The sequence below is a fragment of the Phascolarctos cinereus genome, unplaced genomic scaffold, assembly GCF_003287225.1.
Source record: "Phascolarctos cinereus isolate Bilbo 61053 unplaced genomic scaffold, phaCin_HiC Scaffold_3;HRSCAF=262, whole genome shotgun sequence".
Lineage (NCBI taxonomy): Eukaryota > Metazoa > Chordata > Mammalia > Diprotodontia > Phascolarctidae > Phascolarctos > Phascolarctos cinereus.
In genome coordinates, this window is record NW_027555736.1 from 172685698 (window position 1) to 172757786 (window position 72089).

At 38.0% G+C, this 72089-nt stretch overlaps 2 long non-coding RNA genes and 1 gene segment (V, D, J or C); 1 reads left to right on the forward strand and 2 right to left on the reverse strand.

Moving 5' to 3' along the window:
* Window positions 1-13060: 13060 nt before the first annotated feature.
* Window positions 13061-13910, reverse strand: LOC144456195 (T cell receptor alpha variable 38-2/delta variable 8-like). The segment is given in 2 exon segments: window positions 13061-13520; window positions 13721-13910. Coding segments are annotated over 2 exon segments (621 nt in total).
* Window positions 13911-23078: 9168 nt separating this feature from the next.
* LOC110222433 (uncharacterized) lies at window positions 23079-38629 on the reverse strand. The gene is made up of 3 exons (XR_002328384.2): window positions 38232-38629; window positions 37975-38056; window positions 23079-23160 (listed from the first exon to the last, which is right to left on the reverse strand). It is a non-coding gene; the product is annotated as an uncharacterized LOC110222433 (long non-coding RNA).
* LOC110222393 (uncharacterized) lies at window positions 36130-40947 on the forward strand. Its single transcript, XR_002328369.2, has 3 exons — window positions 36130-36322; window positions 39640-39791; window positions 40829-40947. It is a non-coding gene; the product is annotated as an uncharacterized LOC110222393 (long non-coding RNA).
* Window positions 40948-72089: the final 31142 nt, after the last annotated feature.

Here is a 72089-nt window from a genome sequence, read left to right on the forward strand (position 1 = left end):
CCTAAATGGTGAAGGCCCTGATCACCTAGTACTCTCCTTCTTCCACCTTGTGGTTGGAAAACTACAACTCCTTGTCAGGAATAGAGTGACTTTATGCTAAAGGGAAAGTCATTCTGCCTGATACCCCCCCACACACCTTAACTCTACACCTCCAAATCCAATATCCTCTTCTGCCTTACCATGCTATTGTGACCTCTAGAATGCTCCTCTATTTTTAACAAACTCCCTTTCATCCTAGATCTCCTTATCTCATTCTTTCTGTTTGATGCTCATAAAACCTGAGTTCCTCTAAAAGACAGTACATCATCGTATTTGCCACTCTCACCAATAATGAGTGCTTCTTCTATCATACTCTGTGATATTGATCCAAATCAAGGATAATTCCATCACCCATCTTCTCCAATCCTACTCAAGTACTAAAATAAGTCATGCAATCATGCTGCCTGAGTCGGTATAAGAAGTGTACATACTCATTGTTCCTCACTGCCACTTCCAGACTGTCGCACCTTTGCAACCATCATTCAACATATTCTCCCTCTTTGAGTTCAATTGTATCTGTCTATATCAGTTGGCCTAGATTCTTATTGAGAACATCTGCCAGTCACTGTCATTATTCCTTCTTCCTGAAAGAGTAGAATATTTCAGAGTTTTCTGAATTATACATTGATATCTCTTTAAACTACCTGGTTTCCTCATGGCAATTAGAAGCAAGAGAATCCCTTCTTTCTCTCCTGGACCAGAACATTAAGGGGCATAAAAGAAAGTGTACCTAGCACTGCAGAGAATGACCAGAAATACAGTGTCATCTGAGAATAAATTTTTCTAGGGGTCATGTAATTCTCCTTTGCTTTCTGGCATTTTCCAGATTTTAATTTTAGTTCTTTTCCAAGAAGAGTAGTTCTCCCCAATTCTGACTAGACTTTCTTCATACGGAATGCCTTTCCCTTGTCACCCAAATTACTTTCTTTCTCCAGGGAATCTTGGAGCTTGGTAACCACATTTATGCAAGATTTAAAGCCGGGGTTCCTCTCCTCATTTCTTATGGAACCCATCTAAAGCTTCAACGTCTCCTGGCAATTTCCTTTTATGGAATTTTGAAATATTGTGTTCAGTTTTACTTATTTTCATAATGTCCAGAACAAGGGAGATGGTAGTCAGATGGTGAGAGGAAAGGAAATCATTCCACATAAATATCAGTTAAAGTAACTAGAGGTGCTATGCCCACAGAAGACAAGTCATGGAGGGAGGTGGGTTATAACACCAATCATCAAATATTTGAAAGATCATCCTATAGAAAAAGTATTAGATATGTTCCACCTGGTCCCAAGAAGTTGAAGTATGAGCAATTGGGTAAGAGTTGCAAACAGGAAAATTTATAGGGTCATAAAAAGTTAAAGATCTCAGAAGTCATCTAGTACAGCCACCTCATTTTACAGAAGAATAAATTGAGATGTAGAGATGTTAAATCTTTTTTTTTTGCCTGTGTTATGACATTTGCCTGGAGGACCAATGATTCTTATGTCCTTTTTAGGATCTTCTTCCAGGTCAATGGTATTTTATTATAAGGATTTCGTATGTTCTTCCAATTTTATTGTCCTTTGACTTAAATAATTCTCATTATTGAATTTTGTATTTCCATCTCTATCATTCTTTTTTATTCAAGCTATATAGTGCTTTGCTAATGTTTCCATATTCTATTCTAAGCCATAGACTGTCATTTCAAGTTTTCTTTTAGAGCTCCTAAATTTTATTTAAAGCACTTACTCAAGGTCACACAAGTAGTAAATGGAAGTTATAAGATTAAAACTCAGATACCATGGCTCCAAGTTTAGCAAAAAAGTTCAGTACTCTTTCCTCCTTTTAGGTATGATATAAGGAAAAAACCAAAGTGGGCTGCCTTAGGATGTGGTGGGTTTCCCCCTTCTTACAGATCTTCAAACAGATTTTGGATGACCAGTTATCAGTGATTTCATGAAGAGATTCGTGGTCAAAAATTGTTCAACAAGAATGGGATTTAAGGTTCCTTCCAGCTCTGAGACTTTGTAATTCTGCTCAGTTATCTCCCATATGAACAATAATGTCTAGTACATTGGAGAGCACCACTTGTAAGAGTGAGGCAGAATAGTTAAAGCTATGCAATAATGGATGTGAAGCCCAGACATGGAGCTCTCAGTAAAAATGGGATTGGCTTATGCTAGGTGGTATCTGAGGACAGAGAGAACAGCCAGCAAGGACACCAAAACTATCTGATGTATATCCCTTGGCCAAAAGTGCAGAACCACATTAAGAGATTCCAGACAGGCAGAATGGCCAAAACAAAGACACAGAGATAAGGAAATGTGAAACATGCCCAATGAGTGGGGAATAGTCTGGGCCAACTGATGAGATGATGACAATATATCTAATTGACAAACCCTTTCAAATGTCATTCAAGAGAATGGTGGTATGGAATGTCAGAATGGATTAAGTTTTTCTGGCATTCATTTGTTCTTTATTGGCACATATACAAATGATGAATCTTCGTTGGCATATGTAGTGTGAACAAAATACAGTGCTAGACACAAAGCTGTACAAGACTCTACCCAGTCCTCAAATCACTTGTTTTCTAGTAGAATCAGTGTATAGTCAATCAATCAAAAGATGGTCAAATGTATATCTCCTTTCTTGCCTATCATTCTAAACATATCATAAACTTAAATTCATCCTGAAACTTTGCACTCATTCTGCAACTGAGAGCAGCTAAAGAGAGGTAGTCATTCATCAAAGATTTCTTTGGTTCAAGAAAATATCTCTCCACCCTTAAGCAGATTATCGCAGGAATAGATTTTGTGTCTGAGTGCACATCTGACTTGCTGGGTCAACCTGACCAAGCTTCTGATCCACATGAAATCTTGTTGGGCTAAAAGGAATAAAGAAAGATCATGAAAAATACCCAAATCTTGGGGGATCCTGGGGCTCCATAGCTAGACCCCACATATAGATAGATAGATAGATAGATAGATAGATAGATAGATAGATAGATAGATAGATAGATATAGATATAGATGTAGATACAGATACAGATACAGATACAGATACAGATACAGATACAGATACAGATACAGATACAGATATAGATATAGATATAGATATAGATAGATATACAGATATAATATTTATCTACACCTCCATGGACTGATAGGCTTTTCCCCAGAGACCACAAAATGGAGGCTGTTATACTCAAGAGAAACACAATGTGAGGACAACAATCAACAAGAATGTAATAAATGCCTATTATGTACCAGGCACTGTGCTAGGTTCTGTGGATGTAGACAAAAATGAAACAGTCCCTGCTCTTAAGAAACTTATATTCTATCAGGTAAAACAACATACACACACATAATTAAACATAAAATATAGGGGTTAGAGACCAGACCTGTTATTTAATTGGGAACTCCCAGATGATAAAACTTTTTATAAATGCAGACTGATGCCTTCTCTGTATTTTCAGTCTTAGGGAGTTGTCCAGAGCAGTGAGAGGTTAAGTAACTTACCTATGGTCACACAGCAAGCCTGTGTCAGAATCAGGAGTTGAACCTATATCTTTTTGGTTCCAAAACTGGTTCTCCATCCGCTAAACCACTATGTATACAAAATATATACAACATAAATACAAAGTCTATTCTGGACATAAGGAGTTCGAGGTGCCTATGTGACATTCAGTGGGAAATGTTTAATGGGCAGATGGTGATACAGGACTGGATCTCAGGGAAAAGACTAGGTCTCTATACTTACATCTTGCAATCTTCATAGAGAATGATAATTGAACCCATGGTGGGCTGGTGGAAGAGAACACTTCAATCTTCAAATGAGAAAAAGAACATCAAAAAAAAGATGACCTAGGACAGATCTTTGAGACATACCCACAGTTACGGAGAGGACCATGGATGATGATCCAGCAAAGGAGATGGAGAGCAAGCAAACGGTTAAGAAAAGAACTAGGAGAGAACAGTGTCAACAACAGCAACAATAGAGACAAGAGAGCAACCAGGGGAACAGTGTAGTTCACAGTAACAAATACTGCAGAGAAGTCAAGAAGATTGAGAACTGAGAAAAGGCCAGTGAATTCAGCAATTAAAAGATCATAGGTAACTTGGAAGACAGCAGTTTCAGTTCAGTGATGAAATCGGAAAACAGATTTCAAAGGATTAAGAAGTGAATGGAGGGTCAGCTAGGTGGCCCAGTGGATAGAGCACTGGCCCTGAAGTCAGGAGGACATGAGTTCAAATCCAGCCTCAGACCAAACACTTGACATTTATTAGCTGTGTGACCCTGGGCAAGTCACTTAATTCCAGTTGTAACAAACAAAAAAAAAGGTAAGAAAAAATAAGTGAATGAAATCAGAGGAAGTGAAAGCAGCAAGTGGAGATAACATTTTTAGGAGTATAGCTTTGAAAAGGTTGAAAGAGAGAGGAGAATATTTTGAGGGAATGGTAGAATCAAGTGAACATTTTTTGAGAGAGACCTGAGTATGTTTGTAGATAGTAGGGAAGAAACTTACAGACAAGGAGATATTAAAGATTAGAAAGAGAAAGAGAATGATTGTGGAGGCAATCTGCTGAAAGAGACAGGAAGATATGAGGTCAAGGATACAACAGAGGGGATTGACTTAGTGAGGAGAGATTAATTCTTCATCAGAAACTAAAGTAACAGAGAAGAGAATGGAAGATAATGACAAGGAATTCTGAAGTATATGGTAAGAGAGAAGAAAGAGCTCACTGTAAATGAAAAAGGACCAATATGTACAAAAGCATTTATAGCAACTTTTTTGTGGTAGCAAAGAGTTGGACATTGAGGGGGCTCCCATCAATTGGGATGGTATATGATTGTGATGGAATGCTATTGTGCTGTAAAAAATGATGAGCAGGATGCTTTCAGAAAAATTTCAGAAAAACCTGGAAAGACCTATATGAACTGATACAAAGTGAAATGAGCAAAACCAGAAGAACATTATACAAAGTGACAGCAGTCTTGTATGATGATCAATTGTGAATGACTTAGCCATTCTCAGCAGTGCAAAGATCCAAGATACTTCTGAAGAACTTATGATGAAAAATGCTATCCACTTCCAGTGAGAGAACTGATGGCATCTAAATGCAGATTGAAACATACTATTTTTATTTTCTTAATTTTATAGGTCTTTTCCACAACATGACCATTATGGAAATATGTTTTGTATGACTGCACATTTATAACCTATATCAAATTGCTTGCCATCTCAGGGAAGGCAAAAGGAAGAAGTGAGGGAGAGGATGTGGTATTCAAATTTTTTTAAATGAATGTTAAAAATTGTTTTTACATGTAATTAGAAAAAAAGAAGGAGCACCTAGGTGGATAGAGTGGATAGAGCTCTGAGCTTGGAGTCAGGAGGATCTGAATTCAAATCTGGCCTCAGACATTTGACATTTACTAGCTGTGTGACCCTGGGCAAGTCACTTAACCCCATTGCCTAGCCAAAAAAAAAAAATTTGTTTTTCTTTTTTTGTTGCTTTTTGGTGAGGCAATCGGGGTTAAGTGACTTGCCCAGGGTCGCACAGCTAGTAAATGTCAAATGTCTGAGGCCAGATTTGAACTCAGGTCCTCCTGACTCCAGAGCTGGTGCTCTATCCACTGTGCAACCTAGCTGCCCCAAGAAAATATTTTTTTAAATGTGACATCTATGGTACTTGTGTTTTACCAGCCTTCAACCCCTACCCTCTATCTCACGTGCTGCTTAAAGCACTGTTAATAATTGCTAGCAGAAGTCACACAACTGTGCTGACTGAGCCCACTACAAATTTGTGCTAATATCACCTGGGCCTTTATTGCCACAAGGCAATCCTTTTACTCTTCCCTAATTGAATCTATTTTGCAACCCCCACAACAGATGTTTCCATACTCTCTCTTCCCTACTTGAGTTTTCACACCACTCCTCTCACCTCCCTGTCAGGAGTATACTTTCCTTTGCTTCCCACTGTAAGGGGAAGAGGAGCAAGACAAGACAAAAATGCTGAGTCAGAGCAATAGTCCATACAGTTCAATATGCAGCCTTAGCTTATAGTACCAAGAAACGGTTTGTGGGAAGAGGAAGATAATTGATACCATGACTGCATCCTCAAAACTGAGAGATTCAATTATTTCATGGAAAGGCAACACAGATTAATGGGAAAAGCCCAAAACTTGGAGCCATAAAACCTGAGTTTGAATCCTACCTCTGTGACTATATGACCTTGGATAAGTCACTCAATTTGCTCATCTATAAAATGGGACAGCTGGAATGGATGACTTCTACAATCCCTTCCAGTTCAAGATCGATGGTCCTATGCTGACTTGCTCCCCTTGAGTAGCCATTTTGGATCATCCTTCAAAGCATCTAAATGTTCCTTAAGCATTTAAAAACAGCCTCACACAACACCTTCAGAGCCCTTTTTAATTTTTTCCCTTTGCAAGCAGAAACAAAATAGTAAAGTTTTCAACTTCAGGGTCTGTCTGATGGCAGACTAAGGCTGTAGCCCCAGCTGCAGGGTTTATGCACTGGCTGCAGGTGCCCAGTGAGCACTGTGCCACTACTTCACAGAAGTAGCTGCCTGAGTCTACAAGCTGGGAATCTGAGATGTGCAGAGAGAATTGTTTGGCCCCTTTGTTAATGCTGATTGTGAATCGTCCTTCCTTTACATCACTGCTTGAATAGCTTGCTATCCGTAAAGCAGGTCCTTTCCCAGGAGACTGATGGTACCATAAAAAGTAGTTGGCAGCACTATCCGTGTAATTGCAATTAAGAGTGGCACTGTCTCCCTCCTGGACACTCAGGAACTGTGTCTGCTCTACCTTCTGCTGGCAGCTCACCCCTGTGTGGAAAGAGACATGAGACATTGGTCACCCAGTCACCACTGTCTAAAATTTACAGTGTTTCCTACAATTCCCAAAGGAAAGCCCAGAAGTACTAGACTGAGCCTCAGTTCCTCCAGCTCATCCTTGGGAAGTTTGTCCCTAGGGGTTCCCTATTCCAATAAATGCCCCAACTCACAGCCAAGCTGAAGCCATAGGATCAGCACAGAGATGCTCAGGATAAAGATGTTCTCCATTCTTGATTGCCTTCAGAATCACAGATACTCTGGGGTTGCCGGCCAGAGATTCCCCAACTACTAAACTCGCATATTCTGAGTAGTACTGTTTCTTCTCTTACTTGAACACACACACATACGGAGTCAGTTTTCAACCAGTCAGAAACAAGTACCATATCTAGTGAGAACACACCCACCACAATCCCTTCCGAAGTTAACCATAATGATTAGGGGCTCCAAGGAAATGGAAACACTGCCACCTTCTGGCCATATAATTAATTATTAAGAAAATGTGTTTTCAAACAATTGAAAGGGGGAGGGGGTTAATCTTTGAAGCAAGTTTCTCTGAGAAAAATTTCATTTCCTGGGTATATGAGGAATTGATTCAAATTTATAAGAATAAGAACTATTGCCCAATTGATGAATGGTCCAAGGATATGAACAGGCAATTCTCAAGAAAAGAACCAAATCTATCTATATAGTCACATGAAAAAAAAAGTTCCAAATCATGAATAGAGAAATGAAAATTAAAATAGCTTTAAGATTCCACATAATGTCCACTAGAAAACCTAACAAAAAGATAAAATGACAGATGTTGCAGGAGTTGAGAAAAAATAGCTACTTGCTGGAGCTATGAATTGGTCCAGGCACTCTGGAAAGCAATCTGGAATTATGTCCAAAAGGTTAGTAAACTGCTCGTGCCCTCCGTTGCAGATATATAAGGCCTAAACCCCAAAATAGATCAAAGGAAGAGGAGAAGGTCATACAGGTACAAAAATATGTATAGCAGCTCTTTTTGAAGTGACAAAGAACTGGAAATTAAGGAGGTAGTCATCAGCTGGGGAATGGCTAAACAAATTATGGTCTGTGAAAGTAATGAAATACTATTCTGATGGAAGAAATGAAGAGAGATGATTTCAGAGAAAAATGGGAAGACATTAGAATGAATGTAGTGTGAAATGAGTAGAACCAAGAGAACAATTTATTATTGTTGTTGTTCAGTTGTCTCTGACAGACTCTTCATGACCCTATTTAGTTCCTTCATAACATTAATATTGTAAAAATGAACAATTCTGAAAGACTTTAAAAGTCTGATCAACAAAATGCTCAGACATGAGTTTAGGAGACCAGTGAAGAACCTCATGGTAGAGAAATGATGGACTAAAATGCAAAATAAGAAATGCAGTTTCAGATGTGGCCAACATAACTAGTTTACATAATAAAAAATGTTCTGTACTTTTTTTTCTTTCTTTTCAGTGAGTGATGGGAGGTGGAAGAGAGGCGGAGGAAATGAATACTTGATCATTGAAAAAAAAAGTTAACTTTTTTTAAAAAAAGAAAGAAAATTTGTCCTCTGTTCTCAGTTCATCATATGCCCAGAGGGGAAAAAATGACTTCACTCTTTACACCTTCTAAATACAGGAACAGAGTAAGTAAAAGTCCAGTTGGCTCCCTCATGGGAAGGGTCTTAATGGGGAGAGTCCAGGGCAATTGCTTAGGTATGAGATAAGGCTTCTTTGAGGAATGACCTTTGTTAATGGATGTTAAGTACAAAGGCAATTGTTATGGAGCCCCACAACATAAGCTACATCAACATATTCTCTCCCTGTGCCTCAGTGGTCCTGCCCATTTTGGGTAATAAATATCCATCCAGATTACATGCAATACAACTTCACTTCCAATTTCATTTCCATTCAGTTTTCAGAAGACCAAGCAGTCTATTTATTGGGCTAGCATGATAAAGACTCTGACCTAGCCTCTGAGATCCTCCCCACTTTGAGAACTGATGAATCATGGCTGAAATGTTCTCAGCTTGTACTAAAATTTTAAAGTGAAAATAGAATTTAGTGGGCAGTCAATCAATTAAGAAGCACTTATTAAGTTGTTTCTACATGGTGGGAACAAAGTACTAAGTACTAGGGATATAAAGAAAAGGCAAAAAGAATCCCTGCCTTCAAGCAACTTACACAAGGTATATACACAAGGTGGTAAGGTAAATAGAATGTTGGATCTGTAGCAGGAAAGACCTAAGTTCAAATCCAGCCCATGATACTTGAGTCACCTTGGATAAGTCACTTAACAGCTCTCACTCTCAGTTTCCTCATTTGTAAAATAAGTCTAATATTAGCAGAAAATAAAATGAGATAATATTTGTAAAGCACTCTGTAAACTTTGAGGCACTATATAGATCCTAACTAATAATGGCAAAGGCAATATATACAGAAATGTGCCCATAGAAGATAAATACAGTATAGAAGGTAGGCTTAGAAAGGAAGACACTCATGGTGAGAAAGATGGGAGCAGAGCAGAAACTGTGAAAGTAGTTTAGTAATCAGAAATCAATGGGTCAGAAACAGAGATAACTGATGAGTGATGCTCAAAAAAAAAATATGGTTCTCCTCTTGCCTCTTTGAGTGTGTTTCATACACGCTGTCCAAAGGAAACAAAGACAGTCTCTTTGTGGTCCCTGACTTTGATGGAACTGGCAGCATTCTTTCAGCTGCTGATAAGCTAAATAGAACACAAAGAGTAAAGATTCACTAATTACCCTGTATCTACCATATGACCCAGAGTTTGTGGAATAGTCTATATTTTAAGACACGAAAATGTGCCCATGGAGATTCTCAGGGAAGCGTTTGATCACTTTGAGTTGCCCTATCAACTGCATGAGGCTACAGAGCATGGGCCTGTATGGAGGAGCTGACATGCAAAAGGGGCCCACTCAACTCACTAAAGGCCTCCCTTGCTTTTTCACAATGTCATGAGGATACCACTGGAATTTTTCTGCCTGTCATCCCTCACTCTCACCACATACATCTTCCTGTGAAACAATTTCTTGATCATGTCCTTTCCTCCTATTCTTCTTCAAAGTTCCTCATTAATTATGTCTCACTGCTTGCTCACACCCACTGCTTGCCTTCTGGGTGATACTCATCTTTAGTTCTTTAGATACAGTGGTATTCTACATATCACTGCCATATAGTAATATAGGTAAAATATTAACATTGAAAAGATGGCCTTTGGTTTCATGAGAAGCTTTGCATTAGTAAAATAGCTTTGAAACTGCTTTCAAAGATTTCAGCCTGCTCTCTCCCTCCTCTTTCTCAGCTCCAGACCCAAATCACTATCCACATGTACTGTCTATCCCAGATATCCTTATTGATGAACAAATTTCATAGAATATCCATCGAAGTGCATGTTTAAATCTAGTTGGTAGATATTCTTCATCCAATAGGTTTTCCCTATGTGGATGAACATGTCCATTGTAGAATAGTTCTTGATCTTTTGTATTTGCTTTAAGTTCCTATGTATTTTGGTTATCAGCCACTTCTAAATATTTGATGAGAAGATTTTTTCCCCCGATTAGCACTTTCCTTTTTTAAATCCTAGCTGTATTCATTTGGTTTGCACAAAAACTATCAATTTCATGACATTGAAATTATCTAATTTATCTTTCATGATCAATTCTCTCCTTACTTACAGTTTTGAAAGATAATGCCATACATTTTCCTCCGAGTTTTAAAAAGATGTTGACCAGAGGATCGTCTATCCAGAATTGTATAAGACCTTAGGGCACCACCCTAATTTTACAGATAAGGAAATCAAGTCCCATTTCTGAGACCCAGACTGACCCAAGTTCACATAGGTAGGAAGAGTCAGAAATTATATTTGAACCCAAGTCCTCTAAAACTTGGGTGGATGGTATGTACGTGGAAAGTGGGGTGCAGATGCAAGAGATGTTGTAGAAGTAGGATCAGTAAGATAGAAGCTGATTTGGATATGTTTGAGAGATGAGTCAACATGACTCTAAAGTTGTAAAGCTGAGTGACTAGAAGGATAGTAAGGACATAAAATGGAAACGTTTGAAGGTGGGATGGGTTTGGATGGAGAAATAAAATTAGTTTTGTTTTGGACATATTGAGATTGAGATGCCTACAGGACATCCTGGTGAACGTATTCAACAATAAAGCAATAATGGACTTGGTGTTTGGGGGAAGGGGAAGAATTTAGAGCTGGGTATGTAGAAACAACAAGTGAACCAATGTGAACTCATGAGTTCACCAAGGAAGAGAAGGGAAGAGGGCCCAGAATAGAGCTTTGGGGGAATAACCAGGCTTAGTGGACAAGAGAAGGATGGTCTAGCAAAGGTGAGCGAAGAGGAATGGTCAGACAGGTAAGAGGAAAACTAAGAGAGAACAGTGTCACAGAAGCAAAGAGAGGAGAAAAATGTCCATGAGGAAGATGTAATCAACAATGCCAAATAATGATAAGACTCAAAATCTAGAAAAATACTCAGAAGAATAAACATTCAGAAGAGGACCTTGTAGGAAATATTTGCAACTAACTGTTCAAGTATGTATGTGTGTATATGCACATATGTGTGTGCACATGGCCACACATATATACATGTGTATATGTATGTTTCTAAATGTGTGGTTTGATTACTAAAGGATAATCTCAGTATGGAAAATATCTTCATTGATGTATATCTGCAATTTATTTAAAGCTTAGAGTCATTGAGAGCTATATAGGTAATTGAAGGATTGAGTGACTTGCCCATGGTTACACAGCCAGTTGTCAGAAGGAGAACTGAACCCAAGACTTCTTCCTTGAAGGAAGATAAAAATTCTGAGAAGCAAATGTGAAGAGAGAGTGTATTCCCAGCACACGGAGGTGGCTTGAGCAAATTCACTGAAGCAGTTGATGAAATACTGAGTTCAGGAAGCAGGTAACAGTCCAGTCTTGATGGAACACTGAGTGCTTAAAGGGGAGTAGTGTGAAATGTTTGTAAAGGTAGGTTTGAGTAGGACTGTGAATAGCATTAAATGCCAAGTTGAGAAGTTTATATGTTTTCCTTGGAGCAGCCAAGGGCCATACTCTAGCTACTTCCCTAGCTAATGATATCAGACAAATCTAAGGAAGAAATAGATTAATTCTGTGCCTGGTCTAGCCTGATTAGAACATAGGAAAGAAGAAGAAAGGGGACAGGGGTCCGTTCTAATCCAAGGTAGTTTCAGGGAAGCCATCTGTGGAGGCCAGAACTAGTCTAGAATATTTTCAAGAAAACAAGATTAGTTCTAAGGAAAACAAAGAGACCTATGCCTCCCTAAAGGCAAGCTCAATGATCCCATTTGTCCCATGATCTACAGGACATTCATAACAGAGCAATGGTGTAAGGAGAAAAGGAATCTAGATCTGAATATCCCACCATTTATAATGAGATATGGTCAAATCTGTAGTTGGAAATAACCATAGAGGTCACCTAATAACAATAACTAATAATAGTTAACATTTATAGAGTGCTTACTATGTGCCAGGCACTGTGCTAATCACTTTACAATTATTATCTCATTTCATCCTCACAACAATCTTGGGAAGTAGGTGCTATCATTATCCTCATTTTCCAGTTGAGGAAACTGAGGCACGCAAAAGTTAAGCGGCTTGCCCAAGGTCACATAGTAAGTGTCTGAGGTCAGATTTGAACTTAGTTCTTCCTGACTCCAGACACAGCACTCTCTCCATTGCACCACCCAACTGCCTCCAATCCCCTCATTTTTCCAGAATAAGAAACTGAGATCCTGAGAGGTCAAGTGACTTGCCTAACATCACGAGGTAGTAAATTTCAGAATCAGTTTTCAAAGGTAGGAATCCAGTGTGTTTCTGAGCATCCTTAGCCAATTCCCCATCTCAACCCAATCAGCACGTAGAAAGGGAGGGAGTGGAGTGTGTTTGTGTTAGCATTCGTGTGTGTGCATATGTGCATATGTTTAACTTTAGCCAAATGTTCTATATTATCTAGAAGATTTGAGGCTAAGGATGTTTTTGAGCAGTGTGGCTTTTAGATTTCTCTCGCTCAGGTAAGGAGAAGGCCATTTTCTTTTTTTTTTCTTTTTTTTTTTTTTAGGCAATTGGGGTTAAGTGAGCTGCCCAGGGTCACACAGCTAGGAGAAGGTCATTTTCTTACAATAAAGTGGCTTTATTTGTGATATATTCACCCCGCTCCCTGAGGTGTTCTGTCACAGTCCCTGGTTCTGGATGAGTTTGCACATCTGTTTTGGGCTTGCGCTGCAGGTGGGAGAGACCTACTCAGCACTGGTGTTTTTGTACGGGGTCTCCTTGTCACTCCCATCACTGTGTGGATACCAAAAGCACAGAAATACATTGCTGCATCCCATAGTTGAGAAGCTAAGATGGTGAGATTGATGTACTTCTCAGTTTTCTGGAAGTTCACTGAGTAGCGGCCCTTCCACATGTTCTCTTGGCTGTAAGAATCCTGACGAATAAGAAGAATTATCTTTCCAGAGGGATACTGTTTGTACCAGAACAAAGCATAATCAGGTTCACTGGTTTCATACTTGCAGTTCAAAGTCACAGTCTTCCCTTCCTGTCCAGACATTGTTGATTTCTCTTGAGTAACCTTCTGAGCTGTGCTTATTCCTGCAGGAGAGAAAAGACAGTAAAGATTGAACCTCTGCTATGACCCATTGAAAGGCTGTCAGAAACATCCCAATTTAAGGAATTTTAATCCCTTTCCATACAACTTGTCTGAAATCTTTGACACACAAAATCAGTTTCTCATATCTCTAGCCCTTGATCCTTGAAAGGTAGCTCAGTCCTCATGTCCAAGTGGTCCTTACCAAATAAAAAGGAGACCATAATTGTCCATAGCAGCTTTCGGAGCAGCATGTTGGATAAAGTATCTCTGGCTTTACCTTGAAGCCTATAACTCAGCCCGGCTCTGTTTGTCTGACAGGGCCCCATGTAGAGGCACTGCTGTTCCAGAACAGGAAATGGGGTTTCTGTGTTGATCATGATTACATCTATAATGCCACACTTTCCTATACATAGACTGGAAAGTCTGGCCAAATCTAAACCTCCATTCAGGCTCATTCTCTTTCCCCAGTAGCTAAAGTGGATAGCATATGTACTTGTCAATATATATTAATAAACTTCAATATTGAAGAGGTTGTAGACTACTCAATCAGCCAATGGAAAAAATGTACAGTCATTTTCATCTTTGATAAGAACCAGGTGACTATTATAAAATATAACATATCATCACTACCCCATATCCTGAGATCCAATACTCAACCATTTTAATACTTTCCTAGAATAACCTATTATGAAAATTATTCACAAGCCGTAGTGTACCAAACCACCTCAAATATAAATAACAAAGAATTCTAATACATTTTACAAAAGACCAAGCTAAACCTACATCTCTACCAAGTGATATCAAATAAGGCCTCTTGACTCCAAAAATCTAGCCAATTGGTTATTTTTCTTTAGACCTGTCCCTATCTTCTTAGCCAGAAAATAGCATGGCTTTTTACATTTTATTCATTTATCTTTATATACACTCTTTGCCTCTCATCCTCCCACATTGAACAAATAGATGAGAGAGAGAATAAAACCCTTAACATAAGCATGCATTGTTGAGCAAAACAAATTCCTACACTGACCATATCCAAAAGTGTATATCTCTCCTGCATTTTCAGATCAACCATCTTTCTGGCAGAAGATGAATAATATGTTTCATCTTCAGGTTTCCATGTTTCATCTTCAGGTTTCTGGAGTCATGGTTTATCATTATTTTAAGAGTTCAAAGGACTTTTGAAGTTGTTTTTCTGTATAAGATAGTTGCCCAAGTATGAATTGTTCTCCTACTTCTACATCATTTCACAGAGGTCTTCCTAGTTTCTTCCAAAATTATGCATTTTATCATTTTTCATGGCACAATAATATATCATTACAATCATATACCATAATTTATTTAGCCATTCACTAATAGGAGGATATCTTTTTAGTGTAGCTTGGCTATTATGAAAATAACTGCTATAAATTTATTTGTATAGATAAGTCCTTTTTTTAATCTTTCTTTGATGTCTTTGGAAGATATGCCTAGTAGTGACATAGCTGAGACAAAAGGTATGCATGGTTTAGTAACTTTGGGAGCATAGTTTCAAATTGCATTCCAGAAGGGTTAGATCAATTCACAATTCTACTGACAATAGTAGTATACTTGTTTTCCCCACTACTTGACATTTTCCTTTTTTATCATCTTTTCCAGTCTTATTGGTGTGAGGTGGAACCTCAAAGTTGTTTTAATTCACATTTCTATATTATCTGTGTGTTATCGTGTAGTTGTTGATAGCTTGGATTTCTTCCTTTGAAAACTTCCTATTTATATCCTTTGACCATTTATCTCTTGAAGAATGGCTCTTACTTTCATAAATTTGAATCAGTTTCTTATTTATCTTGTATACAAGACATTCATCAGAGAAACTTGCCACAAAGATTTTTTCCCAATTAATTGTTTCAATTCATAAAGCATAGGTTTTTTAAAAATATATATTATATATATGTATAGATAGATAGATAGATAGATAGATAGATAGATAGATAGATAGATAGATAGATTTCCTGTTTCATTGTACTAGGACATTTAGGAATTTCTCTGCAAAAAAGAAGCAAAATTGCAAAATTCCACCACTCGATGCTAGAGTTGACCACAGAGTAAGGGTATCTAGAGCGTCACCCATAGGACAATTATAGGCATTGCAAGTGTCTAAATTGCGTGTCTCAACAGCACAGCTAACTGAATTTCTGCACCTTGTGGTACTCGTGTTCTGCAAGCTGTGATTGTGCTTGTATTGGGTGCAGCAATTAATCTTCCTTCAGTTTCTTGTGTGCGTGTGTGTGTGTGTGTGTGTGTGTGCAAGCATGTGCGTGCATTCATATAAGGGAATTATCATCCACCTTTATATTTGCATCACTTTGCATACTACTTCTCACTTTGTAGGTACTTAATAAATATTTGTTGAATTAAACTGTCATTCAAAAGAGATAATGTCTTTCTCAGGAAAATGTGGTAAAGAGACACAGAAGGCCAATTTTTACTGCTGGACATAAGATCAAAAGCAGTAACTCTAGGGGAATTCTTCTCAGAGATTATGCTGGTACTTTGAGTTAAACAGCTGTAGGACATTCGTGTGTCAGTGGTATACTGGAGTCAAGAGGAGACTTCCTGTTTGCCTATATTCATGACAATAATTTCTCTCTTTTTTTCTTATTGATACTACTAGTATTTCTAGAACTATGTCAAATATCAACAGAGAAAGGGACATCTTTTTTTATAGCTGTATTTATTGGGAAAGCTTCTAGTGTTTCCCCATTGCACATAAAGCTAGTCTTTGTTGTTAGATACATGGTTTTTTATAATGTTTTTTACCATGCTTTCTAGTTTTTTTATATAAAACTGTTGCATTTTATCAAAGGCTTTATCCACATCCATTTCTGTAATCATATGTGTTAGGGTGTTTTTATTTTTAAATGATTAATCATGCTGTCTTTTTAATGTTGAAACATCCTCACATCCTTTTTGTATATCCAACTTGATCACAGTGAATAATATTTAAATTACCTTGCCATAGTCTTTTTGCCAGGATATTATTTAAAATTTTTAAAAATTTACACTGATTTGTGATATTGGTCTATTTCTTTCTTTCCTTCATCCCACCCTTTACGGGGTATTGAGTTTATTTGTTTCATTACTCAAAAGCATGTCTTCATTACCATGAATTATCATGAGATAATTCATATAAGCTTGATCCTTACCCATCTGAGCTAAGAAGAAATAGAATTGGAAACAAGAAGGGTTTTCCACGTGGACAGATTTATTGGCTTGAGGGTTTGGTGAGGGACACCTCTGCTATTAGTCCTTTCCTAGGTGACACTATTTTCTGTACAACTTCAGAGGAAGGAAGAAGACCTTAAAGAGGATTAATGATGACTAGAGTACGTTAGAATAGAATCTGTGCAGAATTTACTTCAGTCCAAAGGGTGCTATTTGTTTGAATGGCAGAGACTTTGAAAGGAGATGAGAACTTAGATCCCAGTTGACTTATTTAACTTATAAATCTTCACTGTGAAGACGGCAAGATCCCTGGGATTTTCTTTGTTGTTTCTGTATTCTTTATCCTTATAATTACTGGAGTTTCGACTTCAATTGTTTCATTTTACAGAGGAGTCATCCCTTTTACTGCAATTTGAATTCTCCTGGTCTGGAGACCCTGAAAAGAAAAATTTGTGTCTCGAAGTTGCCCCACCCTATGAAATCATTTAATATGTATCAAAGGGAAGTGCTGCCCTCTTGTGGCAAAGAAGATGAACTAGAGAGAAAGATTTATATGATCCACTCCAACAAAGATTTATTAAACAGAGTAGTATGACAAGCACTGGGGGAGATAGAAAGATAGAGTGAAATTTAAAATGAGAGGAATGGGGATCAAGCTCCTGGATGAGACAAGAGAAGATGGGATCAAAGGCACAAGTAAAGGGGTTGGCTGTGTCCAAAAAAAAAAAAAGACCTACTCTTTCTCAGAGACGAGAAAAGAGGAAGAGCATTGCAATACTCTGGGCTCAGATCCCATCTCTGACGATTACTGCCTGTGTGACACTGCGTAAGTCATTTCAATTTCTTGGACCTCAGTTTCCTAATCTGTAAAATGAGATTAGACTAAATGGTCTTTGAGGTCCCTTCAGGCTCTGGACCTATGATCCTATGAAGCTAGAGTCAGTGAAAATATTGAGGAATTTTGAGGGATGCCATAGGGGAGAGGAAAGAGAGCTCATTTTTCAGTAATATGGAAGGCAGTGTCAACTACTAAGAGAGAAGGCATAGGGAGTTTGAGAACAAGGAAGCATTTAAAGTCTTCCACAACGTGGCTCCTGCCTGCCTTCCAGTTTCATTTCATATTTCTTCACTTCTCATATTCCAGTTTAGACAGCCTTCTAGCAGTTTCCCTAACACAATATGATATATTTTACATCCCATCACCGTGCCCTTTGCACACACAGTCTATCCTCTGTGTCTTGAATGTACTTTCTCCTGACCTCTGTTCTTTACAATTCCCAAGTTTCCTTCAAAGCCTAGCTCAAATGCAAATGCCACTTTTTATATGAGACCTTTCAAGATCCATAAAGCATTTCCCGATTTCCCCTCAGTTGCTAGCGTCCTACTTCCTGATATTTACCTACTAGTCGTTGACATTTCTCCCAAAGTGCATTAAAGTTGTCAAACACTTTACATAAACTGTCTCATTGGAGCCTTACAAAAGGTAACATTATCCCCATTTTACAGATAGGAAATTGGAGCCCAGAGAAGTTAGATTTAGCAGGAGGAATTTCAACCCAAATGCTTCTGACTCCAAATTCAACCCACTACCTGTTACGCCATTTGGCCTTTGTACATGTACTATCAATTCATTCGCAAGGGGAACACTTTGCCTTGCATATGCTTATTTGATCTAATAAGTGTTCATTAAATTGGACTGAATTCATGATTGGTTTGCCAAATGCTAAGGCTTAAGGGGCATCTAGGTGGCACAGTGGATAGAGCACCAGCCCTGAAGTCAGGAGGACCTGAGTTCAAATCCTGCCTCACACCAAACACTTGACACTGACTAGCTGCGTAACCCCGGGCAAGTCACTTAACCCCAATTGCCTAAAAAATAAATAAATTTTTAAAAAAAAACAAATTCTAAGGCTTCATCTGTTCATATGAATCATCAAGCAAGACCTCTACCATGAGGACAACTGCAACCCTGGCGTGGCCTTCTCAGGGGTTGCAGCCACATTGGGATGTTGCCCCTTTTGGGGGCGTCTGTGTCCTAGCTAGAAATCTCACCCATGCTTATTTGCATTTTTATGTGCCTCATAATAGTTTGAAGACCTTTATAGTATAAAAGATCCCATTGGCTGTACGGTCCTGGCAATACACTAGGGCGCCCCTACTGCCTACTCCGAAACAATGAAATAACAAAGTACTTCAATGATTTCCATGAAAAACCACATGCCTTAGTGGTGACCTTTAAAAGTAAGGGAAGAATGTCCTGAAGCCTGTCCAAGGCAATAAATAGAAAAGGCATTTTTAATGTTCATTTCACGTAAGGAACAATAACAGTAAAAGCTCCTTGAGGGAAGGAACCGTATGTGTATTAGTATTAACACCCAGAATAGTTCCTGACTTAGAATAGTAAATGCTTATTTAAAAAGCAAATGAATTCATGCACATTGGTGACTTGCTAAAAGCAAACTATTACTCACTGAGAGAAATTGATCTAGTAATGCAGTCGTGTCATCTCTAAACCAGAGATTCAGGTGCACACGTATGCGTGCATGCACACACACATACATGTATCCCAAAAGTCCTCACGCCATTTTTCATTATTGTCCTAATACTTTTTGGATATCCTATAGATGTATATAAATATATGCATATGATTATGTGTATATATACATATATGATGTTTCTAAAATATAATATTGTTAATTCTTTTTATATTGTTATTTCTTAGTTCCACTCCTTCAACAGAACCTTCCTTTGTGACATATAACAAAGAAATAGCAATAGCAAAACAAACTGAAACATCGGCCAATCAAATGTTTATTAAGCAATTACCATATGCCAGGCACTATGCTAAGCTCTGGGGATATGAGTATAAAGATTGGGGGTGGGGGGAGCAACCCTGATTGCAAGTAGTTTACATTCTAATGGGGAAGATAGCAACTGCATATAAAAATAAATACAGTACAGATAAAAAGTAAGGGCAACTGGGTGGTGCCCAGCCGGAAGTCAGGAAGACTCATCTTCTTCAGTTCAAATCCAGCCTCAAACACTTATTAGCTGTGTGTCCCTGGGTAAGTCACTTGACCCTGTTTGCCTCAGTTCCTTATCTGTAAAATGGGCTGGAGAAGGAAATGGCAAACCCCTCCAGTATCTCTGCCAAGTAAACCCCAAAGGGGTCATGGAGATTCATGAACTGAACTGAAACAACTGAACAAAAAAAAAAAAAGATGAAAACTAAATTCATAACAAAGAAGTTAAACAAAAGTAGTTTGGCAGGTAATACATTAGCAGTTGAGGGTGATCAGGAAAAGTTTTATATAAAAAACGGGGCTTGAGCTGCAACCTTAAAGGAAAAGGACTCCATGAATAAGAGACAAGAAGGCAGTGCATTCCAGGTATGGGGATGGTCAATGCCAAGGCACAGAGGTAGAAGAGGAGCTCCATGTGTGAGGAACAGAGAGAAGGCCAGTTTGACTGGTTGGCAGAGCACATAAGAGCAAAATAGAGCCAAAGAGGATAGAAAGAGGTCAGGATGAGGCTGTATAGGGCTTAAAAGACTTAGCAGAGAAGTTGATACTTTATCCTAAGGGCAAAAGATAGGCATTGGAGTTGTCTGAACAGGAGAATAACATGATCAGATCTGCACTCAAGAAATTTTTTTTTTTTTTGGTGAGGCAACTGGGGGGTAAGTGACTTGCCCAGAGTCACGCAGCTAGTGAGTGTTATATATCTGAGGCCATATTTGAACTCAGGTCCTCCTGACTCCAGAGCGAGTACTTTATCCACTGCACCACCTAGTTGACCCCAAAAAATTATTTTGACTGCAGTATGTAAGATAGACTGGAGTGGTGAGAGACTTGAGGCAGGGAAATGGATCAGGCTACTGTTCCAATAACCTAGAAAAGAGGTGATGAGGGCCTGAACTAAGGTAGCAACTGTGCTCAGGTTATGCACCTGGAAGATTTGAAAAATGATGGGTCTTAGGCTGCGTCTTGTACTCTAAATAAGGGAAAGAAGTCTCTTTTGTCAGCCCTGTACAATCACTGGAGGGATGGAGAGAGCTGAATTTGTTACCTTTTCAAAGCAAATTGGAGAGATTGAATGAGAATATTGCAAGCCTGCCATTTCCCAACCACAAAAGGCAATTGGCATAAGAACTAATACATATATAGTTTTTTAAGATTTGCAAAGCACTTCATGTAATATGTATGTAAATTATTTCATTTGACCCTGACAATAATGAAATGAGTTAAATGTTATTATTATCCCATCTTACAGATGAAGAAACTGAGACTAAAAGAGGTTAAGTGACTTTCCCAGGGTCACACAGCTAAAAAAATAAAGTTTATAACTGAGGAACTAAACTCAATTTTACATTATTCCTTGAGGTAGTTAGGTGGCACAGTGGATAGGGCACCAGACCTGGAGTCAGAAAGACCTGAGTTCAAATCTGCCCTCAGATATTTACTAGCTGTGTGACCCTGGATAAGTCATTTAACTTCTTTTTGCCTCAATTTCCTCACCTGTGGCACCTACCTCCTAGGGATGATGTGAGAATCAAATGAGATAATAATTGTAAAATGTTTAGCACAGTGCCTGGCACATAATAAATACTTCATAAATGTTAACTATTATGATTATTATAAGCTTACTGTTTTACCCAATATACTGCCTATGTGTCTTTGTGATGGAAGGAGTATAAGATTAAGTCAGAAGACCTAGATAGCAGTCCACGCTTTGTCATTTAGTAGCTATATGACAAGTCATTAAACCTTTCTTGACTTCAGCTTCTTTTTCAGTAAAGTGCAGGTATTAGAGTAGGTAGCCTGTAAAGTCCCTTTCAACTCTAAAATCCTATGATCCTAAATTTCATTTCTCAGTCTAATAGCTTTACTATGTAGAAGGGAAAACTGAGTCACAGACACTCTTGAATGGAGTATGTGTGAATATGTTTGTATGTAGTCCTCGTGTGTACCTTGGTCAGTATTTGTCCACCATGCTGTAGCAGTGAACCAAGTTTGATAGTAGAGTACTTCTCTGCTGAGGCATTATGGGTTATTTTTGAATGATGCCCCGGGTCCTGTAGAAAAGAGGAAATAACAGGGTTGATGCATTGCACTGGCTCTAAATCATTGGGAAAACCAAGCCAGGTTAGCAAGTATGTTACTATCAAAGCAATAGATGTCACAAGCGACAGCTTTTACTTGGTCTATAGATGTAGCCTTCCCAAAGGTAGAAACCCTTCCTCTGCTGACAGCCATGTCCTTCACTCACTGGTTACTACTCAGAATGAAAAGTTCAAGTCTTTGAATCACACAGAACACATTGCCAGAAGCCAGGCTTCTCTTTCCTTCATTTGTCTAAGGATGGACTGCTGGAACCCAGAGGTTACAGGAATCATCCCTCAGGATTTAGTCAAGTTCGGCTCCAGTTATTTGCTCTAAATCTGAAATTCTGTTGCTCTTCATCCTGAAACCCCCAGAACTAAAATGGGGTGCTAATTAAATGTTCTAGAGGCTACATCCATGTAGACCAGCCTGCCTATCAGAAATCTAAAATCCCACGGAAGCATAATGATAGGTGGGCTTCTAGCATCATTTTCTCCTGCCTACTTTCTTCTAATTTACAAAGACTCAAGCCCCTCTCTACCTCTCCTCCAAGTGCTACACATCGTAGCAGGTACCAGGTCAGACACAGTTCTGGCTAAGGGTCAATTTATTGGCAAGCCTTGCTGCAGGACTCTTTCCATAGAGCTTGACTCACAATTTTTCCTTTTTACAGTCACCTTGAATAAACCTTTTTGTCTTTGAGTCATGTCCTACTCTTCATGACCTTATGGACACCAAAACTGTCCATGAGGTTTTCTTGGCAAAGATACTGGAGTGGTTTGCCATTTCCTACCACTCATTTAATAGATGAGGAAACTGAGGCAAACAGGATTAAGTGACTTGCCCAGGGCCACACAGCTAAGTATCTGAGGCCAGATTTGAACTCAGGTCTTCCTGACTCCAGGCCCAATGTTCTATCTACCGAGTCACCTAGCTGCCTGTAGAGTAGAACTACTCCCATTCAGATATGGCAGTGACATAGCTCCTGAGGGCACGGTCTAAGCTGAAGGGTTTGTGCACAGACTACAGGTGTCTGGGAATCACTGTGTCGTCATAGCACAGAAGTAGGTGGCTGAGTCTCCAGGCTGCGAGGCCATGATGTACAGGGAGCTGTGACTTTTAGTCTTGTCCAGAGATGCCGTTGTTCTTCCCTCATTCTTCTCATTCCCATCGGAAAACATTTGAAACAACAAGACAGGACCTTCCCCAGGATACTGCCTATACCACAGCAGGCCATTAAAATTTCCCACTGAGTAACTGCAGTTCAGAGCGATATTCTCTCCCTCCTGGATTCTCAAGGTCGATGGACTCTGCTCCAACTTGTCTTGCCCTCTTGCCCCTGTTAAGAAAGACACAGATGACTGGTCATTAGGTAACTCCCTCAGAATCTGCTTTTTTTATTTACATAGTTTCCATACAGAATCCTAGGCAAGCCAGATCGAGTCCTTATCACTTTTTGTGGGGACTTTTCCTTGTTCCCATTCCAGAAACCCCAAACTCACATCCCAGCTGAATGCATAGGACCACTAATGAAACTCCCGCAGGATTCTTCATTCTTCAGTATATCCGCATTCACCGAGGAGTCAGTTCTGGGCCCTGGGATGACAATTCACCCTGGCTCCCAATTGAAGGAGCTAGTTCTCTCCTTTATTTCTTGTTCTCCTATTTCAGCAGAAACAAGAGAGCTTCGGATAATGTCAACCAATCAGCAATAATTTCTGTTTCTCCCACATGCTCAAGCCTTTCTTTCCCCCCACATACAGGTAAAATTGCTCAATGTGCCATTTAGGTTCTGCAATAATGGAACTACTGCCATCTTGTGGCCAATTGATGAAAAACCATCCCTATGCTTAGAATCGTATTAACTGGCACATATACTGCATATATTATTGGAGCTAAATAAAGGTCATTGACAATGCTTCATTAACAGATGGAATGCACCAGCCCTTTGAAATAACTTCATGGCTCCCAAGGGGACCTCAAAAAAATAAGTTTGGAACCACTGCTCTAGGTCAGTTTCCTCATTTATAAAATGAGGCAGTTAGACTAGTTATTCTCGGAGGCCCCTTTCAGCTCTAACATTCTACGAGTTCTAAAAATGTATGGCTTGGCCACTAAATTATAATGCTATTATGATGGCAGTATAATGGAAATCAATGAACTATGCCCACCAGAGGGTGGTAGTGAGTGAGGTACAGCAATCCAAAAATTTAGTGCAAGGCATCAGGTGGTCCTTTCATTGTGTCTGCCTGTATGCCTGCTACATGTTTGGGACGGAATTCCCAGAAAAATAAGGATTTCTCAAATATTTGAGGTCCATTTGACTGGAATTTAAAGAGGGGAGCTAAAGCATGACAAATGCTTGATTTGAATCCTGTCTCAAATGCTTTTATTCTTTTTTTCTTTTTTTTCAAATGTTTTTATAATTGATGATGACACTGGGCATGTAGTAGTGCTTTCACAGTTATCACTAAGGGGCCCTACTAAAGTTATAATGAATTCAGCTAAGGTACTGGAGGGGATGTAAGCCAATGCTTGTTTGCGTATCCATTGCCCACACGAAATCAGGATGAATCTAGGGGACAGAGAAAGTAAGACTAATTAAAATCAAGCCAGTAGTTCTAAAAGGAAATGGACATATAATCAGTCTTTTTCGTCCATCTCCTGTTTTAGAAACCTATGTTTGGAGTACGTGGGTTGAATTTGCTCGGTTTATTGATGTGAAGAGGTAGGGAAGATAATGATAATAAGTGATAGCAAAGTTAAAGATGCATAGAGTTGATGAAAAAAGGAGTTTAGAGTAATTTACCAATCTCAGAAGCCTACTCATAGCAAATCAGTCTAACATTTTAAATGTATTTATTATAAATAGTAGCCATCAAAAAGGATATTCAAATACATGAACAAGAAATTTTAGCATTCAGATGAAATGTAGTTTCATCATTTACAGCTTTTTACAAATGTTTTAAAATATGCGTGTTAACTTTAATAAAGTAAATTCAAAATTGTCTTTTGTTTCTCTTCCCTTCTGAACGTTTTCTTCCACCCTCTGTATAGTTTCCCAGACTTCTTTGTTACAGCGTATTATTATTATTGTTATTGTTATTATAACATGTAAGGTATTTAGGGAGGACTAGCACCCCTAGTGTGAGGGCTTGCTGAGCCCTTTTCAGGGCTGCTCATCCACCTTTGGCGCCCACCTTCATCCAATTCTCACTTGTGGCTCCAAGAAGCTATAGTATATGCAGCCTCCACACCCCACTAAAGTGGTCTCGACAGATGGTCTAAACCAAGGCTGAGGGTAACCCATGGCCCCAAATCCACTGGTGAGTTAGGGGGATGCCTAGCCCAAGTATGTGTGTGAAGACTTCTCCAGCAGAGTAGGCTGATGAGAACAATTTGTTCCAACGATCGTGAAGGCAGCTGAAGCAGGCACTGCGGAGCACTTAGAGCTTGGTCAAATATCAGGACACCAAGGTCATCCACTGCATCCTGGGCCATCACTAGTCATCTTGACTTTTGTCCTGCCACTGGATTTCAATGACACTGGAAGAGCGAGTGAGGCTGACAACTTTGTGCAACTCTGCCTCACTTAAAATCCAACTCACACACAAGTCAAGGCATCACCCTGTGAAGTTACTGGTCCTCTTTGAAATCAAAATATGAACAACAACAATTTACATAGCAGTAGTCATGGGGTAAACTGCTACTTTGGTTCTTCTTTCTTCATGCTACATCACTATATGTAAGTTTTCCCCATATTTCATCATATTCTTTGTTTGACATTGCTTATGACATATTATTCTATTACATACACACACCTTACATGTTCATAGGCTACAAATTATTTATTCTTCAATCATTGTTTTCAGGATTTCTTTTTTCTTTCTTTCTTTCTATTTTTTTTTTTGACCATCGCAAATAATGTTGCTAACAGTATTTTTGCAGAGATAAGTCTTTTGCTCCTGTCAATAGTTACTTCGGGCAGAGCTCAAGTAGTAGGATCATTGAGTCAAAAGGTCTGAACAGTTTTGTGACTTGCAGTTTAATACCACGTTATCTTTACATGTGAAAAGATTGCGCCAACTGACCACTCCACCAATAGTGCTATAGTGTCCCTATTTCTACACTGGAAGATGAGCATTCACTAGCAGTAATCATTTTGTAACTATATTTACCAATTTAATGGACATACGATGTCTTAATTTTCACTTTTTCATTATCAGAATGTGAATGATTTTTCAGGTACATATTGATTGTGTTTCTTCTTTCAAAAGCTGTCTTTCCTATGCTTCAAGCATTTATCTATTAGGAAATGGATCTTACTCATAAATTTGTGTTAATTTAAATTTTGTAAGTGTTGATTAAGTCTATTAAGTGTAAGCATTATACTAGGGGCAAGGGATATAAAAACAAAAAAAAAATTGTCCATGCCCTCAAGGAACTTATATTCTCCTAAGGAGAAACAATAGATACAAGATGATTTGAGGGGCAGAAGAGCACTATTTGACCAAGGGGATCAGAAAAAGCTTTAAGATCATTGATTTTGCATTCAAAGGGATCTTGGAGGAAAAACTGACCCCTTCATTTTATAGATGAGGAAACTGAGGCACAGAAAGTCTAAGAGACTCATAGCTAATAATTGTCAGAGGTAGGATTTGAACCCAGGTCTTCCTGACTCCACATGCAGCCCCTTCCACTATTGCCTCTCTGTAGAAAATGGCCCTGAGTTAGTGCTTGAAGGAATTTGAGGACTCTAAAAGGCAGAGATTGGGTGGCAATTCCTTGCAGACAAGTGGGATATCTCTTACTGAGCAAGGAAGTGGGAATGCTGAATTCACAGAAATGCAGTTAGGCCAAATTAGTAATGTCAGTCTTTTTATCAAAAGAAAATTATGCAGAGAGTTTTCTCCTATCTACTTCTTTTAAATTCTGTATATGTTTCTTTTAAATTTGCAAAAACTCTTATTTTTACGTATAGTCAGGTCCATCTATTACACTAATTGTTTCTTCAATTTATTGAATAGCTAAGACTTTCTTCTCTCTACACTTACACATTCCATTAAAATCTAATTTGATTAAATACTAATAAAGTCATGTATTTTTATATTTGTATCACTAATTCATTTGAAATTTAATGTATGTGGTATGAGGTATGGATCTAATTCCATCTTTTCACCACAGTGCTATCCAATTTTCTAAATAATTTTAATTAAATAATGAATTCCTTCATTATTTTGTGATCCTAGATTTACAATGTACTAGGCTGTTGAATGCCTTTGGATAGTTCTGGATTAATCTGTTCTATCGATCTGTTTTTCTACTCATTTTATCTAGGATGGTATATTTTGGACAATTACTGCTTTATTATAAAATTGATATCTGGGAGTGCAAGTTTCCTTGTCCTTCCTTTCTCCACTCCCCCAATAACCACTGATATTATAGTCTATTCATTTTTCTACATGAATTTTATTTTAATTAATTCTATTAAACATCTCATTTATATTTTAATTAGTATTGCATTACATCTATAATTAATTATGATATTATTGGCCTCTTTACTTTATTGCCTTTCTTAGTCAAATATATCAAAAAGCTCTTTAGTTATTTAATTCATTTATGTTAAAATTGCCTTACAGTAGTGTTTATATACAGGTTATATCTATCTTGGTAAGTTAATATTCAAGCATTTGATACTTTTTATTGTAAATGGTATTTCTTTTTCTACAAATTTCCTCGATATTTATATGTGTGTGCTTTTTGGTTTTCAGTCATTTCACTCATGTCTGACTCTTCATTTGAAGTTTTCTTGGCAAAGATACTGGAATGGTTTGCCATTTTTTTCTCCAGCTCATTTTACAGATGAGGAATGGAGGCAAACAGGGTTAAGTGACTTGCCCAGGGTCACACAGCTAGTAAGTGTCTGAGGCCATATTGGAACTGAGAAAGATGAGTCCTCCTGGCTTAAGGCCCTGCACTATATCTACTTCACCATCTAATGTCCTGATATGTATATGTGTCTATGTATGGATATACATGCATAGACACATATACATATACACATACAAATACATACAAACATACATACACACAGGGACAGTTAAGTGATAAAGTGAATAGAGTACCGGACCTTAAATCGGGAAGATTCATATTCCTGGGTTGTACACATACATATGCCCACATACATCTGATTCAATTCAATTCAACAAGCATTCATTAAATGCCGACTATGTTCCAAGAAATGAGATGCAAACACAAAAAGAAATAGTTCTTGTCATCAAGAAAAAATGCATTCTATTGGAGGAAGACAATATGTATAGAGAAAACTAAATATAAAATATATATGAAGCTATTTCCAGGGAGAAGGAAGAGAAGAGGGGAAGTATTTATATAATGCCTACTATGTGGCAGGCACTGTGCTAAGTGTTTTTCACAGATAGGAATACAAGTCATTTGATCTTCTCAACAGCCCTGCAATTTAAATGCTTTTAATATCCCCACTTTACAGTTGAGGCAACAGAGGCTTGACTGGGTCATACAACTAGTAAGTGTTAGAGGCTAGATTTGAATACTCCAGCACTAGCTACTTCTAGTAACTACAGCAACACTAGAGCACACTTTGAACTCCAGGGCTCTGGACAGGTTTCCTCTATGTGGTTTCTCTTGAGCTGAGCTTTGAAGGAAGCTAGAGATTCTAAAAGGTAAAAGTGAGGAGCATTCCAGACACACAGCTAACGTCCATCAGAGGAAAAACTTGATCCAAGGAATCTAGGACTCCAACAACAGCTCACCATCCACAATATTATGCTGCCTCTTCCAGAGTTTTTAACTGGTGTCTTTTGTTTTTAAGTAAGTAGGTGTTACAAAGGTGACCCAACAATCTTGGCACAATTTTAAATGATTAATCATACTAAATTTTAAGCTGCTGAAACTTTAAAATGAACTAAAACTTTTGGGACACCTTTCACTTTAACAAAGGATCTTAGTGAAATTTTTATTTATGTTTACTAATTAATAATCATGTAATTTTTCTATAAATGATTTATTTTATACTATTTGGTCATTAATATTGAATCATACATATGTTACTAATATAAAAATGCTACTTGATCCAAAATAATAATTTTCCAATGTATCATTGTATTGTATTTGCTCTGATTAGAGAAACATTTGAATATAAAAAAATTAAACAGGGTGTCACCTTTCTTTCTGAAAATAATTTGTACGATGTCATGGAATATGAATTCTCTAAAAGTTTAATTGAATTCATTTATGAGTCTCTCTGTTCTCTGTATGTGTGTGATTGTGTGTGGTAGGGATGGATAGGTCATTAATGGTCTATTACATTTCTGTTTCTGAGGTTAATGTATTTAGCTTACCTATTTCCTGTTTTATCAACATGTATATTTTAAATTCATTTTTAATATTAGTGAGTTTCTTTTACATTAACAGTTCTATTGGCAAGTAGCACTACATAATAGTCTCTGAGAATTTTATTTCGTCTTCAGTCATTGTGATCTTTCCTTTCCCATTTCTAAATGTGGTAATTTGATTTTCTCCTCTCCTCTTTTTGATTAAATTTACTAATGCTTTTTCAATGTTATTGGTCTTTTTAATAAGTTCTGTTTCGTGTATTAATTCAAGCATTCCTTTATTTTAAAATGTTGCCATTTCTCCTTTAATTCTGAGGATGTCTTATGTTGTGCTTGCTTCTGTTATATTAATTTATTCTTTCTTATTCTTAACTGCAAACTCAAATCATTAATTTTACACGTTGAATATATGTCTGCTAAATATATATGCACTTGTCTCTGAATACGTCTTTGGCTGCACCCAATAAATTTTAATATGTTGTATTTGTGCTGTTGTTATCTTCAATATAGTTATTATATACTTTATCATATAGTAATTTGTCCTCTAACCCAGACATAATTCAGCAAGTAATTTGATGTTAGGAGAGATGTTTGTATCTTGCGTAAGGGAATATCTTCCAAAAGTTCTCATCCTTCAACCTTGCCAGTCTTTACCATATGATTTATTCCTGCCCATATCCATTATGAACTTCAAAGCCAATGCAAATGATGAAGATGATAACAGTTCACGTTTATATAGTGCTTTCTCCCAGTCAGTCAGTCACTAAACATTAAGTACCTACTATGTAGGAGGCACTTGGCTAAAAGTGGAGGATACAAAGAAACGGTAAGAGATAGCCCCTGCTCTCACAATTTTTTTGTTTTTTGGCGAAGCAATCATGGTTAAGTGACTTGCCCAGGGTCACACAGCTAGTAAGCATCAAGTGTCTGAGGACAGATTTGAACTCAAGTCCTCCTGACTCCAAGGCCAGAGCTCTATCCACTGCACCACCTAGCTGCCTGTGGAGCTCACAATTTAATGGAGGAGACAATATGCAAACAACTTTCTACAATAAGATATCAAAAGGATAGACTGAAAATAATCAACAGAAAGAAGTCACTGGAATTAAGGGGGAATAGGAAAAGGCTTCTTATAGAAGGTGAGATTTTAGCTGGAACCTGAAGGAAGTCAGGGAAGCCAGGAGGTAGAAATGGGAAACGAGAGCATTCCAGGAATGGACAGCCAATGAGAATGTCCAGAATTGGGAGATGGAGCTTCTTCTTCAAAGACTAGCAAAATGGCCAATGTCACTAGATTGCAAAGTATCTGGGGAGGTGGCAGGGGGAGGTGTAAGATATAAGGGGACTGGGAAGGAAGGGTAGGTGACAGGTTTTGAAGGGCTTTGAATGCCAAAAAGAGGATTTTTATATTTTATACTAGAGATGATAAGGAGTCACTAAATTTTTTCAGTAGGGGAGTGACACAGTCAGATCTGCACTTTTGGAAGATCACTTTGACAGCTGAGTGGAAGATGGACTGCAGAGGAGAGAAACACCCACCAAGGAAACCAAAGAGCAGGTGATTGCAATTGTCAAGGAATGAGGAGATGAGGGCCTGCATCCAAGCTGTAGCAGTATCAGAGGAGACAAGGGGGTGTATGAGAGAGATGTTACAGAGGTAAAATCAACAAGTCTTGTTCATAGAATGGATAAGGGGTGAGAGGTAGTAAGGAGTCAAGGATGATACCCAAGTTGCTAGACTGAAGGACCAGAGGATAGTAGCTCAACAGCAAAATAAGGAAATTCGAAAGAGGGAAGTGTTTGGAGGAGAAAGACAAGTTCTATTTGGGACACATTGAGTTGTCTATAGGACATCCAATTCAAGATGCTTAATAGACAGTTAAAGATGGGAGACTGGGAGTCAACAGAGATTAGAGCTAAATAAGAAGATTTGAGAATCATTGGCACAGAGATGATGATTGAAACCATGGGCACTGATGAAATCTCCAAGTGGAAAGAACAAAGGGCCCAGAACAAAGTCCTGGGTAACACCAATGGTTAACAGGCATGACCTGGATAAAGTTACAGCAAAGGAGGCTAAGAAGCAACAGTCCAATAGGAAGAAAACTAGGAGTAAGTATTATCACAAAAACCTAGAGAAAAGAGAATATCAAAGAGAAGAGAATGGATGATGGTGTCAAAGTCTGCGGAGCTCAAGTGGGATGAGGACTGAGAAAAAAACCATTGGATTTGGCAATTAAGAAATCATTAGTAACTTTAAAGAGATTTCTTTCAGTTAAATCATGAGGTCAGAAGCCAGACTGTAGAGAGTTAAAAAGACAAGAAAAAGAAAGGAAGAGGAGGCAACTATTCTAGATGGTTTTCTCAAGGAGTTTAGTCACAAAAGGGAGGAGAGATATGGAACAATAGTTAGTAGGGATGGATAGATCAAATGAGGGCTTTCTGAGGATGGGAAAGATGGGTCCATGTTTGTAAGCAGTAAAGAAGCAACCAGTAGATGAGGAGAAATCAAAGATAAGTGAGAGGGTAGGGATGATGGAGGAGTAAGATGATGGAGGAGAAGACAGGATAGAATGGGGGATTACTTATGCATGTAGAAGGGTTATCTTTGGCAATGAAAAGGGACACCTCATTATGTGCTATAGGGGTGAAGGAGGAAATAGTAGCAGAAGGCACCTGGGTAATATGAGATAAGGTGGAGGGGAAAAGATAGAGCACTCAGTAAATGGCCTCAATTTTTTCAGTAAAATATGAAGCAAGATTCTCATTCAAGAGGGTTGGGGGAAGGTTATCCATGGGTGATTTGAAAAGGGTTAAAAAGGTTTGGAAGAGTCACTATGGTGAGTGGTAGAATGAGTTAATAAGGAAAATATAAAAGATTGCCTTGCACTGGCGAGGGCCCAGTTTAGGTTGTATAACAAAAATTTGTAGTGGATCCTGTAAGCAAAGTTTTGGGATTTTCTCCAGTTTACTCAGCAGTATGTATCTAGGAACAAAGGTAATGTATGTTGGGAGAGCAATATGAGGCTGAGGCTTTGTGGGGGCAAGTCTAATGATATAATAAAGGGCCATGGACTCATGAAAAGAAAACAGTGTGAAGCTGAACTGGTTCAGTAAGCGGTCAAGATGGCGAAGGCAAAAGAGTGTAGCTAGTTCAGGAGTGATAGCCTGGGAAAGAATGGAAGAGTGATCAGCATAGATGAAGAACAGAATTTGGTATTAGAAGGATACAGATTAGAAGAGGGAGAGGTATCAAGCCAATAACTTGTAGTCAGATAAGGGAACTTCAGAGTTCATTAACATGGACTTGGTACATTTGTGGGTTGTGACAAAATCAAGGATATAACCATCTTTGCATGTGACTGAGGGGGAGGTTAGAGGAGTGCTCTTATTGTGCCATTTCAGTCATGTGTGACTCTTTGTGACCCCATTTAGAGTTTTCTTGGCAAAGATCCTGGAGTGGCTTGCCATTTCTTTCTCCAGCTTAGCTTATAGATGAGGAAACTGAGGCAAACAGGGTTAAGTGCCTTGTCCAGGTTCACACAGCTAGTAAGTGTCTGAAGCTATATTCAAACTAAGGAAGAAGAGTCTTCCTGATTCCAAACCCAGTGCTCTATTCACTGTGCCACCTAGCTGCCTGGTAGAGGAATGCTGGTCATCCAAAATGAGTAGGTTTTGAGGAACTGGGAGGGGAGGGTATTTGAAAAAGTACTAATATGTATGTTAAAGTCCACTAGTATGAGGACAAGAGTTGTAAGTCAGGAAAGAAGAGGAATGTCCTGGAGAACAATAGACAACAGCCACCAGAATTTTGATTGTATTGTATGAATGGATTGAATGAACCTCAAAGCAAGAGGTTATAGAGTGATGGGGTTAGAGGGAGAACCTGGAAACAGCAAGGGGGTGGGCAAGGAATATTCCTGCTCTTCCACTTCACCCAGATCAGGAGAAATGAGTGAAAATGCAGCCGGTACTGGAAAGGGAGGCCAGAGAGGGTGTGTCATCAGGAGAGAGCAAGATCTCAGTGACAACAAGAAGATGGAAGAAATAGAAAAGAAAAAGATGTAAGGCAAAAGCAAACTTGAATCTTGTGAAGCAGGCACTTCAGAGAGCACAGTGGAAGGTAGCTTTAGAGTGGGCCATTGGAATAGAGTTGGGTTGAGGAGAACAGGAACAATGGGAGACAGAGAACAGGGTTTGAATGATAACCAATGGAGCTTCAGAATCTTTGAGATGGAGAGGACATGTTTGGGTTGGGGGAAGTTTGTTAATCATCAAGGAATCAATTTAAGTAAATTTTCATTTTCCATAGAATTTTGGCCTTTGAGTGGCATCCACTCAGGGTCTTAGGTAGTTCAGGCAAGGTGTCAGGTGCTCATACATGAAGGAAGGGTGTTACTCCCCTTTCACCAAGACAGAAAACCAAGATGGAGACTTGATGGAATGGTCTTTCTCTTCTTCCTTGGAAGGAAAGAGTCTGATACTTGAAATGGTATTTCTCCTCTTCCAGCAGGAGGCAAGAGATCTGACTTGATGGAATGGTGTTTTTTACCCTTACCCCAAAGTAAGGAGACTAGTGCATGAAAGGAGGGTGTTCTCTTCTTCCCAAGGAAGACTAGAGACCAGGAAAAAGATTTAGCCTGATGGAATGACATTTTCTCCCCTTAGAAGAACACAGAGGACACAAGAAAGAAGGCAGACTCATGATGGAATGGTGTCTCTCTTTCCCTAGTGATGAAATAGTATTTCTCCTCTTCCTTCTGGGTGCTGGAGACAAAGCAGAACTTGGAGCCATACAGCATCACCATAAAAAATATTGCTATTAAAAAGGTGGTCCTTTGTTTCAGAAAGAAATTTTTAGCCACTGAAAACGCTCCATAGTTTCCTAAAGGCCATCCAGCCCATTCACTTAGTCCCATTCAATGCCATGTAATATATCTAAGATACATGTACCTACGAATGAGCTCCATGCCACATCCATCCAACCTTACATCATAGACAGCACGATTGGCAGCTTTCGTCCACTTGGTTTCTTTCCCTGTGTAAGTAATTAGGTAGCACAACGCCATCTCCAAGCAGAAATATCAGCTAGAACCTTGCCCTGTATAAGGAATTCCTTGAACATTTTGACTCTTACTAAACACTCTTCACAATGGGAACAAACACCTTTTGCAAGCATGTGTCTCCCTTCTTTTGTTTCACTTCATATTGATAATCAATCATTGAGCAAAGTGATCTCTGTTGTGACATCTTTTGAGCAAATTTGTCTAAGATTATATGATACATATATGTACATATGGATGTGGATATAGATGGCATTTTTACATTTGTTATTTAAATTATTTTTCTTGTACATTATATATATATATATACATATATATATATATATATATATATGTCCTTTACAAGTAAAGAATATACTTTGTGTATATATTCCTTATCAGTAGGGATTGTGTAATGTGTATATACATATATATGACATGTAATCTCATACAAAATTCCTAGATGAAATCTAGGCCTAGAGTCAGGAAGACTTGAGTTCGTAATCTGGTCTCAGACTTTTATTAGCTTTCTGACCTTGGGAAAGTCACTTAACCTCTTTTTGCCTCACTGTAAAAATGATTATAATAATAGCACCTATCTCAAAAGATTGTTGTGAGGATAAAACAAGATACTTTTGAAGTGTTTAGCTCAGTGCCTGGCACATAGTAGGTGCTGTATAAACGCTAATTATCATCATCATCATCATCATCATCATCATCATTATATATGCACGAGAGACTCCTTATTGAAGGAGAACTTTTAAGGTATTGTTTGATTCTACTGAATCAGATGTGGTTTTATATTCAATAAACAATGAGTAAAATCTATTCTCTACACTTTTTTGTCAGCCGCGTCATTGTAAAGACACGGCAAGAGGCGATGTGGCATAACAGATCTAGAGCTCACCCTGGAGTCAGGATGACCTAGTTCAAGTCCTCTCTATGACATGTACTGGTTGTATCACCCTGGGAAAGTCACATAACCACTCAGTGTTCCATGTCCCTTTTCAAGACCAAATTACAGCAGTTGCTGCTTTGCATGAGGAGAGAGGATTCCTCCCTATACTGATGGAATTATAGGGCAAAACAAACACAAACAAAAGCATGCTGTTGGGTCAGTCCCAGGTCTGTGGTTGCAAGAAGAAAATCATTCCTAGAAGCCTGCCTGTTCTTTTCTCATGTCTTAATCAAGTATACATTCTCAAAAACATTTTGCCCAAGGCGATATAGCTGGCAAAAAGTCAGAGATTGAACCTTGGCCCCCCAACTTCAGACACACCACTAAGTCTACATCTTGTTAAGGAGTAAAGCAATGTTGGCTGCTGATAGAAAGTAGGTCAAAGGCACCCAGCTTCCCAGGCATCACCTGCACAGTCTTGCTCCCAAGCTGATTTGCCTGGAAATATGGGGCATTGCAGAAATTAGAAAGAAGCCCCTCGTTGCAGCCACACTCAGCTTCCTTGCACTTTGGCCAAGTGGAGTCCTCAGGATGATTTGAAAGCAACAAAGCTACTGACCCAAATATAAGATAGGAGTTAAAAGAAATGTTAGATCATAACTCAAATAAGAGGTTAACTGGAGGAAAATAAACCAATAGCAGGAGAAAAGCAGTTTAAATGACAGACCTCAAAATGCCTGAGGCCTTCTCTAGTTCCCTGGCTGGGTACGAATGACTCAATTCTCTATGACAGAATAGCTAAGGGTAGCCTTACCTTTTTAACTGCAGAACTGGTAAACCCCTAGCCCTATAGTGAATGAGCTGCATAGAAGCTGTCCTCCAACGGACACCATTTCTGTGTGTCTTAGGGCAGAGGGAAGAATTTAATTTCAAATACATTTCTGTGTTGTGTAATTAAATGCCTTTCACTTTAAACCAATGTTTCCTGTGGTTGGCCTAGTAAACAATCAATTGGAACTCATGAGTTATGGTTCCGAGGGGATGCTGGCTGTCAAGGTGTCTCCATCCTGGAGCGTCTTAGTGGGTATCAACATGTGAAGTAGTTACACCATCATATAGACTAACAACCAAGGGTGTGCTGGAGCCAGCTTGTGCCATCTCTCCTCAGCCCAATGTCAAATTTTCAGTGTGAGCATTTATACCTTGGAAATAGACAAACTCTAAAAATCAAGACTTGATTTATTGATTGTTTTGTTGATTGTCTAGAATTAAGAAAATGATAGAGAAATGTAAATAATGCAGATTAAACTTAAAATTCCTGGGTTTTTTTTTTTCAGAAATCTGGCTATTAAATATTTACCAGCACACTTCTGCTAATAAGCATAGTTAAGTAGCTTTAGATGCACTAGAAAATCCTGGGTTGAAAATGTGTTGCTGCCAATGACTTATCACATGGAAGATATGGGAGATAAAGAGAACATTTTGTTCCCAGGACCATATTCACTGGAAAGAGTCTAATTTCTTCTATAGGAAAAGAAAAAGCAAGAGGCTGATTATACTCTCTGAGAATGCTCCAGGGGCTCTCGCTGGAAGCTCAGTCTGGCTCCCCATAGCAATACCGGTGATCCACTGTGGAACCTTAGTAAAATCATTTAACCCTCCCTTACTGAGGAGGAAGGACCAGATTATTTCTAAGGTTTCTTTGAGATCTAACTTTCTACGATTGTTAGAATCTATGCCCAGCCTGGCTATGCCCGGCCTGGGCTGGCCTGACTTAATTGTGGTTTGGGGTGGGGGGATGGGTCTGTTTCAGTTCATAATGACTTTAGGAAAATCAACCATAGACTCTCTAGGTATCCTACCCAGCTTAAAGTGTACCTAGGGAGGCAAGATCAGTATTAAAGCAAATTAAGAAACGTGGATTTCCAGAAGGACAAGTCAAACAATGTTCTCTGCCCTAAGGTATTCAGGGCTTTGTCAATCAGAGCAGAGTTGTGGTTGTTCAGTTATGTCTGACTCTTCCATGGATAGTAACTATCCATGGAGTTTTCTTGGCAAGGATACTGGAGTGGTTTGCCATTTCCTTGTCTTTTTCCAGTGAATTAAGGCAAAGAGAAGTTATGTGACTTGCCCATGGTCATATAGCTAGTAAGTGTCTTAGGCTGGATTTGAACTTGGGTCTTCCTAACTCCAGGACCAGCTTTCTATCCACTGAGCCACCTACAGAGCGAGTATTAATATGAAATGGAAAGGAACCAGGAAGATAATCATCAAGGACGTTTCAGGTCTGAAAACATATCCATTTGCAACGACAATCAAAACAACTTTGTTTCTGACTTTCTTACCCAGTCTCCCACCTCAGGTCCACTACCATGGAGGAAGGGGTTTTTTTAATTATTTTTTTACTTTTTTCAAATATTTTAATTATCTGTTTCAAGTAGGGGGAAGCGATTATGAGAATGTTTTAAGGACTGTTAGATTTGGGTCTCTGAGGCCAGAAAAGGAGGAATGAAATCAGTAATCTCAGCTACATGTTTCCCCCGGGGCCCCTGCCCCAGGTGGGAGCCTCACGCCCAACGATGATGTTTCCATACAGCTTCCCCTGTCTCATCTCTCACTGTGAGATCACTGAGGACACAGAAATACATCGCCGAGTCCTCCAGCTGCGAGTCGAAGATGGTGAGATTGATGGATTTCTCTGTTTTCTCCAAGATCACCGAATATCTATCCACCCTCACGTTCTCTTGGCTGTAGGAATCCTGGCGAATAAGGAGAACCATCTCCCCACTTAGAGACTGTTTGTACCAGAACAAAATCACACTGGCCCAGGAGTTTCATACCTGCAGCTCAGAGTCACAGCTTCCCCCTCCTGTACAGATGTTGATGCTGGGGCTTGAATAACGTCCTTGACCGTGTTAGCTCCTACAGGAAAGAGAAGACACAAAGGGTTGATCCTCTGCCATGACCCATCAATAACATCCCAATTCAGGACTCAAACAATTTCGAAGAATACAGTTATTTCCTCAATCCTCCTTTTCCTCTCCCAATATCTTAAGTCCCCAGTTCATGAGATTTCTCTGGTTTGGGGCTTCTTTACCAAGAATGATGGGGCTCACAATTGCCCACAAAAGAATAGAGAGAATAGGACTCATCTTCTTTTCCGGTGTCTAACAAGGCTCTCTGTAAAGTCAGTGGGGCTCTGTGACACTTACTACTGCCCTAGAACAGGAAATGGGGTTTCTACGTGCGACAAATTTAGATCTGATATGGCTTACTTATCTACAAATGGAGAGGTGTATTCTGACCTTCCATTTATTCTCTTTGTTTTCCCTTGGTCACTGAAAAAAACTTTGCCAAGAGGCAGTAGGCTATAATGGATAGCAAACTGGCCTTAGAGTCAAAAACACCTGGATTCAAATTCTACTCATGTCGCCTGTGGGACCCTGCACTAGTCATTTAACTTCTTAGTGTCCCAGATACTTCACTGGGTCTGTAAGCTGTATATCAGTTACTGATCTGCATTGGTAGAGGGAGTTTCCATGTTGGGAATTCCCTACCCAAAGGAAATAACAGATTAGGAGGAAAAAAAAAAACCTTTTTGAAACCTTAAAGTACCATATTATTATCAGTCACTAGTTGTACTGGTATTGGCAGGTACGTGAATAATATTAACTGATTTTGTGGAGAGCTTTAATGTTTGTAAAGAGTTTTACATATACTATCTCACTTAAGTCCTACAACAACCTTTATGAGGTAGATGCTATTATTATCCCCATTTAATAGATGAGGAAATGAGTCTTCAAGAAGTTAAGTGACTTATGCAGAGTTACACAGACATCTCATTTCCCACCTGGCTGCACTCATTTTGGACTTCTTTGATTTCTCCCACCATAAGCCTCTGTCAGGTATCTTCCCCCACCCACCCACCCAAACTACTTTTCAACTTTCTTTTGTTCGTTGTCTTCCCTCTTCAAACTGTAAGCTGCTTGAGGCCAGGGACTATTTTTCTTTTTTTGTATTTGTATTCCCAGTGCTTAGCACACTGCCTGGCACATAGTATGTGCTTAATAAATGTCAGCTAGGTGAGCACTGGGCCTAGAGTCAGGAAGACCTGAGCTCAAATCTGGCCTCAGACACTTACTAGCTATGTGACCCTGTTTGCCTCAGTTTGCTCATCTGTAAAATGAGTTGGAGAAGGAAATGGCAAAGCATTCCAGTATCTTTGCCAAGAAAAGCCCAAATGGGGTCACAAAGAGTCTGAAAATGGCTCACCGACAAACAGCAATAAATGTTTATGGGCTTTTGCCTATTGACACATATTAGTGTTACATATTGACACATGTAAGTGTTAGATCAGATCTTCCTGACTCTAAATCCAGCATTCTATCGGCAGCCCCACCTAGCAGCCAATATTCTCGCCAAATTGTATCAGGAACAATTCATAGAATAAGAACTCAACATCCTCCATCCATTGACTAAGATAAGCCGGAATTTTCCCTTTGCAGAAAAGGTATCTGTTCGTAAATGCCGTCACCCAGTCCTGGATCCCGCAGTGAGGTCAATCAGTGTGACTGGAGCGCCATCTGCAGGATGTCCATGGAAGATGCAGGTGCTGAATAACTACCGCAGCTGGCTGAGTCTCTCTCTACATTTCCAGGTGCTGATGTACAGAAAGCTGTTGTTTCGAGTGCAGCAATTAATCATCTGTTTCTCTCTCACATGAATATATTAATATCACAGTCATTTTTCCATAGTTTTATTCCTAGCTCCTAGCACCACCCCTTCCATGTAGAATAAATAATAAAATGCTTTTAGTACTGATTTTTTTTTTAACTGAGACAATGCCTTTCCCAGTGTAACCATAGACTGGAAAATGGGAGCCCTGTACCCTGAGAGCCTGTTACATCAGGAAAATAGAGTAAGAATACCCAAATGGACAAATTTTTGCTGGTAAATATGAAACTAAAGACCAGTAACTCTGGGGTGAGAACATGGAGTGGAGGGAGAACAGAAAGGAGAAGACTGAGATCAGGCAGACTTTTCTGAAACAAGTTGAGTTCTAGGGCTTTGACATACAGATGAAATGATGGGGGCAAAGAGCGGTATCCTATCCAAACCAATTTCCTCATTTTTTTTTATTCCAGCATCTGTGTCATGAGTTCGGGGTGTGGGAGAGAAAGAGATAAGGTATCAGTAAGTTCAGAGCTAAGAAGTAAAAGGACTGGAAAGAAATAAGTTTCCCATGAATATAGCCATTCTTAGCTAGACTAGCCATGCCCTTCTGCAGGAAAATTTTTTTTCTTCCTTACATTAAGCCTCTCATCTCATAGAGGTCTAATCTAGCAGGAGAGATTCAGCACATCCAATTTTCTCTGACCATTGCACAAGCCTTTTGTCTCATCTCATTTCCCCTAAATCAAGAAATGGGGAGAGGGGAATGAATATTTGGAGTTAGGTGAGCCAAGTATTACAATGTGGAAACACAAAAAGCAAGTTTTTTTCTCTCTCTACCATTTTTCTTAAGACTTATTTTGATTGTCATAGGTAACATAGCCTCAAGTCTGTGTAGAAACTCACAGTTCAGACACTTCTCCATTCAAAGTTTCTAGTTGTCTGAACAGAGAAGAATCTTTGCTCCTTTCAGGGCTCCTGGGAGTAAATCGTCAAGGATGGTCTTTGATCTTTTTCCCCTAGATGTCTCTCTGGAAGTAGAGAATGAGTCCAAATGCAACTGTGCTGCCCAATGGAGGATCATTCTCAAGTATTTAGAGGAACAACGTCACCATCTCCTTCTGTCTCCAGCCTCAAAGTTTGGAGTAGAAGTGTGTGTCACCCAACTTGGTCCCCCCCCAGATTCCTTCCCTAGATTCTCTCTCTGGTTCCTTACCCCCAAATTCCCTCCTTTACAAGCACAAGCCTTCTTCCCCTTCATCCTTCCTCTAGCCCTACCCCAAACCCTTGTTCTATTTTTTATTCCTCTGCTCAAAGACTTAGAGATGTCAGGGACTTAGAATCCATTCACTGTGTCCATTTCCCTTCCAGTCCCCCCCACCCCAGCTTTTGCTTCCTCCTTCCCACAACACACTCACCCGTTAGAGACAGAACGATGGTTATCCTGCCATTGTGAGTGACAGTGGGAGACAGATCCAGAGAATCCATGGCCACCCACTCTGCCACCTGGGCCAACGATCTACAGTCTTCTGGCCTCGGGTTTCTGCTGCCTTGAACACCCAGCTAGTGTGGCGCAGGCTAAACTTCCACCACTGGAAGCAAGAGCTACAGTAACAAAAAGGGTTTTCACTTTGTGGTGGGAAAGAAGAGTATCAAATAAGGGACAGGACTCCTGCAGGTGGATGAGACAATGATCATGGACAGGTAACTGGAACTTTGGAGCATGCCCAGATCATCTAATATGCAGGTACTCTGCTTCTGGGAGAAAGCATCCTGTGTGCCTTACCACATGGCAGTAGCATCCTTCACTTGGATGTATAAACATGATTAGAACACACTGCATCTTTAAAGCTACCAGACCAGGGGCAGCTAGGTGGCGCAGTGGGTACAGCACCGGTGCAGAAGTCAGGAGGACCTGAGTCCAAATCCGGCCTCAGACCAAACACTTGACACTTAATAGCTGTGTGACCCTGGGCAAGTCACTTAACCCCAATTGCCTAAAATAAAAAAATAAAACTACAAGACTAGAAGAGTCTCATTCTCTCTCTCCTGCACACTTTTTTTTTTTTTGCCTATACAGCTACAGAGAGGCATAGCACAGGCACCATGAACTGAACCAGTGAGGGGACAAAAGGCTGCCTTTTCCCTCCCTCTCCCCTTTTAGGTCTTGTGATCCTGAGAAATTGACCTTAGGTTTTTGTTTGTTCTGTTTCATCTGGCATGTGGGCTAGAACTCTGGACCTGGAACCAAAAAGATCTGAATTCATTTTAGCCTCAGACATTTACCAGCTGTGTGATCCTGAGCAAGTTACTTAACCTTTGCCTCAGTCTCCCCAACTACGAAACAGAAAGATCAAAAGAACCTCGCAACAAGGTTATTTTGAGGATGAATTTGTAAGACACTTAGTACAGTGCCTGGCACATAAAAGGCACTTAATAAATGCTTATTCTCTCCTCTTCTCCCAACACTTCTTTTTCTCAGGTTCAGATGCTACAGGTACAATCCCAACCAGACCAAGAATCATCAAGCCATAGTGACCCTGGAGCCAGAGATTCCCAGCTGAATGTTGCAGCCAGCCAAACCAGCAGGGAACCCCTGAGAAAGCAGAGTGCCTGGGACATGAGCCCAAGGCAGGCTTTGGACTTGGTACTTCGGACTGTGATATATAGGATCTGAGCAAAATTGTAAAATTTTCCTATCCTCTCCTCAGAGTATGAAATGGTGCTAAAGAGGGATTGTGTTGGAATATTTTGTTATTGTATTTTTGAGGTAAATATTCCTTTGTAAAAAAAAGACTAATCCAACTATCAAGTGGTTAAATAGAACTGGAATGCAGAAATTGTCCTACCATTGGATGAAGGATAGCTGGAGCCAATGGAGGAAGGCCTAGACACCTTAAAAATTCTTCTTAAGGATACTAGAAAACTCCTAGAGGAGCAGTGAAATGTACCACACCTGGTCTTCAGAAAGTAGGAGACAATGTAATCACTTTTACAGATAAGAGACAGAAAGTAGAACTACTTACCTTTGATTTTGCTTCTTTTTTCTCTTCCAAGGAGACTAATCTTTGGACTTGGAGGGACAGATCAAAAATGGTTAATAAAGAAATGATATTCAGTATAAGTAAGCAGAGGGTAAATGAATGGATACATCATTACTAAGCCATTATCAGTGATCACTGAAAAATCATGAAGAATGAGAGAGGTATCACAGGAGAAAGGAAAACGTCCTGATTTTTTTTTTAAGGAAAATGCTAGAATATGCAAATAATGGGCCAATCAACTTAACTTTAATTCTTGGAAAAAATTTTGAACATATTATTGAAGGGATGATTAGTGCACAGCTAGAAAAGGAAGTAGTGATCACATAGAGCCAACATAACTTTATCAGGAACAAGTTATGCCAGATTAACCTCATTTCATTTTTAGATAAGGATACCAGTCTAATAAAAGGATGCAGTATATGATTCATCTCCATATTATCAAAGCTTTTACCGATGTATATTATACCATGTCTAGGGAAAAGTTAGAGAGACGAGTTCAATGATAGCAAAGTTGGGAGGACTTAACTTGTTTGAATAGCCAAACCCAAAGAGAAGTCAATAATGGTTCAATGCCTACCTAGAAGAACATCTCTAGTGGAGTAACTGAGAGAGGCATTGCCCTATGCTGTTTATTGTATTTACTATTATTTAGATAAAGACATTTATGACTTCTTATATTTTTCAAGGGGTTTTTTTAGCTATATGCCCAATTCACTGATCAGCTCTTTCTCTCTTTTATTGATCTATACGTTTAGAGATACAAATTTTCCCCTAAGCACTGCTTTAGCTGTCTCCCATAAATTTTGGTATGTTGTCTCGTTATTGTCATTCTCTTTACTGAAATTATTGATTGTTTCTATGATTTATTCTTTGATTCACTCATTCTTTAGGATTAGATTATTTCATTTCCAATTATTTTTAATCTCTGCTTCCATGATGCTTTATTGAATGCAATTTTATTGCACTATGGTCTGAAAAGAATGCATTTTGGTTTTTCTGCATTTGGTCGTGAGGTTTTTATGCCCTAATACATAGTCAATTTTTGTGAAGATGTCATGTACAGTTGAGAAAAAGGTATACTTCTTTCTATTGCTATTCAGTTTTCTCCAGAGATCTACCATGTCTAACTTTTCTAAGATTCTATTCATCTCCTTAGCTTCTTTCTCATTTATCTTATGGTTACTTGCTTTTATTTCATCTTTATTGGTAGTGTATACACCCTTTCCATTTTTGATACTGGTAACTTGGTTTTCTTCCTTTTTACATCAAATTAACCAATGGTTTATCTATTTTTTTTTTCAAAAAACCAGTTCCTAGTTTTGTTCATTAGTTCAATGGATTTTTATGCTTCCAATTTTATTAGCCTTTCCTTTGATTTTCAGAATTTCCATTTTGGTGTTTTGTATTTTTTATTTGTTTTTTTCAGTTTTGATGGTATCATCAAATTTGCAAAGACAAAAAACTGGGAGGGAAAGCTAACACACTAGAATGAGGATCCAAAAAGGTTTGAATGTTGGACCAAATCAAAAATGTAGTAGAGAGAATTATAAAGTCTCATGAGAGTTCAAAAGATCAATTTCACAAATACAAGAAAGAGGACACATAGCTAGAGAGCATAGAAACATAGGATCATAGATTTAGAGCTAAGAGGGAACTTAGAAGTCATCTGATTTGACCCCCTCATCTTACAGACAAGGAAACAGAGGGGTAGGAGGAGTCTGGATGCAGGGAAACTTACTTAAAAGACTATTGCAGTAGTCCAGATCAATGGGGGTATAAATTAGGATGATAGTAATGAGAATGCAACGATGTTCTACAATATTTCTAATCTCTAAAATTCTGTAGTATTCCAGTTTTATCAAGAAAAGAAGGTGCTAGATAGATCCTGAGGCCAAGGCGACCACGTTTGGTATATTTAGAGAAATAGCTTTGTCTCATGGGTGAGATTCTCAGGCTTCATGTGACTCTTCCAAAACCAATAAATATATTTCTCTTGATTTTCTGTGGTACTGCCCTTCTCAGATACCTATGGGACACCTCATTCTACTGGCATCTGGCAAAAAGTTAAAGCCAAGGACATTTATTACCTGAATGAAAGACTAGAGATTACTTCCACTATAGATTAAGGAAGAAGTAGAGCATTATTTTTATTAAAAAGATATTCATTGAGTACCTGTATTTAAAGGCAGTTAGGTGGCACAGTGGATAGAGCACCGGATCTTCCACAATCTCCGATTCTTTATGCCTGTAATAATATTTGGGTATTTGAGGGCCTGACTCAGAAGTACCTTCTATTCTTATCTCGCACCATTCCCTTTTGCATACTCTTCTAACCAAACTAAACAGGTGACTAATTATGACAAATTAGCTTTATGATTTCCTAGTGCCACGTCTTTGTTCCTGCTTTGCCCTGCACCTATAATGCCACTCCTCCTGATCGCCACCTGAGAAAATACTTTCTATCCTTTAAAAGTTCAATACCACTTACTACATGAAACTCCCCTCTTCTATAATGATTTTCCCTCCTCTGAACTCTCACTGCACTTTGTATTTTTATTGTGCACTTAATAATCTCATTTTTATAATATGCATTTTTGCAAATGTTTATCTCTTCTATTATATTATAAGCTTTTTGAGGTCATAAGTTTTTCATTTTCTTTTTAATTATTGTGAACTTGATAAACATCAACAAACAATTTTTTTTCCTTATATAAAGAAAAAAAGGAAAAGAAGATTGTATGTGACACTGTGAATCTCTATTTTGTACAGCTTGGTTTGTTTTTAAGTATAAATGAAATATAACTTCATAGCTCCCACACTGCCTTATTTGTGCCCCCTTCTGAACTTACTTCTGCTCTCTTCTGTGTATTTTAATATTCCATTGATGATTTTCTCTTTTTTGTTTTCTTTTTTTTTTTTTGCTACTTTTAGTGGAGAGTTATCACTATCACAACTCCAACAATTTACCACAATTTACAATTTACCCCCACAAACTTGCTCCCAAAATAATAAAAAAAATTTAGCAAATAATCATAGTCATCCAAAATGAATCCATACACTGAGTCTAAAAATACATATCTTATTCTGCACTTTATTACTTTTCTGAAGAGCACCACTCTGAAATTTTAAATATTTATTTTTATATCTTTTTTCAGTATCTCTCAACTATCCTTTTTACTTAAAATGAAATTCATAAATGTTTACTGAGTTGAATTGTCTCATATGACTTACTTTTTTGTGTCGAGACTAATGCGACTTCATTAAAGACAAACAATATAGTAAAGGTAAGGCCAAGACTAGAACCTGGATTCTTAGTTCATCGCTCTTCAAAACAGACCTCCTTACCTCTCAAGGAAGAAGGCTTTGTATTTGCCTTTGATTGCACAAGAATTTGGGTTATTTGCTCTGTTACACCTACATACTCTAACAGCCACCCCTTACATTGTGAAGATGAGTTTATGTACTGGCTGCAGGTGGTTGGGAAACACTGTGTATCTACTGCACAGAAGTAGGTGGCTGAGTCTTCAGGCTTGCAGGCCAACAGGTGGAGGGAGCTATGCTTATTGGTGGTATCAAGTCTGGCTGTGAATCTCTCACTCACTCTTTCTTTTTCATTTGAACGTATTAACATCAGGAAGACAAGGCCCTTCCCAGGATCTTGTCTATACCAATGTAAATTGGTGATACTACTAGTATAACTGCAGTTCAGAGAACATCTCTCATCCTCCTGAACCATCACCGGCAGAGTACTCTGTTCCACCTTCTGGCTGCTGACCCCTGTTCAGAAAGACAACAGAAGACCATAACATCAAGTTATTATTCACCAAACTTGGCATTTGCTTTCCATGATCATTTTTCCCCCAGTCCCACAGTTGAAGTACACTGAGTTCCTAGCTCTTCCCCCTCTGCCTTGGGGGACATATTCCTGATCCCATCTCCAGAATTTTCCTCCGCAACTCACAATGAAGCTGAAGCCACATAATCACTAACGAGGCTCCCCAACACTTCTCCATTTCATGGAAGAGTCAATTCTGGGGCCTGAGTTATACACCTGGGCTCCCAAATCAAAGAAGTCCTCTCTCTTTTCTATGTTCCTCTTTCTTCTGCTTCTCTAAGAAACACAAGGGGTTCTCAGGCTGGCTGCCAACAAATCTGAAACAAGCTCTGACCTCACCAATCTAGAATCCACAATTCAGATCCAGCCACCTGTGAGCCATCTTTGTCCTATGAAGAGGAACAGAAACACTGCCATCTTGCGGACACAATAAGTCATGGCTCAATATTAATTTTTCAAATCACTACATGAAAAGATGATTCAGGAGTAACTGTGAAGCTATCTAAGTCCCTGCTTTCACTACCATTTTTGATTTCTCCCTTGACCCTTCTCACCACAATCTGAGAATAGAGTGACTACATCCCCTCTGCTGCTACAAAGCACTATGGGGGAAAATTGGGACTAGATGTCAAGGTAATTCACTTTCTCCTTCATATATTCCCTAGGGGAGGTATGTCTTGATTTTATAGGGCAACTAAAAATCGTAGGAGGTTAAACTTTGCTTTGACTGTGCCCGTGAGCTATTCAGAGCACGGAATTCCCTCCTGGTAAGGAACTTCTGCTATCAATGCAAGTTAGCACTTCCTCTGCAACTTAGAGTACTACAGCATTACCAGGGGTACCAAGAAGTTGAATGACTTGCCCAAGGTGCCACAGCTAATATGTAACAGAGGCAATGTGGCTGCTTTGAGCCCAAGTCTTTATGACTCCCAGGCCAGTTCTCTATCCATTAGGCCAAGGTGGATAGGCCTATTGCTGATCATAGATATGTGATAAATGAAGACACTTGGAACACTGAACTCTGAGTCTGAGCAATTTCAGTTTCCCCTACAAGAGTATTTCAGTCTCGTGGAAATGAAAGGGAGTGGCAGAATCAAGGAACAAAATCCCTGAGGCAGAGCTGATCTGATGTGTCATCTTCAACCTCCATCCTTTGTTCTAAGTTTCTCTGGAGCTTATTCATCAACCCTTCCACCTAAGGGTTTAGGAGCACAAGATCTACATGAAGGATTTAAGCAGGAATTACAAGGGCTTTTAAACCCTAAATCAGATAGCAGCTTGGGTTCAGAACGTGAACCCTCTAAGCAGGAGGAAGTTGAGGTGGCTATTGTTTTTAAGACATAATTTTAGGCAGGGAGCACCTGATGTTGATCCGTAGCTGGAACCAGTAGCTTATAACTTCTTTTATCTCACCACTCTTCCAGGGAGGGACTTTCTAGTAACTACACCTTAGCTGATAAAAGCCAAGGTACTCAAAAGAGATGAAGTCTAGAAGCTAGCAGAGATACCCTTGGCATCCATGAGACCAGTGCAGGCATAAAACCAACAGAGCACCATCTAGCAGGGACCACTCAAGATCAGAAGGGAGCAATAATCGGCAGAAATTACATACCTGGTCACCCGTGAAGAAGAGGCCCAAAGGAAACAGGGGTACAATGACATCACCCAGAAACCCTTGGTGACCCTGCAGCATCATAAGCATAAATCCATCTGTGTGACACATTCCCCAAAATATAGGATGCCCTTCTACTCTCTCCCAGAGTGGATTAGGGGTGGAAATGCAGGCTCAGTCTCTCTCTGTAGCCCAAGTGAATATCCCTAGCTGATTGAGGGGCTCAGAATTTTAGTGAAGGTCCCAGACTGCATTTAGGACCACCTTCTTCCCTCACCCAGCATTCTATGATCCTTTCTCTTCATTGTTCCCAGTTCACAGTCCCAGTGAAGAATCAGAGGTCATGTGTGTGGTCTCTGATTCATCTCCCGGCTCCATTACTCCTCTATTCTGTGGCAAGGGGAAAAAAAAATCTTTCTATTGGCCCACTAAGAGAAGGGCAGAAACCTTCTCAGCCACTGATGAGAAAACTGCTTCAAGTTCTCCACCCCTGTGCAGTGAAGCTCTGAGCAAAACAGGGCTGGAGATAAAAAAAAAAAAAATTAATAAAAAAACAAGGTTGGAGAAAGATAGATTTAGATAGCAAAATTTGAAAAATAATACATATATTCAGTACAACTGTAAAAACCAACAACAAGGACAAGACTTTCAAAACATACAGACTAAAGATTGGAATGACAATACTGGAATGACCTCTGAGGAGTCACAGCAAATAAACTGTTCTTGTTTCCTTTAAATTTATCTACATTTTTCTTGTCTTTATTTTCTAGAAAAACGTAATTTCTTTTTATAAATTTAACTTGGGCTTTATTCAATGTTCTGTTTATTTCTATTTTTGAGTTATTAAGTTTATGATGAAGATGATTTGAGGGTCTTTTCTTACAGTCTAGATTTGTAAGGGTTTTTTTATATGCCTAATTTTTCCTAACAAATTGCTACAGTATATTGAAATACATATTTTTAAAAAACCTTTAGTGGCTTAATTAATATAATTCTATTCTTTTATTTATAATTTTAAACATTTTAATTCATCTTTTAAATTTGAAACGTAGCGATATGTCATCAATGCATCTGTAGTTTTATTTTTAGAACACGATTGGCAAACTGCATTCAAAAATGCCCCCCATATACCAATATGAAATTAAATAAAACTATAACTAAAAGAAAGTCAAAGAAAATGAATTTTATAAAAACTCTGATGATTATTAAATAAACTAAAAAAAAAATTTAACAACTAATATATACTCCCCCTTCTCTTTTTCCTTTAAAATCCTTTTGTTTTGGGTCAGAATTAAGATTTTACTACTATAAGGAATTCCCAATGAGGAAGCTCTCTCTACCAATGCATATCAGCAATTGTCTAATTTAGAGTTTAGAAAGTTGCTTGAAGCACTGAGAATGTAAATGACTTGTCCATGGTCACCATACAAGACTGAACCTAGGCCTATTTGACACTAGATGTCTATCCACTATGCCACACTGTCCCTAACTGTGCAGCACCACCTCTTAGCAGTATGACCATCTCACATATCAACTATAAGAACTCTGGAACTTTTCCTCTAGTTTCCTTGTAGAGGAAATGGTTTGTGAGAATAGAACAGGAAAATATGTGCATCAAAGGTTAAGCCTCAAGCCTTGGGCCCATAAACACGGCATAGGGTCAAGCTTGATAACAGGACACACCCCAAAAGAAATGGCATTTAACTCCAGAGAGTATATTCTTCACCCACAGGTACCAACCCAGGTCAGAACCAACAAATTTATTAAGTGTAAGGCACTGAGTTAGATGCTCTGCAGAAAAGAGATTACAATGTAATTTTGGTAATGCGTATAAATACAAATACATTATACACACAATATAATGCACATACACACACATGCAATATACATACAAATAAATTTTGGGACATGGCAGTACATTATGTTTCATATGAGTGATACAAAACATCACCTGTGAGACAAAACCCATGAATGTCCACTCTACCTCCATCCTGGGCAAAACAGAGAGATCTAATCTCAAAGAAAAAAATAACCGTTATTTTATAGGTGCTAATTACTCTCAATATGGTTGTCCTACTAAGCTTTGACTTTAGACCGCCTGTTAATGTCACAACAAACACAGCCTCAACTTTCTCCTGAATGGCCTTATACTCACTGTCTTGTCTGGAAAAGGCCAAGGCATGTGTAAGTATTGACTTCATTTGTTTGCCCAGTTTGACCTCTGGATTCTTCCTTGACATATATTAAGAATTTTACATTTATTGAGTCCAAGTGACATTTTGATATCTTTAGAGAAAATTTCCATAGGATGTTATAGCTATTTTATATGTTTCTCAGTAGAGCCTTATAATTTGATATCAATCATGTAGGTAAAGCAATAAATGCAATGTTTTGGTGTGACTCCCTCTTTGACTTGAAGGACATCCTCAATTCTATACAGAAATTAAGAACTATATAGTAAGCTTAAACAATCTCCTTTGAAGATGTCCTGTTTTACATACATTGCTCTCAATATTGTTGGTGGTATGTTTTAAACATAGAACAGTTTTCCATGTGGACCTAATGTTCTCACTCTACTTGGAACTATTCTATGTATTTGCAGTACATGACTAGGCCATGAGTACAGAAATGAGTCAAAGACTTTGAGATCATTAATAAAAACTATATAAATGATAAAAAATTTCAAATACCTTGGTCACTGAATCAATAATGAGCTGTTCTTTATAAACCTTGGAGCTTTTAGACATGTTCTTTTCACTCCTCAGCCAGTATATTGTTTTCTTGTCTTTGTAGATTTTTTTGAACAATACAAATTGTGAGTGCTTTGTATAAAATATATAGCCACATAATTGGTCTATATTTGAAGGGATTATAGGTGTCTTTATTTTTTGGAATAAAAAGGTGATGCCTTCCATTAAGAAATATGAAATAAGGTTTACATCAATGAGAAAACATGTAAAGTATTTTGTTAATAATCCATGCACCACTATGAAGCATTTGTGCCAATAATTATGGTTCTTAATCAGACCCACCGCTTTCCAGTTTTTCAGAGAAGCTAATTTGTCATTTTCCTTGACATAACCATTTTGTCACTCCTTATATTAACAGCACACAAACTTTCTGTTTTGCATTTAAACTATCTTAACATTTTCATTGAATTGGACTTCTTGAAATGATAGAGATAACCAGAAATTTTCCATATTCTTTTTTTTACAGAGAGTCTCTCTCCTCTAATTTTTTGTTGTTTCTCAAACCTCTATATTAGTTTTTGTCTATATTGAACTGTTTATTCTTTTTGCTGCTGTGACTCCATGTAGCACCTTATCCTTTTGGTGTTTACCTTTATTTGTTGGTCAAAGGTAACAAGAATTTTGGACATACCTTTGTTTTCCAGATTCTGTTCTACGTTTCTTTTTTGCGGTCTCCAAATGACATGGTGTTCAAGTTTACTAATGAAAATACCAATTAATGTTAATTTGATTTTCCAGAGTCTTAATGCAGATCTTCAGGAGTTTTCTCAAACTACTTCTTCCATAGAGACAGAGATAGGAACTAGACCTTTAATTTCATTGGTGTAAGGAATTACTAGGTGAAGAAAGTCTCTCTATGATTTTAAGGCTTTATTATAATTTTCTCCAGCTTTATGAGTTTTCTTTTGCTGTTTTTCAGAAGGTCAATGATAATCTAACTGGTATTTTTCCATTTGATTTCCTTTTTCTTTCTCAGTGGTTGAAATTGTTTTCTTTCTTTTTTCTTTATAATCCTGTAGTTTAGCAATTGTGTCTTGAGAAATTGCTTTAAGGCTTTGTCTATATTGGGACTTCATGTATCTTCTCTATTTCTCTTCTTATAGAGTGGGATCTGTACTTATCCATTCTGAGAAGCTCTCACTGGTTGTCTTCAAAGACAGGGTTCAACTTTTTTTCCCCTTTTGCTGCCTTTTGCAATCCCAATAAACCTAATTTTGTGCTTCTTATTCTGTCTCCCAATTCTCTTACTTTGTGCTGCATCCCAGACTTGTTGTTTATTTTATTATCTATTGATCTCTCATTGACTTCATTTATTCTTTTATTTGCCAGTTCCATCATTTTCATGTCCTTGTATATTACTTCAAGTTCTTGTATATTACTTTCTATTCTTTTTAATTATTTCTTCATTTATTTTATATGTTTTTGTTATTCTTTATCTCCGAACCCTAATTTAACATATTTATAACTCAATTAAATTTTTCCATTGTCATTGCTTCCATCCTATCAATCGATGTTTCAAATTGTTTCTGATTAAATTTTATCTTTTAAGGTTTTTCCTTATAGAATTTCTTCATTGTGTCATTTATTGTATTTCTTTTTCTATCCAGTGACAGGGGTTGTAGAAGACACAGTCCTAGCAATATCGAGTTAAACATATGCTGAAGCTTTAGGTACATGGGCTTTGGCAATAAGGGCTAGGGGTGATAATTGTATTCTTCTTGCAATATTCAGCCTTGGTATAGAGGTTCCACCAGGAACTCAGAAAGTACTGGCCCCTAGACTAGAAACTGGGAACCAGGAATAAAAAGATGTGTAATTAGCTTTGTTTAGCTCCTGGTGTTTGATCTATAGAGATGTGTAGTTGGTTTTATGGTTACTAGAGTTTGAAGTCATGGTGGTGAGCAGTCAAGCCAGTGGTTGCTGAAGATCAGATTTAGGAAGGTACACTGTCATTGGCTATCAGATTCTGGAGCTGAGGTTGTAGGTGGCTCAGTTGTTGGCTGCCCAAGTCTACAGCTGTGGTATTAGCAAGTAGCATAGCTATAGAAACCTGAAATTGTTAAAGCATATATTTGGCCTAGAGAGGTCTAGAGCCTACTGGCCTACTGAACTCTAGAGCTGTGCTGGTGGGTGGCTAGTCTGATGGCTGCTGGATTCAATAACTATAGTATTGTTTAGTTGCTCTGGTTACTATTAGAGTCTGAGGTTTTGGTTGTGAGCATTGTTCTGATGAATCCTAGAGGCTGACGCTATAAAATGGAATATTCCTTTCATCTGCTTCTGAAGTCCAGACCTACGAGATTAAGCAGTTGACCCATTAATCCTGGAAGAAATAACTGTAAGAATTGGACAAAGGGGTGAGATGCCCTTCTTACAAGACCGGTAAAGAGCAAAAGGATGAGGTGGAGGGAAAGACAGAATATGCTTAAGGTTGGGTCTGGCTAGGAAAAGGAAAGAAGTTGGTGGAAGAAAAAGTATTATGGGGAAGGCTAGATAAAAGGTGTAGGGAGGATTCCTGGAGCTTATGCCCAGTTGGGAGCTAGGGGTGTGATTGGAGTCCCAACTATGGGGTTTCTGCACAGGCTACAGGTGCCTAGGGAATACTGCATACTTGCTGCGCAGAAGCGAGTTCCTGAGTCTCCAAGCTAGGATGCCTCAACGTGCAGAGAGAAGCGTTTGGCACCTTTGTTGATCCTGGCTGTGAATCTCACTTTGGGGTTTGTGTCCGCATTTGAACAAATGTCTCTCAGTAAAACAGGGCCTTTACCTGGATCCTGCCCATACCACGGGAAGTAATAGGAAGCATTGTCTGTGCGAGTGCAATTCATCGTGATGCTCTATCCCTCCTGGAACCCGGGGACTGAAGACTGTACTCACTTTTGTGCAGAAAGACAAGGTCCAAAACCAGAAAATCAGTCATCAGCTTGACACTCTCTGCAATTTACATTTTTTTCCCCATTATCATCCTAGAAATGCCCAGAAAAAAAAAGTAGAATGGGCTTCTTTTCCTTCTTTAACCTTGTCAAGAATATTTCCTGGAGCTTTCTGTTCTCATAACCCTGAGCTGAGCAGAAGCAGCAAGACAAAAAATGAGATATCTAACTTGTTATCCATATCTCTTCCCCTTCAGGATTGTTGATCAAGAATACTTAACTAAAGTAGCTCAGTTTATGATTAGTAATCACTCTTCAGAGGACTCTCAGACACCTTACCCAGCCAATAGGGTATGCCACACACATTCATTCAAAACACTCATAGAGATCTATCAAAGTTAAACTGTTCAGACTGAGTGGGCAGAGGAAGGGGAAATAATAACATCTCATGGCCGGACCAGCATCTGCTAAGCATTCTATGACTTTTGTCCCTTCGAAACTCAAAAAGAAGCCAGGCAAATAAGTGGGCCTCTCATCAGACATCGCATGGAACAGTGCAGAACATGCAAGGCAATGGGATAGGATGATGGACTTCCTACTTCAGCTTCTCAGTGCATTGATTGACACAAGTTGGATAAATTACAAAGACTTTTTTCCCCAAATGTTTGGCGATCTATAGAATTCAACTCTGTCTTCTCACATGTCGAGGTAGGCTCAGATCTTCTCAGCCCTGTCTGATCCCCAGAGGTGGCCAGGGCACCATTCAGTCATCATCACCGAGTTCCTGAATATGAGAATTTCTGAGAACACACCTGTTCATTTTCAGCATAAAGGTCTTTGCAATGAGATAAAACCCCATGACATAATCTGCATACAACTGACTCTCTCTGTGCCTCGGTGGTCCTACATTCTCAGGAAAAATCGTCTCAAGATAGTATGATGCAGCTCCTTTCACAGATTAATTGTATTCCAGTTTTCAGAAAACAAGTCTGCCTGTGGATAGAGATAAGAACCGATCTGGGCTCGGAGATTCCCTTCTCATATCGAGAACCAATCCATTGTGGCTGATATCTTAATTTGTACTCAAAATGGGAAATTAAAAAAAAAGTTCAAGTCAGAGACTGAGATGGTTAGCAATATGACAAAATGCATGTGTAAGATAAGTATCCTGGCTCTTTTCCAGGACTATAATGTCCTAAAATAGTTTTGTCTACCCTTTTGGCAGCTGGAATTTGTAGCCCTAGAGTTGTTAACAAAGTAATTATCATTGAAGAAGTGATAGAAGAACAATGGTACCTCAGGGGCACACTATAGCTGCTCTGTGCCCCCTACTGCTGGTACCCAAAATTTCAGCTCTGGAAGCATTTAAGTAGAGGCCCTTTCCTATAAAGGAGAGCTTCAAAGACAGACAATTGCCACAAATATCTTAATGCACAAGAGTGTTCCAGACTCCAGGATGAAATTTCCAAGAGCCAGGAACTGACATCCTAATTTACTGTTTGCCTGTTCAGTGGTGACCCTAAGAATCCCTGAAAACATCTGTAGTACTCTCCAATCTCAGTGAAGACAATCTGTTGTGAGATAGCTCTTTGTCCTGCTACTGCTTTACTGGAAGAGAGGAGGTCTGTTACAAGACACTAAAGTTCTGGGTAGGCTCTTTTCATTCCCATGTTATAGCTAGAATGCTGCCAAAGGGGGAACTGGACTCCATCCCAAAAGATTATTTTTCCATTGGAAAAAGGAAATGAAAAATAGTGTAATATTATACTTTCACATTTGTCTATTACATTTAAATTTACAATGTCATTATCTAATCAAATTAAATAGCTTGATTACTTATTATCACTCCAGGGGTGAGTAACTGAGACAACATGCTAGAGAGGAAAATAAAGAGGCCGAACCCTCAGAGTGGCATCATGATGTACACATGCTGCTAGGGAAAGAACCTAGATACAGCACTGAGGAGCAGAGTGCTAGGAGGGATTGACAGTTCACCTCCCTGTGAGCCCAGGCTGTTGACATAATCCAAATGACTCCATTGTAATAGAGATCTCTTGGTTCATTAAGGACATATAATCTGTTCAGAGGAAACAAAGTCTGTATCTCTGTTATCTGTATTATCAATGAAATTTGGAATATTTTTCATCTACTTATAAGCTCAATACCAGCCCACAGAGAAAGCATTTGTTAATTGCCCTATGTCTACTATGACCACATGGCTCAGATTTTCCAGAATAGTCAAGATTTAAGAGAAGAAAAATTAATCTTTAACAAAACTCTTTAGAAAGAATCTTCCCTTTGAGTCAACATGTCTGACTTTTGGTTCAGAAAGTATGGGTACTATACATGCTTGTGCCATAAATTGAGAGTGAAACTGAATTTTCCTGAACACCCCCGATAGCTTTGTTGTTTTCTCAGCACTAACACTGATAGTAAAGTTGGGGAAGGAGAAAGAATTTTCTCTTCTAGGGGCAAGTAGGTGGCACAATGGATAGAGCACAGGTCCTGGAGTCAGGAAGACCTGAGTTCAAATCCAGTCTCAGACCAGACACTTGACCCTTACTAGCTGTGTTACTCTGGGCAAGTCACTTAACCCCAATTGCCTTGCAATAAATAAATAAACAAACAAACAAACAAATAACTAGATAAATAAATAAGTGAATGAATGAATGAATGAATAATTCTCCCTTCTGAGGCTGTACCCAGTCACTTAATCTCTACTCTCTTTACAATTCCAGCTTTACCTCCATTCTCTCCACATATTCTTTAATAATCCTTCATATGTGAACAGATTGATACTTATGAAATTTAATTGTAGATAGAAAGGGAGATTTGAGTTTATGTACAATTAATCATAGCATTGCTAGTTCATAATAGCACCAGTACTAGCATCTCAACTCCAAAATATTCACCAATCTTTTTACTATTCTGACCACTGACAGCTCAGGTTTTAGTTTCCTATACTTCTGACTCAAGTATTCCTATCTGATTTCCATTCTCTTGACTTTTATATGTGTTATGGACCTGTGAATGAGGTCCTCAGTCCTGAAATGTGACATCTGCCACACTCTTCACCATTTTACTTTCTCATGCCGCTTTTTCTACCACTTCACTTTTTCATCTTTCTCTATTGAACCCACCTTCTTCCTGCTAAATATTTCATAGCATCTATTTCCTCTACTTCTGTGGTTCTTGCTAAGGGTGCTTTTCAGCTATGCATGCCTTACATGAAGCCTTACTTAAAAGAGGTCATTCTCCTGAACACCGTGTAAGTATGCAACAGGAGCTTCTGAGTTGACTATATTCATTCTACTCATCTCAAGTTCAAGAGTAATCCAGAGCTGTGTTTAGATATTATTACCTTACTAAATTACAATATCTCTTCTTCCTAATTGATCAATTAAGCTCTGAGCCCCCACTCCAGATTATTAAATATAATCTATTTAATAAATCAAAGAAATATCTTTTCCCATTAGCAGTTATTTATATGTCCTTATATATTAAAACCCTTAAACCCTAGGTTTAAATAAACATTAAAGTTACTGGTTGTACAATTTTTGATAATGTAACTAATAATATTTGCAATGTTTTATCTGTGAGAAAGATCACAGCCAAAGTCACTTCTAGCCACCATTTTCAATTCCTCACATCTTAATTATGGAAACATAGTTCCATCATTCAGTTCTTTCAAAATGGCAGCAAAGGATCGAATGATATAATATTTGTAAGGTACTTAACACAGTGCCTGGAACACGGTAGGTATTTAATAAAATGTGGTCCTTTCCTTACTCTTCCCTTCCCAGTCAATCAAGAGTTCTCCTTATAACGTTTCTTCTCAAAATACCAGTTAAAACAAGGCACAAGGATAATGTGGACATGGAGAAAGAAAAGTAGGATTGAGTTTCAGCAGAAAATGGAAAGATTGAGGAGGGCCATTGGCCCTATAGGCATCTAAGTGCAGAAGACCCATGCTGAAGCTATTAATTTTACCCACCTATTAAAGCACCAATGGAAATTCCAAGAAAAAGTCTGCTCTTCCCCAACTTCTCCTCCCAGTACCTACCCATTAACAGATGTTGTAACAGCTTCACTTCATTACTCAGATGTTTCTATTAGCCTGAAGTTTGTCTCAATCAAAAAAAAAAAAGGTCAGGAATAGCTAGAGGTAAAGATAAATTTGAATCAAGGCAAGAAAAGCAAACATGCCTAAATGTTGGAAATTTCCTGACTAGGGGCTCTGAATGATTGTGATTGTATTTTTAACTTTTTTGATTAATATAAACTCTATAAACCAGTATAAGAGGGAACCCCAAGGATGTAGAGAACATTATACTTCCCCTATGCTATAGAACAAGATAATTGTTGTAAAAGTATGGATTATTGAATCTCCAGAGAAAATGGGAAAAAAAGAAAGGGCTATGATTACTATAAACTATTGACTATCCATTTTTCTGGTCACAGTCATCAGCAATCTCTTTGGTGACCCTCATCTCATATTCACTGATGGATGCTTCCAGATTGCCATTGATTCTTCTTGGCTCAGTTTGCTAAGTCTTGGACAAGGCTGGGGAGGATGACCCCATGTTGTTGCTGTTGCTATTCAGCTGTTGACATCCCTGCTACTTCCTTTCATTCTATCTCTCCTAAATTGTGTATATCTCCTGAGAATTCCAGAACTTGACTCAAGCCTTTTGGGTCAAAGGTTATAATGGTCCCAAATCCCAAGATGCTAGTGAGTTCTCAAAGTCCCTATCACATGTGTATCCCAAGTCTGGAAAACTTGTAGCTTCTGGTACCCAAAGCAATGGAGGTATGTAGTTGACTCTAAGGCTGCCAGAATTTGGAGATGCATTGGTTAATCAACTTAATGGTAGCTAGAGTGACCTAATAGATAGAGTGCTGGACCTGGAGCCAGGAAGACCTGAGTTCAAATTCACCCTCAGAAACTTACTAGCTGTATGACCCTGGACAGCTCACTTAACCTCTGTCTACTTCAGTTTGTTCATCTGTAAACCTGAGATGATAATAGCACCTATCCTCCGAGGACGTTGTGAAAATAAAATGCAATATTTGTAAAGCACATTGCAAAGCTTTAAAATGATGCATTAATAGTAATAATTACAACAATATGTTAATAGTAATAATAATAAAACATGCATTAATCTGCAAAAAATATAGCATTAATAATTTTTGTTGTTGTTGTCATTATTATTATTAGAGGCTTGAACTTTGGAGCTGGGCATCTGGCCTGATGGCTGCTAGAGAACGAAGCTGCAAAGACAGGCAGGCAGCCCAGGTGCTTCTATCTGAAACCATAGAAGCACAGCCAATCTGGCAAGTACCAGAACCTCCAGTTCAGGTATAGTCACTTGGCCTCGCAGCTGCTTGATTCTGGATTTGTAATATAGTCAGCTGCTCTGGTGACTGCCAGGTTCCAAAGCTTTGGTTGTGAGCGATTGACCTGGCAACGGCTGGAGGCTGAAAATATGAGATTGGGTACTCAATTCTGCAGTTGCTAAAGGCCATAGTCATATGAGTAGGTTGTTGGACAGGAAATCTTGGAGGTCAGAGCTGCAGAAGTTGGAAGAGGATCAGTGTTTAGTGACATTTGGAGCCAGAGTGGATTTTGACAGGGATGAAGATAATGGAAGATGCCTTATTTGTAGGTGGTCTGGCTGGACAGAGGATGGACACTGGTGGTAGTGAGACAGATTTATGGTCGGGATGCCTGAAGCACTAACAGTATGATTAGGTTGAGTTGGAAAAGGAGGTGAGGTACACCCTGGGGATCATGATGGGCTGAAAATAGGAAGTAAGATCATCCCTCAGCCTTGGATCAGGCTGGGAAGAATTCCTAGGATTCCATCCCTAGGGTTTGGTTGGGTGCAGAGGTGAGGGAGCAGAGAAGTCCCCAAAGCTCTAACCAAATACAGTGGACTCTAATTAGACTAGGAGTTGAATTTGAAGAGTCAGAGGGTCTCCCCTTCCCAACTGGATAGAGGCCAGAGTAGGGGACAGCAGAGTAGGGGCTAGAGGCAGCCAGGGAAAATTACCGGAGGTTTGGTCAGCTACAAGAGTGGAGGGGGCCACTGAGGCTGTGGGTTTAAACAAAACGGGTGACTCGTCTCCGCTCAGACCCAGCACTGGAGTATGGAGGTGTGCATAAGGAGAGACAAAGATGCTCCTCAGGGGTCTGATCAAGCAGAAGGTCATGGAAGGGGAAAGCAAGAGGACCCTTTCTCATTGTCCTGTATCTTTGTTATATGGCAAAGAAACAATTCCCCCAGGAAATGATGAAAAAAGCATATGGCAGCAGATAGGACAGAAGCTGGGGCTAGAGAAGGCCTCAGATGCTCCTGGCTCCACAGCCCCTACAATCCTCATAGGCAAGGAGATGAGACATGGCTTTGGTGCTGTATGCACTGCACAACCTAGCTGCCCCTGGACTTGATAACTTCTGAGAGACCTTCCAAATTTTATTGCTTAGATATGTTTTTTTCAGTATTTATCACAAATTCTGTTTCATCTACCTATTAAAATAAATCTCTCTAAGTCAAATAAGAAATGCAGCATGGTACATTGGATAGAAAGACGTCAGAGTCCAGAAGAATTGGGTTTAGGTCTAGCCTTTTACACACACAAGGGAGCTTGTGTGCTCCCTTTTGAGACATGTTATTCCAATTTTAGATAGCTAGAACTGTTTTTCAGGTGGAACCAATGGAGAGTTGGGGATCCACACATCCATCTGTTACTCTCTTTGAAGGGTTTAATACTGTTCCTAGCATGGTGTAATGGAAAGATTGCCCAATCTGAAGCCAGAAAATGTTATTTTGAGTATTGGCTCCATACTTATTATCTATGTAATCATATAAGTCACTTAACCTCTCTGAGACCAAGTTTTGCTCAACTGTAAAATGAAGGTAAAATCAATTGTTCTACCTAACTGATGTAGGAACTTTCTTAAAGAGAGGAAATCACATTTCTGGGCCAAAATTTCAAACACAGCATGTCCAAAAGGGAGCTCATTACCTTCTCCCTCTAAATCTACCTGTCTTCAAATTTCCTTATTTTTTAATGAAGGGACCACCATCATTCCAACCACTGAGTTACTAAGGTTACAGCCTTCCATCATCTTTGACTTCTTTCTCCACCCCCATCCTTCTAATAAGTTGCAAAGTTTTGTAATTCCTCCACAATATCTTTCCGATCTGGCCCCTGCTCTCTATTCCCACAGATACTACCCTTTTCAGGTCCTCATCAACTTTTGCCTCTGTAGGTGCTTAATAAATACTTGCTGAAATGAATGAATCCCATTCATTGTATGCAGCTTCCTTTTATTGTTATTTTAAAATCTCCATCATATGCCCTGTGCTAAAATGGATGGTATTTTTGTCCACAAAAATCAAATGTTTTGAAAGGCACAAAAATACTCCATAGCATGTTAACTAATTTTCCAAAGGATAAAATGTATTGTATGCATCACATAAAATTTCTTGTGCCCTTCTTGATATTCAATAGACATTTTATTTTTAATGCAATCCTTATGAAATTTCTCTTAAGAATGATTCCTGCAATCACCAAAATTATGTGGTACTGGTTAAAAAATGTAAAAGTAAATCAATGGAACACACAAGACAAGGAAAAATCAAAATCAAGGGGCAGCTAGCGGATGCAGTGGATAGAGCACTGGCCTTGGATTCAAGAGGACCTGAGTTCAAATCCAGTCTCAGACACATAACACTTACTAGCTGTATGACCCTGGGCAAGTCACTTAAGCCCATTGCTTAGCCAAAAAAAAAAATCAAAATCAATAACCCATGTTAAACAAACCCAAAATGTAAGTTACCTAGGAAAGAACTCTATATCTGCTAGGAACTTCTGAGAAAACCAGGAAGCACTCTGGCAGAACTTGAGCTCAGACCAACACCTTGCACCATACTCCACAATAGATTTCCTGAATATTAAAAGTTATGCCATAAAAAAATAAGAGAAACATATCTTAAACATTTGACAGCTACAAGTAGAGGATGAATTCTTAGACACACAAAATTTACATATCTACAATTATAAGGGAAGCAGATGACTGTCAGAAAGTTGATAAACAATTTTTAAGTGTCTACTATGTGTCATGCAATGTGCTAAGTACTCAGAATACAAATACAAAAAAAAAAAAAGAAAGAAACACAGTCCCTGTTGTCTAGGAGACTGGGGATAAATCTTTGCATCAACTATCTCTGTCTGGTATCCAAGATACATAACAGAAATAAATAGAACTAAAAATCTAAAATCCTTACATCAAATATTTCTATACTTGATATCCAAGATACATAGACAATTAAAAACATGTAGGACTAAAAGTCATTCCCCCATTGATAAGTGGTTAAAAGATATGAATACATAGTTCCCAAAAGAATTGGAAACTATTAACAACCATATGAAAGGATGCTCCAACCACTTAAAAGAGAAATGCACATTAAAGCAACCCCAAGATACCTCACAAAGAGTAAATTTTTAAAGATGACGAACAGTCAATGTTGGAGGGGTTGTGACATTAATGAACTGATGGTGGACCTGTAAATTAGTATAACCATTTAAAAAGCAATTTGAAATTGTGCAAATAAAGTGACAATGATATCCATACTCTTTGACTCAGAGATTCTACTACTAGGCCTATACCCCAAGGAGGTAAATGATTAAAAGAAAGGCTCCACATATGACAAAATACACATAGCAGCACTTTTTGTCACAGAAAAGAACTGAAAAAGCAGATGTCCAACAACTGGGGAATGGCTAAATAAATTATGATACATTAATATGATAGAATTTTACTGTGCTGTAAGAAATAACAAACATGATAAAAACCAAGAAGCACAGAAAAAGCTCATTTGAACTAACACAAAGTGAAATAAGCAGAGCCAGGAGCACAATATACCACAATAATGTAAGTGACGAGAATAATCATTGCAAAACAATCAAAATTGAATATAGCAAAATTATAAAAAAAAATAAACTTGGCCCTAAAGAAGAGATATGAGAGAACATTTCCCTCTGTTCCTTTGCAGAGGTTGTGATCTACAGGTGTGAAACACTGAATACAACATCAGATTTTTTTTATATATTGATTGATTTTGGTGAAATTTTCTCATTTCTTTTTTTTTATTATATTACATTATATTATATTATATTATGTTATGTTATGTTATGTTATGTTATGTTATGTTATGTTATGTTATGTTATGTTATGATATGATATATGATATGATATGATATGTTATGTTATGTTATGGTATGGTATGGTATGGTATGGTATGATATGGTATGGTATGGTATGGTATGGTATGGTATGGTATGGTATGGTATGGTATGGTATGGTATGGTATGGTATATTTACCATATTCTTTATTTTTTATTATAAGGGATGATTTTCTGGGAGAGGCAAGGGAGAAAAGATATAAAGGGAAATGTAGATAGTATTTTCAAAAAAGGTACTAATGAAAATCTATTTTTAAAAAATAGTGATCCTTAATAGTTCCAACAAATCATCTCCTAAGGAAAGAATGCCCTATTGTAACAGGATTGGTTTTGAAATACACCTTAAGGATAATCTAATTGCCAGGCTATTTTTAGGTTTTGGTGGGATTTTTTTGTTTGTTTGTTAGCTTTTTTTTTTCTTTATTGTTGCTGGAGTCATGTTTAGTTCTGACAGCCATATCTTAAGGACATTGATAGACTGAGAGAATCCAGAAAAGGGCAACCAGGATGGTTCAGACTCTCAAGATCATGCTATATGGGCAGCAGTTAATGGGACTGCGAATGTTTAGCCTGGAAAAGAAAAAAAATAGGGGGAGAGGGTAACATGATGGATATGTTAAAATATTTGAAGTATCACCTGGAGAAAGGACAAAAGTTATTCTATTTGGCCACAGAGGGCAGAACCTGCAGCAGTGGATGGACAGCTCAGAGACAATCTGAGTCTTGATGTTGGGAAAACCTTCCTGGAAGCCTCATCCTACACCCCTTTTAAAGGCAAAGGCCATTAATTTATTTTTGACAGGAGCAAGAGGAAACAGGAACAAATAAAACCAATATATATTACCATTAGAATTTCAAGTCATTTTTAACTAACTGATCAATTGACAAATATTTATTAAGTACTATGTACTGATATGTACCAGGCATTGTACTAGAGCCTATAAATAAGAAAAAAAGAATAAAACAATCTCTAATCTAAAGCAGCTTACATTTTGGGGGGGGGGAGGAAGACATGTACATATATATAAATATAAACAGAATAAATACAAATATATACAAAATAGGAAATGAGGGAACTAGCAGTTGGGGCAAACAGGAAAGGTTTCATGTAGGTAGTACTTGAATTGCCTCAAGTAGAAGGAGAGAGACTGTATAAGGAAGAGGTAAGGAAAGAGTGCATTCCAGTAATGTGATTGTCAGTGCAAAAATCACAGAATGGAATTAAACTATTGGACTACACAATGCTGGAAGAAGACTCCTGGATAATATTGTTGAAAAGATAGGTAGAGTCAGGTTGCAAAGGGATTTTAAAGCAAGCGGAGGAGTTTATATTTTATCCTAGAAATAACAGGAAACCACTGCAGTTTATCAAACAGAGAAGGGGCATAATCACACTTGTATTTATATAAATTACTTTGGCAACTGTGTGGGGAATGGATTGCACTGGGAAGAAACTTGAGGCAAGGAGACCAATTATAAGGTCATTGCAGTAGTCTAGGAGTGAGGCAATGAGGACCTGAATTAGGGTGGTAAGTAGAGAGAAAAAACTGAATATGAGAGTTGTTGTGGGAATAGAAATGACAAGATCTGATAACTGATCAGATACATGGAGTGAAGAAGAGTGAGGAATCAAAGATAACACTGAGGTTATAAAATCTGAAAGACTGAAAAATGGTGGTGCCGTTATGAGAAATGAAGAAGTTTGGAAGATAGATGATTTGGGAGAAAAGACAATGGGTGCCATTGACTTTGGGACCCCTAATTTGGAAATGTCCAATGAGCTTTTAGTGATATGGAACTAAAGCTACGTGGAGAGACTAGGGATGGATATATACATTCTGTGAGACATCAGCATAGCAATTCTCTTCAAATCCATGCAACCTGATGAGGTCCACAAGAGACAGCAAAAAGAGACGAGGTCCAAGGCAGAGCCCAGGGAACAACTGTCTTTAGAGATGTGACAAATGGGTAACAATTCAGTAAAGGAGACTGAAGAAGAGTGGTCATATAGGTTAGGAGAAGTACCAAGAAAGAAGGGAGTATATCCAGAAGGAGAGTATGATCATCAGTGTCAAAAGTTGCAGAGGTCAAGAAAGATGGAGACTGCACCACTGGACAGGACATCCAGATTCTTAAAGGAAAAGTTAAATGAATTGCATAAGGAAATAGTAAAACTGTACTGGTGGGGGACCTCAACTTTATCTCTTAGAACTAGATAAACTTAACCATAAAATAAATAAGAAGTTAAGGAGATGGATAGAATCTTGGAAAAATTAGATATGATAGACCTCTGGAGAAAACAGAATGGGAATAAAAAGGAGTATACCTTTTTCTCAGCTGTGACCACTTATTGGGGCATATAAACCTCACAACCAAATACAGAAAAGCAGAAGCATTAAATGCAAACTTTTGAGGATGCAATGCAATAGAAATTACATTCAATAAAGGACCTTGGAAGATTAAATTAAAATTAATTAGAAACTAAATATAATCCTGAAGAATGAATGGGTCATCAAAATAATTTATAGTCATATAAAAATGTTCTAAATCATTATTTATTGGAGAAATGAAGATTAAAACAACCTTGAGATATCATTTTACACCTACTAGATTGGCTAAAATGATGGGAGGGGAAAATGATGAATATTGGAGAGGATGTAGAAAATTGGTACACTAATTCCTTATTGGTGGAATTGTAAAATGATCCAACCATTTTGGAGAGAAATCTAGATTTATGCCCAAAGAGTTATTAAACTACCTATGCTCCTTGACCCAGCAATACTACTATTGGTCTATTTCCAAAGATGATTAGAGGAAAAGGAAAAGAACCTATATTTCTAAAATATTTACAGCAGCTCTCTGTGGTGCCAAAGAACTGGAAATTGCAGGGATGCCCTTTAATTGGGGAATAGCTGAACAAGTTGTGGTAAATGATTGAGGTGGAATATCACTATGCTATAAGAAATGATGAGCTCAATGATTTTAGAAAAACATGGAAAGACTTGCATAAAATAATGAAGAGTGAAATTAGCAGAACCAAGAGAACATTGTATACAGTAACTTCAATACTATGTTAAGAATGACTTTGAGTGAATAAGTTATTTTGTATATTATAAATACCCAAATTAACTGTAAAGGACATAGGAAGAAAGACACATCTGCATCCAGAGGAAAAAAATTATAAATAGAAGGATGTATAGAATAATTTTACGTATATATGTCTATACATATCTATATATACCTTTTTTGTCTAATGATAATTGTCTGTAGGGTCAGGGGTGGAGGAGGGAAGAAAAAAAAGAAAATTAACACAATAATTTTTGTATATTTGAAAAGAATAGTAAGTTACTCATAGTAGATTTGCACTTTCATGTACAATTGTCTTTTTTATTGTGCCATGTTAATGTTATGGAAATACTTATTTTATTCCACAAATTAAAAATAATTTTTTTTAAAAAAGAGTGAATGGGTCAAAGAACAAATCATAGAAAAATTCAGCAATTTCATTAAAGATAATGTCAGCAATGAGACAACATACCAAAATTTGTGGGATGCAGCCAAAATAGTACTTAGGGGAAACTCTATATCTCTAAATATTTATATTAATAAAAGAGAGAGAAAGCAGATCAATGAATTGAGCATACAACTAAAAAAAAAAAAAGATAGGCAAAGAACAAATTAAAAATCTCCAATAAAATATCCAAATAGAAATCCTGAAAATCAAAGCAGAGAATGATAAAATTGAAAGTTAAAAAAAACTATTAAACTAATAAATAAAACCAGGAGCTAGTTTTATGAAAAAAATAAAATAAATAAAACATTGGTTGATTTTATTCTTTAAAAAAATAAAGAAAAAAGTAACCAAATTAACAGTGTCAAAAATTAAGAGGACATATGTCCATCAATGAAATTGAAACAAATATTAGAAGCTGTTTTGCCCAATTACATGGCAATAAAACTGGCAATCTAAATAAAAATGGATAAATTTTGCAAAAATATTATTTACCCTGATTGATGGGAAAGGAAATGGAATATTTAATTCTATTTTAGAAAAATAAATTGAACAAGTCATAAATAAACTCCCTAGGAAAAAATTCCCAGGACAAAATGGATTTACAAGTGAATTCTACCAAACATTTAAAGAATAATTAATTCCAATACTACATAAACTATTTGAAAAAATTAAGTAAAGAAGTTCAACCACATTCCCTCTATGACATAAATATGGTTTTGATACCTAACCCAAGGAGAACAAAAACAAGGAAAGAAAATTATAAAACAATTTCCCTAATGAGTATTGACACAAAAAAATTTCATAAGATAGTAGCAAGACAGCAATATATCACAAAGATCAAAGACTATGACCAGGTGGCATTTATACCAGGAATGCAGAGTTGATTCAATATTAAGAAAACTATAAGGGCAGCTAGGTGGCGCAGTGGATAAAGCACCAGCCCTGAAGTCAGGAGGACCAAAGTTCAAATCCAGCCCCAGAACAAACACTTGGTACTTACTAGCTGTGTGACCTTAGGTACGTCACTTAATCCTAATTGCCTACAAATTTAAAATAAAACAGATTATAAGCATAATTGACCGTATCAATAACAAAAACAACAAAAATCTTATGACTATCTTAATACAGAAAAGCTTTTTAAAAAATACACTACCCATTCCTATTAAAAACACTAGAAAACAGAAATAAACAGAACTCTTCTTAAAATGATTAGAAGTATTTATATAAAATGAAGAGCAAGCTTTATCTATAATGGGGATAAACTAGAGAACTTCCCAACAAGATCAGAAGTGAAGCAGAGGTGTCCATTATTACCACTATTATTCAATATTGCATTGAAATGCTATTTATAAGACAAGAAAAAGAAATTGAAGGAATGAAAATAGGCAATGAAGAAATAAAAGTATCACTCTTAGCAGACAATATGATGGCATACTTGGAAAACCCTAGAGAATCAACTAAAAAACTAGTTGAAACAATAAAAAATGTTAACAAAGTTGCAGGATATAAAATAAACCCAGATAAATCATCAGCATTTTCATATATTACCAATAAATCTCAGCAAAAAGAAATAGAAAGAGAAATTCCATTTAAAATAATTGCAGACAGTATAAAATACTTAGGAGCTTACCTGTCAAGACAAATCCAGGGACTATATAAACACAATTACAAAACACTTTTTACACAAATAAAGATAGAATATTGCTCATGGCTAGGCCAAGCTAATATGATAAAAATGACAATTCTATCTAAATTAATTTACTTATTTAGTACCATATCAAACTGCCAAAGAATAATTTTACAGAGCTAGAAAAAGTAATAGCAAAATTCATCTAGGAGAACAAAAGGTTAAGAATACCAAAGGAATCCAAAAAAAAAGGTGAAGGTGGCATAGCAGTACCAAATTTCAAACATTACAAAGTGGTAATCACCAAAAAAAAATCTGGTACTGGCTAAGAAACAGAGCGATAAATTAATGAAATAAATTAGGTACACAATATACACTAGCAAATGATCATAGCAATCTAGTGTTTGAAAAACTTAAAAATCCAAGTCTTTGAAGCAAGAACTCACTGTTTGACCAAAAAAAATATTGGAAAAATTGGGCAGCTAGATGGCACAGTAGATAGAGCACTAGCTCTGGAGTATATGGTCTCGGACACTTACTAGCTGTGTGACCCTGGGCAAGTCACTCAGTCTTGTTTGCCTCAGTTCCTCCTCTATAAAATGAGCTGGAGAAGGAAATGGCACACCACTCCAGTATCTTTGCCAAGAAAACCCCAAATGGGGACATGAAGAGTTGGATATGACTGAAAGGACTCGACAACAATAGCAACAACCAGCTAGGAAAATTGGAAAGCAGTTTGGCAAAAATTAGGCATAGATCAGCCTCACACCATATGCCAAGATAATGTCAAATTGCCTGCATGATTTAGGTATAAAGACTGATATAATAAGCAAATTAGGGAAGCATAGAAAAAAGATCACCTGTTATATTTATGGATAAGGGAATAGTTTGTTACCAAATGAGAGACTGAGAGGATCATGGGAAGTAAAATAGACAATTTTTATTACATGAAATAAGAAAATTTTTGCGCAAACAAAACCAGTACAGACAAAATTAAAAGAAAAGCAGTAAACTAGAGAGGAAATTTTTATAGCAAGTTTCTATGTTAAAGGCCTCATTTCTAAAATATACAGGGAACTGAGCCAGATTTATAAAAATAAGAGCCATTCCCCAAATAATAAATGGTCAAAGGATATAAACAGGTAGTTTTCAGAAGAAGAAATCAAAGCTGCCAATAGTCATACAAAAATGCTCCAAATCACTAATCATTAGAGAAATGAAAAGTAAAACAATTCTGAGGTACACGTCATACCTATCGCATTGACTAACATGACAGAAAAGGAAAATGACAAATGCTGGAGGGAATGTGGAAAAAATAAGTATACTAATGCACTATTAATGGACCTACAAACTGGTCTGATCATTCTGGAGAGTAATTTGGAATTATGCCTATAAAACCATGCGTACCCTTTGTGCCAGCAATACCACTACTAGGTCTGTATCCCAAAGAGATTGAAGAAAAAGGAAAAGGATTTATATGTACAAAAATATTTTTAGCAGCTTTTTGTGGTGGCAAAGAATTGGAAATTGAGGAAATACCCATCAATTGGGAAATGGCTGAGCCAGTTTTGGTGTATGATTATCATGGAATACTGTTATGCCTTAAAAAATGATGAGGGGAGGGACAGCTAGATGGTGCAGTGGGGAGAGCACTGGCCCTGAATTCAGGAAGACCTGAGTTCAAATCTGGCCTCAGACATTTGACAGTTACTAGCTGTGTGACTCTGGGCAAGTGACTTTGCCCCATGGCCTCGCAAAGAAAAGAAAAATGACGGGGATGGTTTCAGAAAAACCTGGGAAGACTTAAATGAACTGATACAAAGTGAAGTGAGCAGGATCAGGAGAATATTGTACACAGTAACAGTAATAGCTACTGTAATTATTACTTTGATCAATATAATGATCCAAGACAATTCCAAAGGACTCATGATGAAAAATGCTATCAACCTCCAAAGAAAGAACTGATGTACTCTGAGTAAAGATTGAAGCATACTTTTTTCACTTTCTTTACTATTCTGGCTTTTAAAAATTTTTCAACATAGCTAATACAACACAGGAAATATGTTGTATATCACTTCACATGTGAATTTGACATCATATTGCTTGCCTTCTCAATGGGGGAACTGGTCTGAGTGGAGGAAAAGAATTTGGAATTCAAATTTTCTTAAAAATAAATGTTAAGAATGAATAAATTCTTTTGTGGAAAGAAGAATGAGATCTGAGAAAACAGTATCAGATTTGGCAATTAAGAGATCACTGATATCTTTGGAGAGAGCAGTTTCAGTTAAGTGATGAGGTCAGAAAGCAGACTTCAAAATCTCGAGAAGCGAGAAGAGAGGAGTTGGAGGCCATGACTGGTGAGAGTTTGTTTTGGGATTTGGTTTTGGGTTTGGGTTTTTTCCTGGGAGTTAGGATGAGAATGGGATGGGGAACTGACAAAACAATAACTTGAGATAGTTTTTTGTTTGTGGTGTTGTTGTTGTTGTTGTTATTGTTGTTATTGTTGTTGTTGTTGATTTTAAGGACAGGGAAGACATGAGCGTTTGAAGGTGGTAGACTAAGAACCAATGAAGAGAGGTTAAAGATTAGAGAGGAGAGATAGTTGTGGTTAGTTCATATTTGTAATGCAAAATATTAAAAATATACATAAAAATCAAGTTACAATATAAATTTCAATAGGCTTTTTAAACAGAAATCTTAAATGGATTGATGGAAATGAAGTAGTATTAAAGGTTTTGGTTTGTTCTTTCAAGTAATAAAGATGATTTAGAACAGCCAAATTAAGTATATGCAAAATTGGCAGCTTGTGTAAAGCTATCACAAATTGTGACAAAGATTTTTTTTTATAAGGGATCATTTATCATTCTTTCGTAAAGTGCTGGTGTATTTTGATTGTCTGCTAATGCCTGTGCCTATCAGTTGGTGGTATATTAATGTTTCTATCATAGACCTCTCTTTTCAGGGGGTTACAAATTAATCCCTAAATTTTCTCCAGTCTGAAAGTTAATGTTAATTCTTGTTCCGGCTTCAATTATTTGAATTAACTTAAGAATCTATTTAATCTATATTAGAGTTCTGCAATTAAGAAAAGTATAGCTTTACTGAAGCATGATGCTTTTCTGCCCTTATAAAACAATTCCCCAAAAAAAAGATTTCCAGAGGGTTTTAAAAAATCAGATTCTCCAGATCTTTGGCCTATAAATCAGAGTAGGACCTTTGGGCATATTAAAAAAAAAAATTAAGTCTCTGAACCTTAGAAAACTCTCTTACTATGCCTAAGCAGTAAAAACATGTTCGTGGTGCTTAAGCAATATATAGACTAATGCCTAACCTGCACCATATCAAACTGATGGTATAAATAAATATTTCATTACTGCTCTAGAGGTCCCTATGAAAAGAACATTGGATTTGAAGTCACAAGACCTGGGTTCAAATCCCATCTTGGATACTTACTGGGTAACTTTGGACAAATCATTTAATCTCCTGGACCTCAGTTTCTTTATATGTAAAATGAGAAGTTTAGACTAGATGGGCTCTGTGGTCCTTTCCAATTCTAGATTTATGATCCCATAATACAGAGATGTCAGATGCTTCAGTAGAGTGGGGGGTTTTATTTTCACATTTGTCATGTTGTAAAGAGGAATTAGGACCAGTGGAAGGAACCATGAGAAAGAGAGAAACAAATCAAAACAACAACAAAAAAGAAAGTAAATAGTATGCTTCAATCTGTATTCAGACTCCATAGTTCTTTTTCTGGATGTGGAGAGCACTTTCCAT